The 72089-nt window shown below is 41.0% G+C and overlaps 2 protein-coding genes across 2 annotated transcripts; both read right to left on the minus strand.

Annotated features, from left to right (window-relative positions):
• Nucleotides 1-13184: 13184 nt before the first annotated feature.
• On the minus strand, nt 13185-16013 carry LOC138885274 (uncharacterized). Its single transcript, XM_070166207.1, has 3 exons — nt 15852-16013; nt 14571-15095; nt 13185-13721 (listed from the first exon to the last, which is right to left on the minus strand). The coding sequence occupies exons 1-3, from the start codon at nt 16011-16013 to the stop codon at nt 13185-13187; spliced, it is 1224 nt and encodes a 407-aa protein (XP_070022308.1).
• Nucleotides 16014-41127: 25114 nt separating this feature from the next.
• LOC138885275 (uncharacterized) lies at nt 41128-43082 on the minus strand. The gene is made up of 3 exons (XM_070166208.1): nt 42573-43082; nt 41609-42052; nt 41128-41379 (listed from the first exon to the last, which is right to left on the minus strand). The coding sequence occupies exons 1-3, from the start codon at nt 43080-43082 to the stop codon at nt 41128-41130; spliced, it is 1206 nt and encodes a 401-aa protein (XP_070022309.1).
• Nucleotides 43083-72089: the final 29007 nt, after the last annotated feature.

The following is a 72089-nucleotide window of genomic DNA, read 5'->3' on the forward strand; positions in this document are numbered from 1 at the left end:
CACACATTCAAAATCCTCGCAAACGCACTAGAGTATGCAAGAACACAAACAAAAATCAAAAGCAGAAGTAAAGAAGATATCTTCACATTTCATAAATATTGGCTTACAACGGCCCTAGAGGGGTCCTCACATATGATTACAAAAGCCCGCAAGGGGATCTTTACACAAAAACAAAGAAGCAGAAAGGTGTGCATGCAACAAAGTCTAAAAATCTACCCTATTCCCAAAGGTGCGTCCTCAACAACGGCATTTTCCACATAATCTTCTCAGGCTCGCGACCTCAAAGACAATATCTTCCAAGCCCAATCCCCTCAAAAATCTCATCTCGACCCTCCCGGAATGGCATCTTCAAAGGGAAGGACATAAAAGAGGAAAGCGATGGAGAAGAGCAAAGTGATGAAGGAGAAGCCGAAAGGAGACAAGAAGTGGCTGGGTGAAAAATCTGGCTAGTATGAACTCCGCCTGTACTACTATTATAAATCCACTTCTTGAGACGTTGCCCCGACCTGGGAGGCGACAGCCAGAAGAAAGTACCGCTATACCCCAAGGAATCCAAAAGGGGTGTAACACGCCAAGCCGAGGGAGGAGGGTGAGCAGCGGTGTATAATCTGAGCCCCCTCTTGAGCAGCGGCGTATAATCCAAATACTTCCTTAGGTCAAAGGAAATCGGTCCCTTACTTCATCGCCCCGAGCTAACGGAGACAATAACAACAGCAATAACAACAACAATAACATCGAGACAGCACAGCTTCGCCCAACCAGAGAAGGTCCGGGAGACAGGCCGTAGCACGTATGATGTCGACATAAAATCTTGAGTCCATGGGCCTCAAACATGGCAAAACAGCAAAGAATAAAGATAGCAAGAAAGGAGGAAAGGATAGATATCGGAGGAAGCTTGGATGAAAAACTGATCACAAGGTGCCCCATTTATAGAGAAGAAGGGAAAGGTAACCAACGGTGCCATTATCGCCCTCAAAAAATGTAACAACAGACGCATTCAATGTGTTCGTGGGAGTTGAATCAACGGCAACATCATGGCCCCGAAGAACGAGGAATCACGACACGTCGAACGGCCCTGAAAAGGCAAAACGGTGAAATGTTTCAACACTCATAAGGGGTCGCATCATCAGCACAACGTCATTCTAGGAGCCCATAGAGGGGGTGTCAAAATCATTTCTCATTGCTTCTCTCTAAGAAATGCGGAGACTATCTGTGTACGGTGAAATTGGGGGGACCAATTTCTCATTGTCAAAGTGCTTCAGGAGATTGCCTCAGAGACTCGAGACCCAGAGTTGAATACTTCCCTCAAGATCTGTCGGTGCCCGGCCTGGGAATAATGTTGGCCGAGACCCCGACGAGCATGGGAGGCTTCCAAAGAATGCATCTGAAGCCGATTAAGTCTACTTGGGCAGTCTAATTTTGGTCTACGTATACGTCATGAAGCTAGTTAGCTGTCCCATTCTACTTCCTTTATCACTCAACGTATCTTGTACTAAGTTTGGATTCCCCCCTCTTATAAAAAGGGAATCATTAACACTCTGTAAGGGCATCTCGACTATTCTTCAGAAGATTAATAAACAATTCTCTCTCTTTTTTCTCTCTAACTTACTGGCTCAAGGCTACTCTTTCCATTTATTGCTTATATACGTGTTCTTCATTTATTGCCTGATATTGGTCATAAAGAGCCTTCTTTGATTACATCTTAACTGTTATCCTCTTCCCGGTTACCCCGATAGCTCGAGCCCAAGCCGAATATCGACTTCGAGGCTTTTCATAGACCAAGTCCGAAGCCCGGGTAGAACCCCCTCGATTTGATTACTGCCCCATTTTAACTTGTATTTCATCATTAAACTTCATACACCTAGCATCAACTGCTCTAACAAACTAGCATAAAAATAGATCACGTATTTTAAAATCCCATTTACAAATTTAATTGTTATTACCATTTTCACGGTAAACACCTGCTTCTACCTACTTGGAAAAATAGTCAGTTAAAACTAAAAGAAATCGTACATTACCTCGTCCCGCTGGGAGGGGTCCAACGATGTCCATTCCCCATTTGATGAAAGGCCAGGGCAAGGTGACTGAGTGGAGGTGCTCGCCCACTTGGTGAATCATGGGGGCATATTTTTAGAATTGCGCGCATTTTCTTACGAAGTCGGCGGCCTCCTTTTTCATCGTGGGCCAATAGTAGCCCACTCGTATGAGGCATCTGACGAGAGCTCGATTGCCGGTATGAGCTCCGCAAAGACCTTTGTGTACTTCTTCGAGGATGCGCCGCGTTTGATTTGGTCCTAAGCACTTTGCTAGGGGGACGCCAAACGTTCTTTTTTACAAGTCATTATTGATGACGTTGTACTTGGACACCTGCATTCAAAGCTTATTGGCTTCTTTTTTATCAGGTGGGAGTACCCCGTCCTACAAATATGAGGTAATACGATTGCGCCAGTCCCAAGTCAAGTTTATAGTTCGTACCTCTATTTATTCGATCGGTGAATGGAGGAGGGTGACCACATTCCCTTCTCTGATTATGCTTTTGGTGTCCGATACTAGTTTGGCGAGGCCGTCTGCTTCGATGTTCTATGCTCGAGGTATTTGATCAAGCTGGCACTCGTCGAACTCGGGTAATAGTTTGCAAATTTTGGTTTGGTATTTCTATAGTCATTGCTCCTTGATTTAGAAAGTGTCTGTGACTTGGTTGACGACGAGTTGTGAGTCGCATCATAGGATTACTCGCCGTGCTCTGTACTTGAGTGCCAATTTCAACCCTGCAATCATGGCCTCATACTGATCCTCATTGTTAGTCATATTAGGGAACTGTATGGACTGGTGAACTATTTCACCTGTTGGGACCTTGAGCATGAGTCCCAGTCTAAATCCTGATGCGTTAGAAGCGCCATCGGTGTACAGAACCCATTGGTCGGGCATTTTAGTGAAAGTACTGGCAGTTTCCCTTTTGACTTCGAGCATTATCTTCGCACTAAAGTCGGCGATGAAGTCGGCAAGTACTTGCGACTTTATCGTCGTTCACGGCTAACAAGTTATATCGTGCTCGCTCAGCTCTATGGCCCACTTGGCCAATCTGCCCGACAGTTCGGGTTTGTTCAGGATACTCCTTAGAGGAAAAGTTGTGACCACCGAGATGGGGTGGAACTAGAAATAAGGTCTAAGCTTTCGTGAAGCTACGACCAAGGCCAGAGCCAGCTTCTCGAGGTGGGGGTACCTCATTTTAGCGTCGACCAGAGTTTTGCTAATGTAGTAGATTGGAAACTGCGTATCTTTATTTTCTTGTACCAGGACTGCACTTATTGCGATATCGGACACGAACAGATAGATAAGGAGACGCTTTTTGGGTTCTGCCTTAGCGAGCAACGAGGGCAAAGATAGGTAGGCCTTTAGTTCTTTTAAGACGTCGACGCACTCAGAATTCCATTGGAGTCCGTTATCCTTTCTAAGTACGCCAAAAAATTTGTGGTACCTATCGGAGGAGATGAATCTCAATAGTGAGATGAATCTTCTTTGGCCATTTCACTTTTAAGCCAAGCTTCTCCAGTGCGTAGACTATTTCTGAGGGGGAAACACAAAAATTGTGAGCAGATAATAAAGGGGGCATACCTCTCTCATTTCGGTGGATTCCCATTCAGAGCCTGGATGGACCTTCATCATGGCATGGAGGTGGCATAACGGTGCCTCTAATGTAAGGCTGACTTAATTAGGTCAGGATCCTGCTAGATCTCTCCTGTTGTTGTTTCTCCGGTCTTTCCTATACTCCATTTGGACCGAGGTGAAATGTTGGGTAGGTCCGCTGAGATCGTCCCTGTCGGCTCTTACCTTGGTACAGTAGGCGTTGTGTATCTCATCCTAAGTGGTTAGAGGGTATTTCATGAGTCGTCTTAGCAACTTTTTGGTCGCCCTCGACCCACTTCTACTTAGCCCATTTTGGAAAGTGGCTACCGCCATCCCCTCAGATATATTTGGAAGGGTCATTCTTAAACGGTTGAACCGGGCAAGGAAGTCCCTGATTCCTTCGCTAGGCGATTGCTTAATGGCGAATATGTCGTTCACCCTCGCCTCTGCTTTCTTGGCCCCGGCATGGGCACTGACGAACTTGTCTTCCATTTCCTCGAACGTTTCAATGGAATGCACAAGTAACTGTGAGTACCAAGTCGGTGCTCTCCCGGTTAGGGTCTCTCCAAACTTCTTCAGTAATATGGATGATACTTGTTCTTTGGTGAGGTTATTGTCTTTTACTGCAGTGACATAGTGGGTCACATGATCCTCCAGGTCCGTCGTGGCATCGTATATTTTTAAGTACGGCGGCATTTTGAAGGTCTCTGGTATGGCGTGCAGTGCAGCCTCGTCGCTATATGGTTGCTCAACAAACCAACCGACGTCTCTTTTTGGTAGAAGTTTTGGGGCACCCGGTATTTTGTCTACCCTCTCTTGGTGCTCTTTCATTTGGCTACGGAGCATTTTATTCTCGTTTTCCATCTCCTCCATTTTTCTCAAAATGGTTGTGAGGGTGTCATTACCTGTATCACTAACATTGTGAGTAATACATATTGCGGGGGGGGGGGGGGGGGGGGTGAGGGGGTGCTCGTCAGCTGCTGATGCAATACTGACCCTCGTCTCTTCTCTACTCGACCTCCGAGCGGGCTTGTCAAGGAAGCCGGTTAGTGTGTTTGTCAACCATGCCTCAAGTAGCTTTTTTTACTGCAGGTGCTGCCTTTTCTGTCGTGGATATAGAGGCACCCTTACCTTTGGGGCGCTACCGAGAGTAGGAGGCGAGTTGTTTCGCTTGGGAGAGGTGTTTGGTGTTATGTCTTCACCCTCCGTTTCGTCCACTTCATTAATGGTGTGGAGAAGGTTAGTGGTGAGGTCGGCTATCGCCTTCCTCTTTTCATCTTTGTTTCCTCCTACCATGTCAGATTTGTGCAAATAAGAAACTACGGGATTTTGCAAAGTTTTGTGTGTGTTTTTTAGATCTAGAAGAAACTAAAATTTTAAATAGAAAGTCCTCACAGACGGCGCCAAATTGTTTGACTAAAAAGTATTAAGCCTTTTTGTTAAACTAATTAAATAAGATGATAATGGGTAAGTCCTAGTTAAACATAATAAATCCTAGATCTGAAATCGGTTGATATGAGTAACGTATAATTGTATTTAAACCAATTTAATACAAATAGGTGTTTTAATGATACTGCTATGAATGTGTGGGGGAGTAATGACAAGCAATAAATATATTAAATGGCAATAAATTTAAATAAAGAGAATGATTCACCCAAATATTCAATGAGGTGGATGATTCTCCCTCTGACAATGATGTAAGACAAAAAAACGTGGGAATATAGAAAGTTTTCTCGGATCTGATGCGAGAAAGTGTAAGATCAACAATAAATCGAATTTTTTTGTAAAGACAATGTTCGTAATTTTCTGAGAGTCAACTTTTCATAAGATAACTTATTATATAGAATATTACATACATTTTTCTCTCTCTATATTCCCACTTATATGGGATATATCTCTTAACTAACTGAAAGTACAAGTGGAGAGAATATTCTGTAGAATATTCCTCTAAAATATCTTATTACTAAACTAGCCATTTGGGTTGATCTGAGTACTCGACCTCGACCCTAGATACTCAGCTCGCCAATAGGTTCCTTCTTGAGCACGGCCTCGACCTAATCGGCTCTTAGTTATCCTCTCTTAGGCAGGATTCCCTTGGTCAAATTTTGACTCACACACTATATACTATTATCAAGATGGTAGTTAAAGAATGAATTAACAATAAAAGTAAGATGAATGTATGATATAAAAATATAGGTTATGAATGTATTATTAGAAGTAGACGAATACAAGCGCTAATGTAAAACCGTGAATGGGTCAAATTGTTAGAAAAGACTACTCGCATCATTGTTTGCAGTTGAAGAAATTTTTATTTAAACAAGAACTACTTATAGGATAATTTTCCATATTTCATTAGGTACAAAAAAAAAGCCTACGAACAATACCGGGAACATATATAATATCGTCCCGACGGTCCCGTTGGGTTTGGAGGGTGTTGTCCACACGGGCAACGCAGGTCCGATCCCTCCTCAATGCCCTCTAGGTCTGAGCATGTCGCACGGGGCTTGCCTAATGCGGTTTACATCCCCTTTGTAGTTTGCAGACTATTACACAGTGGGGAGTTTACCCAGTACATACAATCGAGGCTGTAGCAACTGCGGGTTTTCCTGGGATTCCAAAAAAGAAAAAACATATATAATATCAACTGTTTGTCTTGTCTCATAAAAGTGTGATTCCAAATTTAAAGTGCGTTCAGATGGCACTTCTGGTGGCTGTGTTGTGGACTCATAGCAACTTTTGCTGACTAAAATTATTTTGTTAATTTATTGAGTGATCAAACATTATATCTATACTATATTAAAAGCACGATTGTCCTTAGCGAAATATCGTTTGCCTTTTTTATCATTCCAAAACATATTTTCTACTGGATAAAATTATAATTTAAGCAACGTTCCCAAATTTTAGGACTTTAAAATCAACTAAAATTTTGCATATTAAATTGTTTCTTAATTGATCTAGGGAAAATTTTCACATAAGAACAACTGGGCTCCCTACTTTTCAATTTTATAGCCATATTTTAATTTACAACCAACTAGCCCAATGTAATAGGCTAAGATTCAACATCCAACTTCAATATATTCTCGAAATTATTATTTAATTTTTAAAAAAGATTGCTCAAGCTTTTAAGTTAATTTTCGAATCAGTAACTGTGACTCAAATATTAGTTCAACAAACCAAATCCATGTGGGTGGTGAAAATTTAATTTTTAACAAGCTTAAATATGTGGGTTTAAATTTTGAATTTGATTTTGTGAGAAATTTAGAGTGGGTGTTATTTAGATTTGTTAGAAATAGTATAAGGAGGTTGTATATAAAATTTGAAGCCATTTAATGGAGATTTGGACTGGTTTTGAACAAGAATTGCAACTGAAAATCGTGGAAGTTTGTCTACAGACGCTTGTATAAAGGTGTATAAAAGGATATAATAGTGTATAAGATGTGTTTATACACTCATACACTATTATACAAGATTATACATAATTGTATAAAAAACTGACTTTGTCTTCTTACTTGCGTCTTTTCTGAAAATTAACTCAAATCTTGTTCAAATCTATTCCAACTCACTTCAATTTAAATTTTGAATTCCTTTTGATATTTTCAATCAATTGGAACAACACCCAATCCAAACAATTAACAAACTAAAAAAATTCTATTTTTGAAAGCAAAGCTTTGAATGGCCTTCAATGGTGGACTTCTACTCTTCAATCTTCTTACAATGCAACCAGGTGACACAAGGGGGAAGCAGAAAATACACCGTTCCTTGAAGCATATGTAGAAGATGTGAGAAGAAGAAAGAGTGAAAGAAATGGTTGTGAGAACACAAATTTAACTCCATAGCTTTTAGAAGCAATGGTTGTAAGAATACATATTTTGAATTAGCTAGTGCTTGCAAAATATGTACAATATGGGTTAGGTCGGGTAAAACTTAAAAATATGGGCCATTTTTTGTTATGGTGTGAAGTCACGCGTATTTTCTTGTAATTCTTTCTTGATCGAGATACGGAGTCCTAGACTTGTGTGGGTGATTGGTGTGGAGCCCCGAGGGCTCGAGTGAGTTTCGGATGTTCGAAAGGGGTGAAAAACACGCCAGATTTCTGGTGTTTCTTGACATCAGTTGCAGAACCTCGCAAATGTGAACCTCGCATTTGCTAGAAGAGCTTCGCAAACTGGGGCATTGTTCGCATTTGCGACGCCTGAGCCGCAATTGCGACCTCAGCAGTGATCGCATTTTGCGACCCATGCGTCGCATTTGCAACCTGAGCAGCTGAAGCCAAGCTTCGCATTTGCGACCTTCGCAGTTGCGAACCTGGTGTCGCAAATGCGACATCAGAGGCATGTGTCCAACTCTTTTAATACGGGACTTAGGCTATTTATTTCATTTCACTTCATCTCTTGGGCAATTTTTGGAGCTTTGGAAGAGATTTTTCACCTAGCACTTTGAGGTAAGTAATTTCTACACAACATGAGTTAAATACATAGATTTTGGGTGGATTAACATGTAAGAATTAGTGAAAATCAAGAGTTTAGATGAAAACCTAGGTTTTTGATAAAAAATGTGACCACGAAATTGGTTATGGAACTTAGTAAAAATTATATATTTATGTTCCTAAGGTTATGGGTAACAACTTTCTTCAAAGATTTCTGCGATCGGGCATGTGGGCCCGGGAGTGAATTTTATAAATCTTGCGATTTAGGCTGAGTAATCACTTTAATAGTGGGAATATGAACTTTTGAACATATATTGATTAGTTTTCACAATATTTGAATAGTTTTGGATTGATTCGGCTCCGATTTGAGGGTTTGAGGCATTCTTGAATTTAGAAGTAGGTTTTGAGACGAGGTAAGTCTCTTTTCTAACCTTGTAAGAGGAAATTTTTCCATAGGTGAATTTAATTAATATGTGATTATTTGTGGGGGCTATGTACGCACGAAGTGACGAGAGTCCGTACGTAGCTACTATTCCTGTTATGTCCAGGTAGTTTTAGGCTTACACCATGTGTTGTGGACACCATTATCTGATCATATTTATTGATTTGTATTGAACGGATCTAAGTTGAGGATTTTAAGATTTAAAAGGTTTCAAGTAAATTCTTATTTTGAAAAGAATTGAGAAACGTTACGTTATATTTATATTTAACCACGTAGCAAGTATATTCTGCGAGCTGGGTGATTATTTCCACTACTCTCATGGGAGCGGGTTGTTCGCCTCGGCAAGTTAATAGATGCATCTATGGTTCGCGCCTTTCGGCCCTCGGCAGTGCACCATTTACATTTTATGTTGGATCGGGCAGAACGTCCTCGGTGAAATTTGTGTGCGATAATAGAACTGGAAGCCCCTTTTTATAATTGGTATAAATTTACTGTTTTAGAGATCATTTGCTTTAAATGAAGGAAGTGTTTTGGGTTCATAATTATGATGGAAGAATTGTTCAATTATTTCTTGTTCTGAGTTATTGTTAGCTCTATATATCATGCTTAATTAAAATCACATATCATTATATTGTTGGCCCTAGTAAGTGTCGAAGTCGACCCCCCGTCACTACTTCTTCAAGGTTAGACTAGATACTTACTGGGTACATATTTTTATATACTCACACTACACTTCTGTACTTGATTGTACAGGATTTGAGGTGGGTGCATCTGGCCACCAGTCCGGCGCGTAGATTTGATTCCCTAGCTCGAGACTTCCTGGTGAGCTGCCCCTTTTGAGCCGTTCTGCAGCAGTTGAAGTCTCTCTTATGCTTTATTTTCTGTCTATTTCTTTTTAGACAGTAGGCTAGCATTCTTTTGTATATTCTACTATATTGCTCACATACTTGTGACACCAGGTCTTGGCATACACACTAGTATACTCATGATTTTGGTTTGCTTACAAAATTTCAATTTGTACTCATTGCTCCCATTTATTTATGTTGCACTTGCAAATTTGAAATCTTTTAACAAATAAGGAAAAGTTACCCCTTACTAATTTATTTAAACGGAAAATCTCTAGTTTGATCAGTGTTAGCTCGCCTAACAATGATGTTGGGCGTCATCGCGTCCTATCATAGAATTGGGTCGTGACACATAGACTTTCGATGCATGAGCAATATATTTAAGGATTGATGAGAAAATAAATTTCAAGACACACAACTACAAAATCTCCAAAGAGAAAAGACTACTCTGAGTTAATATATATTATAGCATATGATCTAGGTTAAGATAATTAACTGCTCAGAACCAACATGCAAATTAAACTAAGTTAATATGTCCATAGTTTTTCTTTTTTAAGAATTAATTTTACAATATAAAAAATTATTTTTATCCTATATATTTAAGATTTTTAATATTCATTTATCAAGGTACACGTGTAACGCGCGTAGCCAAAAACTTGTTAGTATAATTGTCTAAGTACTCCTATTAATGAGACATGTCCCGTTATGGTTTAAACCTTAGAAGCCAGCTTACAGTTAATTATTTAGGAAACTGTAGTAATTTTTCTTGTCTTGGACCTCCTTATAAAGAAATTAAAATTGATAAACACATCACAAGTAATAAAAGGTTAAAACTTATTCTTGTAATGTAACATTCAGGTATCGCCACTTGGATCTTAGAACTGAGATTACAGATATTACAATGGCCAAAATAAAAATATAAGGGAATTATATTTTAACAATTGGTTCACTACTCAAACTCTAATTTGATAATTAAAGATTTAAAGTTGGTAGAATAAATAATAATCACTTTGCCTTTCAAAATGCTTCGGAAGAATAAACTCTGAGATGATTGTCAACTACTGCTAATTCGTATATTCCGTCTTGTATCACGATCCGGATTTTTCACCCTCGAGAACTATGACGGTGCCTACTTATGAAAGCTAGGCAAGCCGACTATTAAGGTTCAACACATTAACATTCAACCCAAATAGTTATGAATAGTAAATATAGCTAAACAAATGAAAAGTGCGGAAGAGTAAAAATAAATACAAATACTTCATCACATGTCTACCCACCAATCTGGTATCACAAATTCACGAGCGACTAAGATTTTTACTACAAATACAAGTCTGGAAAGAAAAGTACAGTTGTTCTCGGAATGAAAAAGACAGTAGAAAAGCTAAACATGGAAGGGGGACTTTAGGCTCTGCGGATGCCAGCAGATCTACCTTGGTCTCCCTGGAGTGAAGGCAGTTACCTCAGCTACTCACCGGGTCCGGTACCGAAATCGAAAGAGTGCAGAGTATAGTATCAGTACAACCGGCCCATGTACTGAGTAAGTATAGAGCCTAACCTCGGTGAAGTAGTGACGAGGCTAGGACACGACAATCACATATACCTGTGCAGATAAACTATATACAGACAAAAACATAATAACAGAAATCAATCAGAATAAGGTGGGAAGGGGACATACTGTGGGGAATATCAGAGTCTAACAATAAGCCAAAAAAGAAGCATCAATAAAGGAGCATAATGAACATCATATCTAAATCAACAAAATAATGAAACGGTAACAGGTGCACGGCATCACCTTTCGTGCTTTTACTCTCGTCCTCACCATATGAAACAACATAAACGGCACGGCATTACCCTTCGTGCATTATTCCTGACAATATCGGTACGGCATCACCCTTTGTGCATTAACTCTCAAATCATGGCACGGCATCAACCTTCGTGCATTATCACTCATAATATCGGCACGGCATCACCCTTCGTGCATTACACTCACTCACAATATCATGCACGGCATCACTCTTCGTGCTTTATACTCTTCCTCACCCAAACAACAGAAATAATACGTCCCAGAAAAGGAATCAGCAATATCAACAATAACATCCCGGCAAGGGAATCAACAATTACTTTACAAAAATGAAACTCAACTTGTGCCAATTCTCAACAATAATCAATTATCAAGAAACTTTCATAAGCTTTGTTCAACATTAATAATCATTAAATTAAGCATGATCGATACATAATAGAGTCACAAAATCATGATATAAGATTCACGGTCATGCTTGACACCAATGTATAGATACTCGTCACCACACCTATACGTCGTACTCGATACTAACACATAGTAAATAGACCACAACTCCTATTCTCTCAAGTTAAGGTTAGGCCAAACACTTACCTTGATTACACGGACAAGATTAAGCCTCAACTACCACTTTACCTCTCGGTTCCACTTCCAATTCGCTTGTATCTATCCACAATTTGCTTAATAACATTAATAAATGCTAAATAAACCAATTATAATGCATGAAAATAGATTTCCCATTGTTTTCCCCAAAAATAAAAAAATTGACCCCGACCCGCTTGATCAAAACCCGAAGTTCGAACCAAAACCCGATCAACCATTCACTCACGAACTCAAATATGTAATTAGTTTTGAAATCGGACCTCAAATCGAGGTCCAAATCCCCAAAATTTGGAAATCCTAACTTCTACCCAAAAACACCCAATTTCCCATTAAAAAAAACCCTAGATTTTGAAGTGAAATCATGTGAAAAAATGTTATAGGTTGAAGAAAAAAAGTTAGAAATCGTTTTCTTATGATTTGGGGAAGAACTCTCTTCAAGAAAATTTCCTATGGGAGTTTAGGGTTTGAAAAGTTGTAAAAATGAAGAAGAATATCGTCAAAAATCCCACTTATCAGGTGCAGATGTCGCAATTGCGAACCCTTTAGAATCCTGATACCTTCGCATTTGTGAAGGACATGCCGCATTTGCGACAAAGGGCCATCGCAATTCTCAGTCCAGACTTCGCATTTGCGACGAGGGTCTGCCCATGCTGGGTTTGCAATTGTGACACATGGGTCGCATTTCCCAAACCTGACCACTTCGCAATTGCAAGATCAGAGGCCTGTTACACAGCTGCAACATACCAGCAATCTCTCTAAGTCCAAATTCACTCTGTGGCCTATCCAAAACTCACCTGAGCCCTCGGGGCTCCAAACCAATCATGCACGCAAGTCTAAAAATATCATATGGACTTGCTCGTGCGATCAAATCATCAAAATAACATCAACAACTACGAATTAAACCTCAAATTCATGAAATTACTCAAGAACTTTGAAATTTCCATTTTCTCAACTAAAGGTCCGATTTATACCAAATGAACTCCGATCCTTACCAAATTTCACAGATTTGACATAATTATTATTTTAAACATGTACCGAGCTTCGGAACTAAAATACGGGCCCAATACTATCAAGAACACGCATTATCTCATTTCAAAAAGCCTTTATATTTTTCAGCAAATAATTTTCTTTAAAAATTCTTTTCTCGGGCTTGGTACCTCGGAATTCGATTCCGGAAATACGCCTAAGTCCCATATTTTACTACGGGACCGTCAAATCATGAGTCCGGATCCGTTTTCCAAGAATGTTGAACAAAGTCAACTTTAACCAATTTTAAAAGCCAATTTCATTATTTTTCTAAAATTTTACAGAAAGCTTTCCGAAAATGCGCCCGGACTGCGCACGCAAATCGATGTGAGACAAAAAGAGGTTTTCAAGGCCTTGAAACACAGTTTTGACTTCTAAAACAAGAGATGACCTTTAGGGTCATCACATTCTCTACCTCTAAAACAACCGTTCGTACTCGGACAGACATAGAAAAGTGCCTGAGTCGGTGAAAAGATAAGGATAACGGCTCTGCATATGGGACTCGAACTCCCAGGTCGCTGCCTCAACAGGCTGACCTCTCCACGGCATACGAACTGAAGGGAAATTCTTCGATCTCAACTGACGAACCTGCCGATCTTGAATAGCTACCGTCTCCTCCTCATAGGTCAAATCCTTGTCCAACTGGACACTGCTGAAGTCTAACACGTGGGATGGATTGTCGTGATACTTCCGAAGAAAAGACACATGAAACACAGGGTGCACAACTGATAAACTCGGCGACAACCCAAGTCTGTAAACCACCTCTCCCACTCGATCAAGAATCTCAAAAAGACCAATGAAACTAGGGCTTAGCTTGCCTTTCTTCCCAAATCTCATCACGCCCTTCATGGGCGACACCCGAAGCAACACTTGCTCTCCGGCCATGAATGCCACATCATGAACCTTGCGGTCGGCATAACTCTTTTGCCTGGACTGAGTTGTAGGAAGCCTATCCTGAATGATCTTAACCTTGTCCAAGGCATCCTGAACTAAATCTGTACCCAACAACCGAGCCTCTCCCAGATCAAACCATCCAACCGGCGACCGACACCGCCTACCATATAATGCCTTATAGGGAGCTATCTGGATGCTCGACTGGCAACTGTTGTTGTAGGCAAACTTTGCTAATGGCAAGAACTAATCTCACGAACCTCCAAAGTCAATAACACATGCTCGGAGCATATCCTCCAAAATCTGAATAGTACGCTCGGACTGTCTGTCTGTCTAAGGATGAAATGTTATGCTCAACTTGACCCGAGTACCCAACTCACGCTAAATTGCCCTCCAAAAATACGAGGTAAACTACGTACCTCGGTCAGAAATAATGGACATGGGCACACCATGAAGACGAACAATCTCATGTATATATATCTCTGTCAGCCGCTCCGAATAATAGGAAACTGCCACAGGAATGAAATGTGCTAACTTAGTTAGCCTATCAACAATAACCCATACCGCATCGAGCTTCCTTTGAGTCCGTGGGAGTCCAACAATGGAGTCCATAGTGATACGCTACCACTTTCACTCAGGAATCTCAATCTTCTGAAATGAACCACCATGTCTATGATGCTCGTACTTTACCTGCTGACAATTCAAACACCGAGCTACATAAGCAACAACATCCCTCTTCATCCTCCTCCACCAATAATGCTGGCGCATATCCTGATACATCTTAGCGGCGCCCGGATGAATAGAATACCGGGAACTATGGGCCTCCTCTAGAATCAACTCACGAAGTCCATCCACATTAGGCACACAAATACGACCCTGCATCCTCAAAACTCCATCATCTCTAACTGTAACCTGATTGGCACCCCTGTGTCGCACCGTGTCTCTAAGGACAAGCAAATGAGCATCATCATACTGCCGATCTCGGATACGCTCAAATAATGAAGAACAAGCGTTTGTGCAAGCTAGCACACGGCTGGGCTTCGAAACATCCAACCTCATGAACTGATTAGCTAAATCCTGAACATCCAAAGCAAGCGGTCTCTCACCGACCGGAATATACGCAAGGCTGCCCCTACTAGCCAACTTCCTACTCAAAGCATCGGCCACTACATTGGCCTTCCCCGAATGGTACAAGATGGTAATATCATAGTCTTTCAATAGCTCCAACCACCTCCTCTGCCTCACATTTAGCTTCTTCTGCTTGAACAAGTATTGCAAATTCTTGTGATCCGTGAACACCTCACATGACACGCCATATAAATAATGCCTCCATATCTTCAGTGCATGAACAATGGCTGCTAGCTCTAAATCATGAATTGGATAATTCTTCTTGTGGATCTTCAATTGTCGCGAAGCATATGCAATAACCTTGCCATTCTACATAAACCCCGCACTAAGTCCAATACGAGATGCATCGCAATACACTGTATATGGCCCTGAACCTGTAGGCAACACCAACACTGGTGCCGTAGTCAAAGCTGTCTTGAGCTTCTGAAAGCTCGCCTCATACTCGTCCGACCACCTGAACTGGGCACCCTTCTAGGTCAGTCTGGTCATCGGGGCTGCAATAGATGAAAACCACTCCACAAACCGGCGGTAATAGCCCACCAAACCCAAGAAACTCTGGATCTCTGTAGCTGATGTGGATATAGGCAAGTCCTTGACTGCCACAATCTTCTTAGGATCCACCTGAATACCCTCTACTGATACAACATGACCCAAGAATGCAACTGAACTCAACCAAAACTCGCATTTCGAAAACTTAGCATATGACTAACTATCCCTCAAAGTCTGGAAAACGACCCGAATATGCTACTCATCATCCTCCCAGCTGCGGTAATAGATCAAAATATCATCAATGAAAACAATCACAAAGGAATCCAAATAAGGCTTGAACACTCGGTTCATCAAATCCATAAAAGTTGTTGGGGCATTTGTCAACCCAAATGACATCACTAAGAACTCATAATGCCCATACCAAGTGCGAAAAGCTGTCTTAGGGACATCAGATTCCCTAATCCTCAACTGATGGTAGCTAGATCTCAAATCAATCTTTGAAAACACTTTGGCACCCTGAAGCTGATCAAACAAATCATCAATCCTCGGCAGCATATACTTATTCTTGATTATGACCTTGTTCAACTGTCGATAATCTATATACATCCTCATCGATCCATCCTTCTTCTTAACAAACAACACTGGCGCAACCAAAGGCGAGATATTAGGTCTAATAAAGCCTTTATCAAGCAGGTCCTGCAACTGTTCTTTCAATTCTTTCAACTCTAGCAGGGCCATACGATACGGTGGAATAGAAATGGGCTGAGTGCCCGGAGCCAAATCAATGCAAAAGTCAATATCCCTGTTGGGTGGTATCCCCGGCGGGTCTGAAGGAAATACCTCTGGAAAGTCACGAACAACGGGCCCAGAATCCATAGAACGAACCTCAGCACTAGAATTACGAACATACGCAAAATAAGCCAAGCACTCTTTTTCAGCCATACGCCGAGCCTTTATATAAGAAACAACCCTACTGACAGAATAACTGGGAGTCCCTCTCCACTCTAATCAAGGAAAATTCAGCAAGGCTAAGGTCACAGTCTTGGCATGATAGTCCAATACATCATGATAAGGGGATAACCAGTCCATCCCTAAAATGACATCGAAGTCTACCATATCAAGAAGTAGGAGATTTACACGGGTCTCAAGACCCCCAATAATAACCACACACGAGCGATAGACTCGATCTACAATAATAGAATCACCCACCATTGTAGACACATATACAGGTGCACTCAAAGAATCACGAGGCATAACCAGATAAAGGGAAAAATAAGATGACACATAGGAATATAGACCCCGGATCAAATAGAACTGAGGCATCTCTACTGCAAACTGAAACCGTACCTATGATAACTACATTGGAGGCCTCGGCCTCAGGTTTGGTTGGGATAGCATAACATCGAGGTTGGGCCCTACCACTCTGAACTACATCCCGAGGACGGCCTCCTGTTGGCTGGCCTATACCTCTACCTGCATGACCTCTACCTCTAACGGCCTGACCTCTACCTCTAATACCTCGACCCCTACCTCTAGCTAGCTAAACGGGCGGTGGAACACTCGGTGCCTGAACCATGGCAGGGGAACCCTGATGCTAAGAACTGCTCGGTGCTCAAGGGAAAATTTAGCAATATGCCTCGTATCGCCACAAGTATAACAATCCCCCGGCTACTGGGACTGCTGACCCTGACGGACTGAGTAACCACCCGGAAAACTCTAGAGCGACGGTGCACTGATACGAGCTGGTGGTGCTCTGTAGGGCAATTGATCACAATACTATATATGAGAACCACGGCTACCTGGAGCACCGTGAGAAGCCTGAAGTGCTGAATGAAACAGTCTGGGAGAATGGCCCCTACCAAATGAATCCCTGCCTCTAGATGAGGCACCACTGAACCTTCCCGAATGACGAGGCCTCTTGTCAAACCCTTGACCACTCCCCTGTGATAGAACCATCTCAACTCCTTGGCCACATTGGCCGCATCCTGAAAAGAAATCTTGCTCCCTGTCTCCTTAGCCATCTACAATCGAATCGGATGAGCGAGTCCCTCAATGAACCTCCTCACCCTCTCTCTCTCAGTGGGAAGTATGATAAGAGCATGACAGGACAAGGAAATGAATCTGGTCTCGTACTGAGTGACAGTCATAGAACCCTGCTGGAGGCGCTCAAACTGCCTCCGATAGTCTTCCCTCTGAGTGATCGGTAGAAACTTCTCCAGAAATAGCTAAGAGAATTGATCCCAAGTCAAAGCCGGTGACCCAGCTGGTCTAGCCAAGCAAAAATCTCTCCACCAAGTCTTGGCGGAACCTGACAGACGAAAAGCAACGAAGTCGACCCCATTGGTCTTCAGTATCCCCACATTCCGAAGAACCTCGTGACAGCTGTCCAAATAGTCTTGGGGGTCCTCTAAAGATGTACCACGATAAGTAGTAGTGAAGAGCTTGGTGAACCTGTCCAATCTCCACAATGCATCAACAGACATAACTGCTCTATCACCGATTTGAGCCACAACACCTGGCTGAACTACCCCAACTGGCTGAGCTACTGGAGTCTGAAACTGGGGAGCCATCTGCTCCGGAGTGCGAGTAGCGAGAGTCTGTGCTCCTCCCCAAGCCTGAGAGACGGCTGGTTCTACGGGAAGTAAGCTTGCCTGGGCGACACTCTCCATAAGGCCCACTAGACGGACCAGAGCATACTGGAGTACCGGGGTAGCGATGAACCCCTCTGGAACCTGAGCTGGCCCTGCTGGAACGGTCTAGGCTGGAGCCTCCTCCTCAAACTCTACTTGAGGCTCCGCCGCTGGTGCTGTTGCTCTGGGCTGAGCCTTGCCCCTACCTCGGCCTCTAGCATGACCTCGTCCTCTGCCCCTCGTAAGAGCTGCCATTGGGGGCTCGGGCTGCTGATCAGCGGATAAAGAAGCACTTCTCGCTATCTGCGAAAGAACAGAATAGAAGTTCAATTAGCATTGAGAAGTCAAATCGCACGACAGAAAAGAATAGATGTGAAATTTTCCTAAACTCTGTAGTCTCTGGGATAAGCACAAACGTCTCTGTACCGATCCCTCAGACTCTACCTAGCTTGTTTGTGAATTGTGAGACCTAAGCAACCTAGAGCTCTGATACCAACTTGTCACGATCCGGATTTCCTACCCTCGCGAGTCGTGATGGCACCTACTCGTGAAAACTAAGCAAGCCGACTATTAAGGTTCTATACATTAACATTCAACCCAAATAGTTATGAATAGTAAATATAGCTAAACAAATGAAAAGTATGGAAGAGTTAAAATAAATCCAAATACTTCATCACATGTCTACCCACGAATCTGGTGTCATAAATTCACGAACGACTAAGATCTTTACTACAAATACAAGTCTTGAAAGAAAAGTACAATTGTTCTCGGAATGAAAGAGACGGTAGAAAAGCTAAACTGGGAAGGGAGACTTTAGGCTCTGCGGACGCCAGTAGATCTACCTTGGTCTCCCTGGACTGAAGGCAGCTACCTCAGCTACTCATCGGATTCGATACCAAAATCTGCACAAAAGAGTGCAGAGTGTAGTATCAGTACAACTGACCCCATGTACTGAATAAGTATCGAGCCTAACCTCGGCGAAGTAGTGATGAGGCTAGGACACGACAATCACATATACCTATGCAGATAAACCATATATAGACAGAAACATAATAACAGAAATCAACAGAATAAGGTGGGAAGGGGACATGCTGCGGGGAATATCAGAGTCTAACAATAAGCCAATAAAGAAGCATCAATAAAGGAATATAATGAACATCATATCTAAATCAACAAAATAATGAAACGGTAACAGGTGCACGGCATCACCCTTCGTGTTTTTACTCTTGTCCTCACCATATGAAACAACATAAACGGTACGACATTACCCTTCGTGCATTACCTCATATAATCATGGCACGACATCACTCTTCATGCATTATTCCTCACAATATCGGCACGGCATCACCCTTCGTGCATTAACTCTCAAATCATGGCACGGCATCACCCTTCGTGCATTATCACTCATAATATCGGCATGGCATCACCCTTTGTGCATTACACTTACTCACAATATCATGCACGGCATCACCCTTCGTGCTTTACACTATTCCTCAGCCAAACAATAGAAACAATACGTCCCGGCAAGGGAATCAACAATATCAACAATAACATCCCGGCAAGGGAATCAACAATAATATTCCGGCAAGGGATTCAGCTATAACCAATCTTGTTTTCAACAATTACTTTACTAAAATGAAACTCAACTTGTGCCAATTCTCAACAATAATCAATTACCAAGAAACTTTCATAAGCTTTGTTCAACATTAATAATCATCAAATTGAGCATGATCGATACATAATAGAGTCACAAAATAATGATATAAGACTCACGGTCATGCTTGACACCAACGTATAGATACTCGTCACCACACCTATACGTCGCACTCGATACTAACACATAGCAAATAGACCACAACTCCTATTCCCTCAAGCTAAGGTTACGTCAAACACTTACGTCGATTCCACGGACAAGATTAAGCCTCAACTACTGCTTTACCTCTCGGTTCCACTTCCAGTTCACTTGTATCTAGCCACAATTTACTTAATAACATTAATAAATGCTAAATAAACGAATTCTAATGCAAGAAAATAGATTTCTCATTTTTTTTCCCAAAGTAAAAAATCGACCTCGGCCCACTTGGTCAAAACCCGAAGTTCGAACCAAAACCCGATCACCCGTTCACTCACGAACTCAAATATATAATTAGTTTTGAAATCAGACATCAAATCGAGGTCCAAATCCCCAAAATTTGAAAATTCTAACTTCTACCCAAAAACACCCAATTTTCCATGAAAAATCCTAGATTTTGAAGTAAAATCATGTAAAAGATGTTATAGGTTGAAGAAAATAAGTTAGAAATCGTTTACCTATGATTTGAGGAAGAACTCTCTTCAAGAAAATCGCCTATGGGAGTTTAGGGTTTGAAAAGTTGTAAAAATGAAGAAGAATCCCATCAAAAATCCCACTTATCAGGTACAGATGTCGCAATTGCGACCAGAGGTTCGCAATTGCGAGCCCTTTAGAATCATGCTACCTTCGCATTTGCGAATGATATGTCGCATTTACGAATGATATGTCGCATTTGCGACAGAGGGCCATCGCAATTCTCAGCCAGGCTTCGCATTTGCGATGAGGGCCTGCCGAGGCTGGGTTCGCAATTGCGACACATGGGTCGCATTTCCCAAACCTGACCACTTCGCATTTGCGAAGCCTAATCTCGCAATTGCGAGATTAGAAGCCTGTTACACAGCTGCAACATACCAACAATCTCTCTAAGTCCAAATTCACTCCATGGCCTATCCAAAACTCACTCGAGCCCTCGGGGCTCCAAACCAATCATGCATGCAAGTCTAAAAACATCATACAGACTTGTACGTGCGATCAAATCATCAAAATAACATCAACAACTACGAATTAAACCTCAAATTCATGAAATTACTCAAGAACTTTGAAATTTCCATTTTCTCAACTAAAGGTCCGATTTATACCAAATGAACTCGATCCTTACCAAATTTCACAGATTCGACTTAATTATTATTTTAAACCAATACCGGGCTCCGAAACCAAAATACGGGCCCGATACCATCAAGAGCACGCATCATTTCATTTTAAAAAGCCTTTATATTTTCATGAAAATAATTTCTTTTAAAAATCTTTTCTCGGGCTTGGGACCTCGAAATTTGATTATGGGCATACGCCCAAGTCCCATATTTTACTACGAACCCTATGGGACCGTCAAATCACGGGCGTTTTCCAAGAATGTTGACTAAAGTCAACTTTAACCTATTTTAAAGGCCAATTTTATTATTTTTCTAAAATTTCACATAAAAGCTTTCCGGAAATGTGCCCGGACTGCGCACGCAAATCGAGGTGAGACAAAAAGAGGTTTTCAAGGTCTCGGAATACAGTTTTGACTTCTAAAACAAGAGATGACCTTTAGGGTCATCACATCTTGTATCTTTTCTTCCCTAAGATGAATTATTTCCGGTTGTGGTCCTACAACTAAATGCAAGCAGTTCTAGAGACAGAAATGTATATTTTTAGTTGTTTCAAAAAAAAAAAATAGTTGACACACACTACATATATATATATATATATATATATATATATATATATATATATATATATATTTCGACTAAAGAATATGCTTCTTCCATTCCAGTTTATGTGAACTTATTTCTTGTTCAAAAAGAATGACCCTTTCTAAATATGGAAACAATTTAGCTTAAACTTTTAATTCTACATTTAATGAGAAACTTTTATAACCACACAAATACTCTGGACCCCTTTTTGACTTGTTTAGAACCACAAATTTCAAAAATCTTATTTTTTTAAAAATTTATGCCCAGTCAAATAGGTTTACAAATTGGAATGGAGGGAGTAATTAATTTGAGCCGATCGGCCAGTTTTATATTTTGCCAAACTAGTCAAAACTAGAGTGGTCTTGGACGCGTAGTGAGTTAATCTGTTTGTTGGTTTCATTTACGAATGATGGTGTTTTAAGTCATAAATTAACGATAACTTATTAAATTGAAAACAAAATTTCTATACGAATCTGAAACAAAATTCAAGTTAAGATGTTAATATGAAAGTGTATTTCAAGAAATATTTTACAAACTAGTGAATTTCTTCGCGCTTTCGCAATCATAAGAGACCCAAATAACTTTTTTGATATCCGAATTTTAGAAATGTACATTAATCATCAAATCTAAGTATATTGGACTTGAACTTTTTAATCTATTTTCACCATATAAAGTTATATTTTCTCTAATTTTATATTACTGGGGTTCATTGTCTTTCGAAGATAGTTAATATTTTTTTTAATAACATTTATAAGTGAAATTCACCCTTTCCTTGTCTTACCTTTTCTTCCTTATTTCTTTTAACTCCAGGATTTGCAGAAGCCATAAACAACAGAATCAATTAGGCATGTTCCATTTCATTTCTTACCTTTTTTTTTTTTTTGTTAAAAGGGGATATTTATATAACTACTAATCTAGAAAGTACATTACAAAGTAGTGCCAGTGTCGGGTACTGTAATTCCCCCATTAGAGCGATGTTTTGAGATACAATATCAATATTACATGCTAAAAAATTCCTAACAACTTCAGTGCCTAGGATATCTTTCCAAAATATATTATTTATAAAATCGGAGGAACTGCTCGTAAGCTGGATCTTCCCAAAAAACTTGGCTTTGCTACCTCTTTTGCTATAGCGTCTGCCACCTTATTACTCTTCTTCTTTCGTTATTTTTCGTTTCTTTCATTAATTTTTCTTTTCCTTCCTTTTTCCTCCTTATTTTCTTTTCCTTTCTTTCCTTCCTCTTTCTTTGTGCAAAATGGCAATATTTTTCGGCTCTTTCATGGTATAGTGTAGTTATTTTCTATTATTTCTTCTCCTTTTCTATTTTTTCTGTGCACCGCAAATTTTGAGTTTATAAACTCTAAATTCTAAAAAATATAGCTTGTTGGGTTCTGCATAAATTATTTCTATATATTAAATAATTTTTTAACACAAATAAAGTTTTGAGACAAAACTATTGGATTCTGCCAGAACCTTTAGACCGAAGGCTAACTCCGCCGCCGTATGTTCCCCTCCTATCAGTACTATTTAATCAACCAGACAAACCCAAATAGGTTGCAGTATTAGAAAATCATCTCTTTTTTCTGTTATATAAATTTTCCTGCCAATTGTAATTTCGGCATCTTTTTTCTATAAATTCGATTAAGAGATTGTAGTACTTTATGATTTTTTTCTCTATTTAGTTTCCTCAACTTCTAGTAAAAAATAGGGTAAAATTTTCCTTGTACATATTTGTATCTGCTCGGTGACATCTCTAAAATAAAATTACCCTTACCCAAGTATTCCATCGTTTAAAAGAAAATATACAAAAAAAAAAAAAAATCAAAAGACAACTATCTTAATCAAGAAAGAACCTTCTCTATCTTGCACTAATAACCCCACATTCTCGTCGTGAATATTAAATTGATGGACTCCATATTCTCGTGAATGAAAGATCAATCTGCTCCTCATTTCTTCTTTAAAATAAAATTTATCCTTCTATCCTGTACAAATATCCCATGACACAAAAGAAGGATGATAAAAATGATCTCTATACTTCTTAACCTTCGTTGGTTAACTGTAATACCTTAAAAGTGAATATTAATATTTTTTTCGTAGTACGAAAAAACGTTCAAAGAATATGGTTCATCCTCAAAAATGGTAAGTTGTCCTCTCTGTTGAGGAGAAGCAGTTAATAACGCTCATTTTCTAGGGAAAAAAGTGGAAGCAAATAATTATGCTATTAATAACGTAATATCTTGTTGAATTAAAATTTTAAGAAGGTTTTTTTGAAATTGCAAACCATATTGATACATAGTCAACTCACCCTACGGATTTTCCTAATATTTTGAAATAATAACTTTAGCTCACAAAGTAATTACATTGACTCATGTTAAGTGAAATATGTTTTTGAAAAATATACGACATATAAAGAAGACTCATATGGCAAAAATATAAAGATATTATTAGAAGAAAATAGGTGTAAGTATTAATCGTAACCAATGAATAGGTGTAAGTTTGTTTGTTAGAAATGTATTTAATACAACTTTAGTTTGTTATGCGTTCCCAAACAATTATTCTAGAGGGAAAAGGTATCACAACACTCCAAAAATAACACCAGAAAAGAACTTGATAGGTTCATAATTCATTTTAAACAAAGTACCAAGCGATATAGGTTAGTACCACCCTCATTACCATCACTACCTGAGTTTTCGCAACACCACCATAACCATATCTGTAAATTTATTAGTATAAGAACCAAACCGTCCATATTGACATATCAGAAAGACAACACGAAAAAGAAGAAGAATAGCAACATAAATCGACTTGTATGAAATGGGTTTCTTTTAATTTTTGTTTTCATCTGGAATGTGAGCAAAACACGTGAAGCATACAAAGTGATGAGAGTGAGAGAGATTAGCAAGAAAAAGTGTGATGGTTGGTGATTCGGAAGATTGTAATATATTAGGACGGCGGAATAAGAAGAGTTGCGCATTACCTTCCCATTGATTAGGCAGAACCGTTTTTATATTAAACATTGATTAGGCAGGACCGTTTTTATATTAAATGTTGCAACGGTTCCAGAATTTTTTGGAACAACATGACCTTTGACCTTTGAGAACAAATTGTAATTAGAAAACATAAATAAGAAACAATGGGAAAAAGTTCAAAAAAAACCAGGAAAAAAATAAATATGAAAGCTCGCTATACAGGTATGCCACATCATATATATATATTCCTCTCACAAATTTTAACTCTTATAAATTTCTTTTTTTTTCCTTTCAAAAATTACATTTATCCAAATACAAGTGAACTTGCAAAAAATCACCCCCCCCCCCCCCAAACCCAACAACTTTAACTTATACTTGTTTAACGGGCAGGGTTGACCCGTTTCCGAACCGGTCCAGACCGGTTGTAACTCGGACCGGCACGGACCGGTAGTTAGGGTGGGAGGGATTAGGGGGGTTGGTCCGTTTAAAAAAAAATCGGTTAACCAAACCGGTCAAAGCCGGTCAACAAAAACTACTTTTGACCGGGTAACCGGCGCAGCCCGGACTGGTTCAACAACTATAAATCTGAATTTTTATTTTTTTAAAGTGATATAACGGTTGGCAATGGTCAACTTCAATTTGGCCGTTGCCAAACGGGTTGATTGCAAAAATAGCTCTTTTTGGGCATTTTTTTAAAAATAATACTTTTAGTACTTACTAATTTAGCCCTTTGAAAAACTATTAATACATCTCCCCCTCCCCCTCTTCTTCATTTCTTCACTCATCTCTTATTTCTCAAACTTACATTCTCAATTATCATTCTCTCATTCTTCACCTAAATTGCAATCAACTATTTGGCTCTCATTTTTTTATTTGGAATTTAATTTATTGTATTATTTATTATTTGATGTTTGAATAATTGAACTTCAAACTTTGAATAATTGATATTTCTCATGGTAACACTGGAGGTGCGAAATCATCAAGTGTTCAATTTATTGCCGAATTCGGTGCACTCCCTCCAACTCTTTCTCTTATTTACTATATTATTTACATATTTAATTTTTCCTAGTAGTTAAATTTCACAATATGCTTAATGCTGCAAAAAGAGTTTGTAATAAGGTTGTTAATCGGGGTAATGGGAGAAATAGAAAAAGAGGTACTACTTCAACATCTGGTAGTAATTTAAATGACTCTACACATGTTTCTGAAACATCAACTGATAATAATATAGATTATGAACAAATACAGTAAGATTTCGGTATAGAAGATAATGAGTTAAAAGTTGAAGATGAGACACCACTTACACCTAGTAGTGTTTGGTGGTCGTGCTGGTATTAGTAGACCACTTGTGCCCCGACTACTAATCGGAGAAAAAGAAGTAAGGTTTGAATTTTTTTGACGAAATAGAGAATATTGATAGAGTTAGATGAAAACTTTATAAAAATAATTTTAAACATAAGACTGGAGAACAATTAGGGGGGACTGGGACACTTAGTAGACATATGGGAATTACTCATCGTATAGAATGGGGCTCTGATTTAGATGAAAATCAAGGAACTCTAAACCCTAGTACCGGAGGGCTTATGAAATATAATAAAATAAAGGATCGTGAGGAGTTAGCAAAAATAATTGATCGTGAGGAGTTAGCAAAAATATAGTCTAACCTTTTTCTTTTGCTTCTTCATCATATCTTATTATGTATATTCAAAGGATTTATAATCTTTTATTTAAAGGTATCTCTAGAAGTAGTTATAGATCTGATATCGTTAGACTTCATGGACAATATCAAACACACATACGTTATTTGTTAGACCACATTCCTTGTAGAATTTCTCTAACTTCTGATATTGGTCATGCTGTTAATGAAAATAATTATTTGACAATTACATGTCACTGGATAGATAATAATTATTGTATGCAAAAACGTATTATCGCTTTTAAATATTATGAAGATTAAAGTCATACTGCTATATTTACAAGTACTACTCTTTGCGAAGTTGTTGAATTTTTTATAATCTTAAGAAAAAAGTATTGTGTATGTCATTTGATAATGCTTCTAACAATAATGACGTAATTTTAATATTAAGACTACATTTGCAACCACCACTTGACGATATTTTTCATGTTAGGTGTGCATGTCGTGTTTATAATTTAATTATTAAAAGTGGTCTTGATTTATTTTCAACTGAGATTACTCATGTTAGAAGAGCAGTTGATGTTATTCAAGGAAATAATAGACAATTTAGAATTAGGGAATTTAGGAATAAGTGTACCAAGCATAACCTTAACCCCAGATTCATGCCAAACGAAATTATTACCAGATGGAATTATACATACTTATTTTTAAAATGTTGATACAGATATATATTGCCAATAACTGAAGTTGCCAATGCGCATTGCACTGATCCAAACCGTATGTTAACAACTACTACTTGGGAGGCCATTAGTAATGTTGTTAAATTTTTGCATAAATTTTATACGGTTACTGTTGAGTTTTCTGGAGCATATTACCCTACTTTTACGATGACATTAATACATATACCTGAAATTTCTTTTCTACTCTCTGAATTTAAGAAGAAAGAAAAATATAAGGATGCTGTTGAAAAAATGCAAGCAAAATTCAAAAAATATTTCTTTCCAATTCCTTCAATTTATTTAATTGGTGTTGTTTTAAATCCTTCTATTAAAATGTCTGATTGTCCCCAATTAATCAATGCTTTATATACTTATATGGAGATTAGACCAACTGAAACCCCAAATATATATTGTTGTATGAACAAGCTAAATGATTATTTACAACAATTATATAATTATTATGCAAATATAGTTGATGATGCTGCTCTTAATGTAGAAAATGTTAATCCATCTAAGTATTGTACCACTTCTACTGCATCTACTACTATGGATGATGATGAAGGCCTTGATGGTTTTAATATTTGGTCAACATTTCCTACCACTCAAACCAGTAGCAGGAACATTGATGAACTTCAATTCTACTTGCAAAAGCAAAAAAGCCTCCCACAAAGAAATTTTCATCATTGGGATGGTGGCATGAGAATGAAAAGTAATTTTCTGTTCTTTCCACTATGGCTTGGGACGTGCTGAATGTGCCAATTATAATTGTTGCATCAAAGAGTGCATTTAGTCAAGTAAGATAACAACTAGTAGACACCTGTCACTCATTGGGAAGCAATGCTTTGGAAGTTTTAGTATGTTTCAGAGATTGGATTAGATCGGAACGAAGAAATCAGGGACATGAAGATGTTGATAGACCAGAAGACGAGGATCTTGGAGATATATTAACACATGGTAACCCATGTGAATTTAACACTCCAGAAGATGGCCAAGAAGTTCATATTGATTATGAAGAACTTACTAAGGCAATGCAAAACCTTTTGTGACGACCCGGACAGTCGTCTCATGAGTTACCGCTCTTTTACCTATTTATGCTTCGTTATGCTTTGTTTATCCGTGTTATGTGGTATCAGGTTGGTCGGATCGAGTTCGAAAGGGATTTGGTAAGGTTTGAGACACTTAGTTTTTTTAGAGTGAGTTTAAGTTGGAAAGTCAATTGGATGTTGACTTATGTGTTAGAGGGCTCGGATGTGAGTTCCGATAGTTCGGTTAGCTTCGGGAGGTGATTTATGACTTAGGAGCATGATCGGAATGAATTTTGGAGGTTCGTAGTAGATTTAGGCTTGAATTGACAAAGTTGATTTTTTTGACGATTTCCGGTTGGTAGGCGAGATTTTGATATAGGGGTCCGAATGGAATTCCTAGAGTTGCAGTAGTTCCATTGAGTCATTTGGGATGTGCGTACAAAATTCAGGTCATTCGGACGTGGTTTGGTTGGGTTTTTGATCAAAAACGGTATATAGAAGTTTTTGGAAAATTAGGCTTGAATCCGATGTGTTTTGGTCGATTTGATATTGTTTGAGGTGTTTTGAAGATTGGTACAAGTTTGAATAGGGTTTTGGGATATGTTGGTGCCTTTAGTTGAGGTCCCAGGGGCCTCGGGGTGATTTCGGATAGTTGACAGGGAGTTGAGATGTTGTTGAAGCTGAAGAAATTTTCTACTTCTGGTATTTCTGCACCTGCGGATTGGGGACCGCAGGTGCGATCTCGAAGATGCGGGGAAAGAAACCGTAGAAGCGGAATTTAGCTAGGGAATTAGGATACCGCAGAAGCGGTTAATGGACCGCACCTGCGATGACGCATGTGCGACTGATGCATCGTAGATGCGGATTGGGGCCGAGTTAATCAAAAACCACAGAAGCGGTTGGATGACCGCAAATGCAGTACCGCAGAAGTGGTGGACTGGTCGCAAATGTGAAAATCCCTAGACCAGAGGGTATATATTGTCTTCTTCGCGAAATTTTGCTAAGTTTATCATTTTTGAAGATGGGAAAAAGGCTAAGAAATAGGATTTTGAGAGGAATCAAAGGATATCAGTTGGATTCGACGCGAGTCGAGGACGATTCGAGAGGCAAAGGCATCGCGGAGTAGTATTTTCACTGGTTTGAGGTAAGTATCCATTGTAAATTTGGAACTGAGGGTACAAACCCCGGTATTTGACTTGTTTTGATAAATGCGGTGACGCACATGCTAGGTGACGAGCGTGTGGGCGTGCACCGGTAGGGATTGTGACTTGGTCTGTCCCGTAGTGACTATTAAGCTGCGTATTTGATTTGGAAATATTATATTATTCCGTATTTTGGATATTTATACTGTATTATGGGTTGTATGCCATGTGTGGAGCCTTGTGTCGACCTGTAGAAACCCTTAGGGGCATTTTGACTATTTTTCCTCACTTTACTTGCTAAAAACATATCCTTAGTCATGTTTTACTTGTTTAAATGTTTAAAACTGGTTTTATCTTTTCACTTCTAATTGTGAGGACTGTTTGGGCTAAGTTCTTTAATTTCTATTATTGTGCCCGAGAGGGTGTGAGGTTAATGACTGAGAGAGGTTGAGAACCTAATAGTGAGGATATTATATGTATATATTATGGATCGGGATGCATGCCGTAGTGATACTTATATGGATCGGGTTGCACGCCGCAGCGATATATATACTGAATCAGGTTGCACGTTGCAGCTATATGTATATTGGATTGGGCTGCGCGCTGCAGCGATATGACGCTTGGGCTGTAGGAGCCCCTCCGGAGTTTGTACACCCCCAGTGAGCGTAGTCGACTATAAATTACGGATCGGGCTGCACGCCGCAGCGGTTACTATGATTTCTATTACTATGAGATATTAATGAGCCTGAGTGATGAGAGTGGGTGTTGAGTGATGAGAGTTGAGTCACGAGTGACTGAGCGGCTGCCCGAGAGGCCACATTCTGAGTGATACCTTGCCCGAGGGGCCCAGTTATGATATTTTCACTGATTTCACTCTTCTTTTAAACATAGCCTCCGTTGGAAAAATTGCTAAGTATATGAATTCAAGTTTTTAAACTGAAGTTGATAAATTTACGATGAAACTGGTTTTAAACTATGAATTGGATTTGTTATTCTGTTGTTTATTTAGTTATATGATTTTTAACTACTCGTCACTGCTTTCAGACCTTATTTACTTTAGTTACTTATTGAGTTGGCGTACTCACGTTACTCCCTACACCTTGTGTGCAGATCTAGATGCCCGAGTGGCAGAGTGAGGGTCCTCAGCTAATTTAGAGGTTGCCGGAGATTTTGAGGTAGCTGCATGGCATCCGCAACTCTGTTATCTCCTTCTTATCTTGTTCTTTTTCCGCATTTTGCTAGATTTTTGTTGTATCAGACAGTCAATTATGTAGTAGAGGCTCTAAACTTGTGACATCAGATATTTGGGGTTGTGTTGTCTTATGTTTTTATTAGATTCCACATTATTTTAGCTGTTTTAACAGTTCTTATGAAAACTGGTATTTAATCCTATGTTGGAAAATGGTTTTATAAAAGAAATTCGATGTGATTGATGGTTTGGGTTAGCTTGCCTAGTAGTGTGATAGGCGCCATCACGACCGGGTATTTGGGGTCATGACAAGTTGGTGTCAGAGCCTAGGTTGCATAGGTCTCGCGAGTCATGAGCCAGTTTAGTAGAGTCTCGCGGATCGGTATGGAGACGTCTGTATTTATCCTCGAGAAGCTGCAGAACCTTTACGAAAATCTTCAAATTCTTGAAATTCTTGTCGTGCGAACTTGTTGATCCGAATACTAAACTTCTATTATTCCATTCTCTCACAAATGGGGCCACCAAAGGCCGAGGATGCGGTCGAGGCCGTGGTAGGGGCAGAGCAGCTAGGGTAGCACCTGCAGATCCACTAGTTGCCTCAGTTCAGGATCAGGTCCTAGTTGTGGACACTACAGCAGCACCAGTTCAGGCACCAGCTGTGCATATTGTGATTCCAGGCCTTCAGGAGGCTTTAGCTCAGATCTTATCAGTGTGTACCGGTTTGTCTCAGGCGGTTTTAGTTACTACGGTCGCAGCTACTTCTCAGGCCGGGGGAGGCACCCAAACTCCCGTTGCTCGCACACCTGAGCAGGTTGTTCAAGGACTCCAGACACCGGGGGCACCTCTAGCCCAGCCGGTTGTACTAGCTCAGGAGTTTGTGGTACCAATTATGCCGGACGACGAGCAGCATCGACTTGAGAGGTTTGGTATACTCCAGCCTCCAGCCTTCAGCAGCGTAGAGGGCGAGGATGCCCAGGGTTTCTTAGATAAGTGTTAGAGGATGCTTTGTACAGCGGGGATCCTAGAGACCAGTGGTATAACTTTTACTACCTTTCAGTTTTCCGGGGCTGCCTTCACTTGGTGGGAGGTGTATGAGAGGCGTAGGCCTGTTGGTGCAACTCCCCTTACCTGACAGTAGTCCTCTGTTCTCTTTTTGGAGAAGTATGTGCCACAGTCTCGCCGAGAGGAGCTGCGCAGGCAGTTTGAGCAGTTGCATCAGGGGGAGATGACTGTGACGTAGTATGAAATGCGTTTCTCCGAGTTAGACCATCATGTGGTTTGGTTGGTTCCCATAGATCGAGAGAGGATTATGAGGTTTGTTGATGGTCTCACATATCAGCTTCAGATTCTCATGACTAGGGAGAGGGTGACAAGTGATACTTTCGAGGAGGTTGTTGACATTGCTCGTGAGATTGAGACGGTTCGTCGCCAGGAGCGAGAGGAGAGAGAGGCCTCGAGGATCTGGTAGTTACAGTGGTACTCCGTCGAGGGGTCAGTTCTAGTAGGGCAGAGGCCGTCCCTTCAAACAGGCTCATTCAGCTCGCCCAAGGTATCGTAGGGCATCATCGGGTCATGGTTCTCACAGTTCTCATCAAGGCCACTCATCACTCAGTGCCCTCCTAGCCCAGAGTTCGTCCCGTGCTCCATCAGTGCAGGGTTCTTCCATGCCAGGTCCTTCTACTGGTCACTCCGATGTTAGGGGCTCCCTTCAGTCCCCATCTCTAGCACCGGGGAGTTGTTATGAGTGTGAAGAGTTCAGGCATATGAGGAGGCAGTGTCCTTGACTTCATGATGGTCAGTCTCAGCAGAGGGTTCAGCCCCCGACTTCTGCTGCAGTTACTTCACCACCCGCCCAGCCAGCTAGGGGTGGAGGTCAGTCAGCCAAGGGCCGCCCTAGAGGGGGAGGTCGATCAGGTGGTGGTCAAGCTCGTTTCTATGCTCTTCCAGGTAGATCAGATGTTGCTGCTTCAGATGCCGTGATTTCAGGTATTGTTTTAGTCTACCACAGAGATGCCACTGTATTATTTGATCGCGGTTCCACCTTTTCTTTTGTATCATCATACTTTGCCTATTATCTAGATACGCCCTGTGAGTATCTTGTTTCACCTGTTCATGTATCTACTCCATGGGCGATACTATTGTCGTAGACCGTGTGTACCGGTCGTGTGTGGTGACTATTGGGGGTCTGGAGACCAGTATGGACCTTTTATTATTGTGTATGGTGGATTTCGATGTCATTTTGGGCATGGACTGGTTATCTCCGTGTCGTGCTATTCTAGACTGTCATGCCAAGATAGTCACATTGGCTATACTGGGTGTGCCCCAGATTGAGTGGCGACGTTTGACTGATTATGTACCCAGTAGAGTGATCTCATTCTTGAAAGCCCAGCGTATGGTTGGGAAGGGATGTCTTTCGTATCTAGCCTTCGTAAGGGGTGTCAGAGCTGAGGCTCCTAGTATTGATTCTATCCCAGTGGTGAGGGATTTTCCCGATATGTTTCCTGCAGACCTACCGGGCATGCTACCGGATAGGGACATTGATTTTGGTATTGACCTGGTGCCGGGCACTCAGCCCATTTCTATTCCGCCGTATCGTATGTCACTAGCGGAGGGGTTCATTCGGCCTAGTGTATCACTTTGGGGTGCACCGGTTCTATTTGTGAAGAAGAAGGATGGCACTATGACAATGTGCATTGATTATATGAAATTGAACAAAGTAACAATTAAGAACAAGTATCATTTGCCGCACATCGATGATTTATTCGACCAGCTTCAGGGAGCGAGAGTGTTCTCCAAGATTGATCTCCGTTCAGGTTATCACCAGTTGAAGATCAGGGACTCAGATATTCTTAAGACAGCCTTCAGGACCTGATATGGTCATTATGAGTTCTTGGTGATGTCTTTTGGGCCGACCAATGCCCCATCAGCATTCATGTATTTGATGAACAATGTGTTCCGGCCTTATCTTGACTCATTTGTCATAGTCTTCATTGATGATATTCTGGTATATTCGCGTAGTCAGGAGGAGCACGCTGAGCATTTGAGAGTTGTGTTGTAGAGATTGAGGGAGGAGAAGCTTTATGCAAAATTCTCCAAGTAGTTTTGGCTCAGTTCAGTGGCTTTCTTGGGGCACGTGGTGTCCAGCGAGGGTATTCAGGTTGATCCGAAGTAAATAGAGGCGGTTCAGAGTTGGCCCAGACCGTCCTCAGCCACAGAGATTTGTAGTTTTCTTGGTTTGGCAGGCTATTATCGCCGGTTTGTTCAGGGATTCTCATCTATCGCATTGACCTTGACCAAGTAGATTCAGAAGGGTGCTTCATTTGTATGTCGGACGAGTGTGAGGAGAGCTTTCAAAAGCTCAAGACAGCTTTGACCACAGCTCCAGTGTTGGTTTTGCCATCAGCTTCAGGTTCGTATACCATGTATTGTGATGCTTCGAGAGTTGGGATTGGTTGTGTGTTGATGCAGAAGGGTAGAGTTATTGCCTATGCTTCTCGTCAGTTGAAGCCCCATAAGAAAAACTACCCCGTTCATGATTTGGAGTTGGCTGCCATAGTGCATGCGCTGAAAATTTGGAGGCATTACTTGTATGGTGTGTCCTGTGAGGTGTTTATTGATCATCGTAGCCTCCAGCACATGTTTAAGCAGAAGGATCTTAACTTGAGGCAGCGTAGATGGTTAGAGTTGCTAAAGGATTATTATATCACTATATTGTACCATCCGGGAAAGGCCAATGTGGTGGCCGATGCTTTGAGCCGAAAGGTAGTGAGTATGGGGAGTCTGGCATATATTCCAGTTGGGGAGAGACCTCTTGCAGTTGATGTTCAGGCCTTGGCCAATCGGTTTGTGAGATTAGATGTTTCGGAGCCCAGCCGGGTATTGGCTTGTATGGTTTCTCGGTCTTCCTTATATGATCGTATCAGAGAGCGCTAGTATGATGATCCGCATTTGCTTGTCCTGAAGGATAGGGTTCAGCATGATGATGCCAAAGATGTGACCATTGGTGATGATGAGGTATTGAGGATGCAGAGCCGGATATGTGTGCCCAATGTGGATGGGCTTCGGGAGTTAATTCTGGAGGAGGCCAATAGCTCGTGGTATTCCATTCATCCGGGTGCCACGAAGATGTATTAGGATCTAAGACAACATTATTGATGGAGAAGAATGAAGAAAGATATTGTGGGATTTGTAGCTCGGTGTCTCAATTGTCAGCAGGTGAAATATGAGCATCAGAGACCGGGTAGCTCTTCAGCAGATGGATATTCCCGAGTGGAAGTGGGAGAGATGGACTTTGTAGTTGGACTTCCACGGACTTTGAAGAAGTTCGATGTTATTTGGGTGATTGTGGATCGGTTGAGCGAGTCCGGGCACTTCATTCCTATGTGTACTACTTATTCTTCAGAGCGGTTGGAAGAGATCTATATCTGGGAGATTGTTCGGTTGCATGGTGTCCCAATTTCCATCATTTTAGATAGGGGCACTCAGTTTACATCGCAGTTTTGGAGGTCTGTGTAGCGAGAGTTGGGTACTCAGGTTGAGTTGAGCACAGCTTTACACCCTCAGACGGACGGGCAGTCCGAGCGCACTATTCAGATATTGGAGGACATGTTGCGTGCTTGTGTCATTGATTTCGGAGGGTCATGGGATCTGTTTCTACCGCTTACAGAGTTTGCTTATAGCAACAGCTATCAATCGAGTATTCAGATGGCTCTATATAAGGCTTTGTATAGGAGGTGATGTAGATCTATAGTTGGTTGGTTCGAGCCCGGTAAGGCTAGGCTATTAGGTACAGACTTGGTGCAGGATGCCTTAGAAAAGGTGAAGCTGATTCAGGAGAGGCTTCGTACAGTGCAGTCGAGACAAAAGAGCTATGCTGATAGAAAGGTTCAGGATGTGTCCTACATGGTTGGTGAGAAGGTTTTGTTGAAGGTTTCGCCCATGAAGGGTGTTATGAGATTTGGAAAGAAAGGGAAATTGAGTCCTCGGTTCATTGGACATTTTGAGGTGCTTCGGATGATTGAGGAGGTGGCTTATGAGCTTGCTTTGCTGCCTAGTTTGTCGAGTGTGCATCTGGTATTTCATGTTTCAATGCTCCGGAAGTATATTGGAGATCCGTCTCATGTTTTAGATTTCAGCACGATTCAGTTGGATGATGATTTGACTTATGATGTGGAGCTAGTAGCTAGTTTGGATCGTCAGGTTCGAAAGTTGAGGTCAAAGGATATAGCTTCGGTAAAAGTGCAGTGGAGAGTCGGTCCATGGAGAAGGCTACTTGGGAGACCGAGTGGGAGATGCAGAGCAGATATCCTTACTTGTTTGAGGCCTCAGGTATGTTTCTTGACTCGTTCGAGGATGAACATTTGTTTAAGTTGGGGAGGATGTGACGACCCGGACAGTCGTCTCATGAGTTACCGCTCTATTTTCCCTATTTCTACTTTGTTATGCTTTGTTTATCCGTGTTATGTGGTATCGGGTTGGTCGGATCGATTTCGGAAAGGATTTGGTAACGTTTGAGACACTTAGTCTTTTTAGAGTGAGTTTAAGTTGGAAAAGTCAATCGGATGTTGACTTATGTGTTAGAGGGCTCAGATGTGAGTTCCGATAGTTTAGTTAGCTTCGGGAGGTGATTTGTGACTTAGGAGCATGATCAGAATGAATTTTGAAGGTTCGTAGTAGATTTAGGCTTGAATTGACGAAGTTGATATTTTGACGATTTCCGGTTGGCAGGCGAGATTTTGATATAGGGGTCGGAATGGAATTCCGAGAGTTGCAATAGTTCCGTTGAGTCATTTGGGATGTGAGTGAAAAATTTTAAGTCATTCGGACATGGTTTGGTTGGTTTTTTTTATCAAAAGCAGAATATAGAAGTTTTTGAAAAATTAGGCTTGAATCCGATGTGTTTTGGTCGATTTGATGTTGTTTGAGGTGTTTTGAAGATTGGTACAAGTTTGAATAGGGTTTTGGGATATGTTGGTGCCTTTGGTTGAGGTCCCGGGGGCCTCGGGTGATTTCGGATGGGTGACGGGGAGTTGAGATGTTGTTGAAGCTGCTGAAATTTTCTACTTCTGGTATTTCTGCACATGCGGATTGGGGATCGTAGGTGCGATCTCGCAGATGCGGGGAAAGAAACCACAGAAGCGGAATTTAGCTGGGGAGTCAGGAAATCGCAGAAGCAGTTAATGGACCGCACCTGCAATGGCGCAGGTACGGCTGATGCATCGCAGATGCGGATTGGGGCCGAGTTAATAAAAAACCGCAGAAGCGGTTAGATGTCTACAAATGCGTACCGCAGAAGCGGTGGACTGGTCGCAGATACAAAAATCCCCGGACCAGAGGGTATATATTGTCTTCTTCGCAAAATTTTGCTAAGTTTATCATTTTTGTAGATGGGAAAGAGGCTAAGGCATAGGATTTCGAGAGGAATCAAAGGATATCAGTTGGATTCGACGCGAGTGGAGGCCGATTAGAGGGGAAAAGGTGTCGCGGAGTAGTATTTTCAACGGTTTGAGGTAAGTAACCATTGTAAATCTGGAACTGAGGGTACAAACCCCGGTATTTGACTTGTTTTGATAAATGTGGTGACACACATGCTGGGTGACGAGCTTGTGGACATGCACCGGTAGGGATTGTGACTTGGTCCGTCCCGTAGCGATTATTAAGCCGCGTATTTGATTTTGAAATATTATATTATTCCGTATTTTGGATATTTATACTGTATTATGGGTTGTATGCCATGTGTGGGGCCTTGTGCCGACCTGTAGAAACCCTTAGGGGCATTTTGACTGTTTTTCCTCACTTTACTTGCTAAAAACATATCCTCAGTCATGTTTTACCTGTTTAAATATTTAAAACTGGTTTTATATTTCCACTTCTAATTGTGAGGACTGTTTGGGCTGAGTTCCCTAATTTCTATTGTTGTGCCCGAGAGGTTGTGAGGCTTGCTGTTATTTCTATCGTTGTCATGCTCACCACCTCTGATTTCCCCTCCATCACCGCCTTCTGCTACCTTGTAGCTACTGTTGGATTACAGATCATATGGATCTTCACTCTTGCTATTGCCGATGTATATGCAATTTTGAACTTTTGGTCTCTGGCTTCTTGATAGCTGGTTGCAGTGCTCCCCTTTTGCAGTCAGGCCACCTTAACTTCTCTTATATGTAAATCAGTACATTTCAGTTTGGTCACATTTTCGTGAGGAATAACCTCTTTGTTGACAAAGTTAATGTAGAAGAACTATGTCAAAATTTAGGCCCAACATCGATTTTCAAGAGTTAAATAGATCTTCAAGCTTGGGTGACTATATCTAGAAGTTGTGTTGAGTTATGTGCCAAAAAAAATCCCTAACCCTATTATTTCCTCTACCACATTTAAGGAATGATCATATTTAAAGCTCAAGAGAAGAAAATTCAAATTAATGAAAAACAGAATTAGCCGTGGTGATATATTTTGTTTTTTTATACCGTTGGAGTGTTGGTGGCATATATTTGATCCCTTACTTTAGTTTTGTTGCATGGGCTTGTTGACACAATTTTTATATTATAAACGGTGTTTGCCGTATTTTAGCTTCTTTTTGTCCATATTGGTTAGGCGTATTTATAGCGATATACTTTCCGTGGAATCCCGTAAATTTTCTTATTGGTGTAATCGATAACCGAATCGATAAGCCCCAAAAATCAATAAATCGAAATCGAAAAAATTGAAACCTTATTGAAACAATAACGATAAGCATATGTATAAATCGATAATCGATAAGTAATTATCGATAAGGGTCAAAATCGAATCGATAAATCAAATGCACACCCCTACCTGTGCCTGCACTGGGACTTGAGGCTGCTCTAAGACCTGAGGCTGGCTAGAGGAACCTCCCTGCGGGTCCTCCAACTCAATCACTGCATCATCCATCTATGGGATCACCCTCCTCCTCTTTGGTGCCCTCTGCATCTCTTGCTCCTTCTCCGGCTCAGTCTGAGCTGCTGGAGGCTGCTCATGCACCAATGGCCCAATGGTAGATGATCAACAGCCTTAATCTTCTCCACTTCTACCCTCAACTCCTTTGATGCTCGAGTCTTTCTCAGTTTCTTTGTCTCCTTTGCCAGCTTATTCAATGCCTTCCCATGAGTACCTACAGCCTCCAATATCAACTGCTGGTTCTCCAGGAGCTTCTTCTGGTTGTTCAGAAGCTCTTTGAGAGTCTCCTCCACTGAAGCTAGAACCTGTGGCTGTAGGGGTACGGACTGGGCTGCCACCGAGCTAGGAAACACAGATAGCTTAGAAGTAGCTGGCTGCATCCAGTTGTTGATACTGGCAAGTGTTTGGCTCAAACAATGGGCAGTCAATAGGTAAGTTGAGGATGAGGGGATATCTAGAGCAGTGACAGTAGAGGGTCCTGAGGCAATATCTGGTGTGGCTGAGGGAGGTTGAGAAAAAGTGACTACTACTATTACTGGCTCTTCAGACTGGCCAGTAGAAGTAGTGGCTTTACCTTTAGGATCTTTGGCTTTGGGGTTGTCATCAGCCTTGAGGTTGTACCATGAAAAGGGCATCTTTGGTTTCACCTTCACATCAAACATCCTTTTCTCCACATCCTAGTCCTCGAAGTACATTGTCAGGAAATTTGGGAAGGGGTATGATTTATCACCTTCATTGACCACCCTTGTGATCACCCTAGACATAACATTCCCGATGTTCATAGGGTACCCCGCCATAATAGAAGCCACCAATATCGGCCGGGAGACAGGTAGAGAGTTCTCATAGGTAGTGGGGTCCAGCCTGCTGCATACAAAAGTCTCCCACCCCTTTGCCTCAGTTTTTCTCATAATTTGAACCCCTGATGTCAACCAAGCTAGGGTGGTGCCCGGGAGTGCCAGGTATTCTGCTAACCACGGACGGGCTGCCTCATCCAATGCTACCTTTTCTATGTATAATGATTCATCTTCCTCCGGAAAGCCCAGGTAGTCATTAATTGTCTTCCCATCAAACTTCACAGTCAAATTCCGCACCTTAGTCACTTTAGTGCCCTTTTTGATGTGGGTAGCATTAGCGTAGAACTCCTTGACTAAGTGCTCATTTGCATCCCAAACTTTGCTTATAAACTATTTCCAGCTCAGTCTCTCTCTGAATTGCCTCTTCACATTAGGGTTGTGAGGCAGAAGGTCCCTCTCAATGAAATTTCGCTCAAGAATCAATTTCCTCTGGGGTCACCACTCTCGAAACTTGTGGTATGCAATCTCACTAACAAATCTCCTTTGCCATGCCTTCGGGTTTCTAGTTCTTTCCACCCCCTTGTTTGGGGTTCTCCCCCTTCTTCTTCTTCATCAATGACCGGTGTTGAAGCTGTGGGTGATGTAGATGTTGCACTATCACTGCTCTCTGCTGAGCCCTCAGACGACTTAGAAGAAACTTGAACTAAAGTTTGAGCAGTAGGAGAGGCCGGAGGTGTAGGCATATATCTCAATCTAAACCTCCCCCGGAAGTCAGGTACATACTCCAGCACTTAATCAGACTCAGATGCCTCCTGGGAGGGCACATACTAACTTCCCTCTGAATGGGAAGCAGCTCTATCTGCAGCCTTTATTTGTTTCCTGGTTTCCCCAATTGCTTTTCGGACTTGGGGGGTCAATTTGATCATTTCTCGTTCCCTACCCCGAGAGGACTCTCCTTTTCCTTTCTGTTTTCACCACCTCCTCTTGATTTAACCATTGTTTGCAAGTGGAATTCAATTAAAGTTTGTTAGTATCACAGTACCAGAAGAAACAATGAAGAGTATGACTGAAAACAGCTGACCGCGGACCGCATAAAAAGCATTGCGGCCATAAAGGCACCACTGTAATCGCATAAAATAGCACCGCGGACCTCAGTGGGGTAGGACTCAGACTACCCACTCTCTGAATAAGGTCACCACGAACCGCGAAAAATTGCATCGCGGCAGCAGTGAAGCACCACGGACTGCGAATAATCAACCGCGACCGCGGTCCTTAAAATTGGCCTCTCTGAAGTTTACCACCGCAGACCGCGGAAAAACACATCGCGGTCGTGAAGAGGCACCGCGGACCGTGAAAAATCAACCGTGGTCGAGGTAAGCATTACGCAGCAACACAAACCTACGGTTTCAAATTTTTGCACATTTTAGCCTTAATCCACATATTATTAACCCACTAGGTAGTTAATCACCATGTTCGACTAATTAACCCTAATCTAAACAACATTATGTAACCCTCAGTAAAAAAATTGAAAGAGAAAGGGAAGAAGAAGAAGTATGAACTAACAAAGTAAAAGAGAATAAAACAAAATTAAAGACTAGGGAAAGATTTGAAGTACCAGAGATGAGATGCAATACATATGACTGAGAATCAGTGTTTGAATTTGTGCACTTAGGGTAGTGATGAACAGTACTTTATCTTTTTAGAGAGCAAATGAGCGAAAAGTTTAAAAGGAGGCCTGAGGTCCTATTTATAAAAAAAGGACCTGGGACCCACGCTACTTACCACCGCGGAATGCATATAATGCACCGTGGTTTGCGGTAATTAAACCCAAGAGGCACTGGCAAGGACTGCACCGCAAACCGTAGAAAATGCTCCGCGGCCGCGGTAGGGCACCGCGGACCGCGAAAAATGCATTGCAGCCGCGGTGAAAACTTTAGAGAACCTCCACTTTTGGCCATTTAGCACTGTGGACTGCAATGAAATTTTGCCCCCGTGATAAGGCCATTGCGGCCGCAAAAAATGCAATGCGTCAGTAGTCCAAATTTTAGAGAGTGCAACATTTTTTCTAATTTTGTCCTGCACTGCATCAAAACAACCCTACACACATCTCACAACCAGTTAGTCCAAAAGTAAATCCTACACTAAAAAGAAAATCAAAGAAAAACGGAAAGAAAGACACATGGGTTGCCTCCTAAGAAGCGCCTGATTTAATGTCGCGGCACGACGCAGGTTACAATCAAATCACTTTAGATGGATCAGTGCCACCACGTGGCTGTCATCAATCTTGCCAAGAAAGTGCTTGACTCTGTGCCCATTAACTCTGAAGATCTCTCCATTTTTGTTCAAGTGCACCAAATGGAATCACAAGCACCACTTCAAAAGGTCCACTCCATTTCGACTTAAGCTTTCCCGGAAACAGACGTAACCAAGAATTGAACAAGAGAACAAAATCACCCATTTTGAACTCCTTTCCAGGAGCATACTTGTCATGAAGGTACTTCATCTTGTCCTTGTACAAGGACGAACTGGAGTAGGCATGAAATAGGAATTCATCAACTTCATGAAGCTACTCCATACAAAGATTTGCTGCCATATCCCATTCAAGATTTAGCTTCCTCAAAGCCCACATGGCCTTGTGCTCTAACTCAACCGGTAGATGGCAAGCTTTCCCAAATACCAACCGGTACGGAGACATACCATCAGAGTCTTGTAAGCAGTCCTATAAGCCCATAGAGCATCATCCAATTTCTTTGACCAATCGGTCCTATTTGCATTGACCGTCTTTGATAATATACTCTTGATTTCCCTGTTTGAGACTTTAACTTGGCCACTCTCTTGAGGATGATAAGGAGTAGAAACTTTGTGATTGACACCATACTTTGCAAGCAAAGTGTCAAAAGCTCTATTGCAAAAATGAAACCCCCATCACTTTTGATTGCTCGAGGAGTGCCAAACCTAGTAAAAATACTCTTATTGAGAAACGCAACAACACTCCGGGCCTCATTATTGGGTAAAGCCACGACCTCAACCCACTTTGAAACATAGTCAACTGCCACTAGAATGTATGTGTTGCCACATGAACTAACAAACAGGCCCATGAAATAAGTTCCCCACACATCAAAAAGATCAACTTCGAGAATAGTATTGAGAGGCATCTCATCCTTCTTCGAAATTCCACCCGCTCTTTGACATTTGCCGCCTCTCTTTACAAGTTCACTTGCATCCTTGTACAAAGTTGGCTAGTAAAACACACAACTAAGAACCTTTGAAGATGTCCTCGCCCCACCATGATGACCACCATAGGGGGAGGAATGACAAGCCTCTAAGATACTCAATTGCTCCTCTTCCGGGACACACCTCCAGATCACGCCGTCAGTGCAGATCTTGAACAAGTACGGCTCATCCCAATAGTAGTCCACTATCCCGTTTAAGCTTCTTCCTTTGGTTAGAAGAGAGCTCATACGAGACAATACCGGTCACAAGGAAATTAGCAACGTCCGCAAACCATGGCATACCATTCACCGACACAGAAAGGAGTTGCTCATCGGGAAATGAATCATTGATCTCTAGGACATCACAAGGCCTCCCCTCCTCCTCCAAGAGGGACAAGTGGTCCGCCACTTGGTTTTCACACCCTTTCCGGTCCACAATCTCCAAATCAAACTCTTGAAGTAACAAGACGCATCGCATCAGCCTAGCTTTGGAATCTTTCTTCATCATCAAGTATCGAAGTGTGGCATGATCGGTATGAACTATGACCTTGGCTCCCATGAGATACGGCCTAAATTTCTCCATTGTGAACACAATAGCCAACAACTCTTTTTCAGTCACCGTGTAATTCATTTGAGCATCATTCATTATCTTGCTCGCATAATACACCGAATTAAACATTTTATTCACTCTTTGACCCAAGACTTCCCCAACTGAAACATCACTCGCGTCACACATGAGCTCAAAAGGAAAGCTCCAATTGGATGCGGTAATAGTAGAAGTGGTGGTCAACTTGTACTTGAGGAGTTCAAAAGCTATCATGCATTCCTCATTGAACACGAACTTGGCATCTTTTTCCAATAACTTACACAAGGGATTCACCACGTTCGAAAAGTCCTTGATAAATCTCCTGTAGAACCACGCATGCCCAAGAAAACTTCTAACCCCCTTGACTGAGGTAGGAGGAAGAAGCTTTGAGATTACTTCAAATTTGGCTTTTTCTACCTCTATGCCGTGCTTTGAGATCTTATGGCCGAGGACAATGCCCTCCTCGACCATAAAGTGGCATTTCTCCTAATTAAGCGCAAGATTGGTTTCTTCACAACGGGCCAACACCCTATCAAGATTTTTCAAACATTTATCAAACGAGTTACCCACAACACTGAAGTCATCCATGAACACATCCAAAATGTCCTCCACTATGTCAATAAATATGACCATCATACACCACTGGAATGATGTTGATGCATTACACAACCCAAATGGTATCCTAGAAAAAGCAAAGGTACCATACGGACAAGTGAAGGTGGTTTTCTCTTAATCTTCTGGAGCAATCAAAATTTGGTTGTACCCAGAATACCCATGCAAGAAACAGTAGAAGGAACGCCCAGCAAGTCTATCTAGCATCTGATCAAGAAAAGGCAATGGAAAGTGATCCTTGCGGGTCACTTTATTCAACTTGCGATAATCCATGCACACCCTCCATCCGGTGACAGTCCTTGTAGGAATCAAGTCATTTTGCGCATTGGTAACCACGGTCAAACCACCCTTCTTTAGCACACATTGCACCGATGAAGTCCAAGAGCTATTAGAGATGGGGTACACAACTCCGGCATCCAACCACTTGATCACCTCCTTTTTCACAACTTTTTGCATTGCCTCATTCAACCTCCTTTGATGTTCCACAGAGGGCTTTACATCATCTTCAAGATTAATCTTGTGCATACAAAAGGTGGGGCTTATCCTCCGAATATCAGCTAAAGTCCATCCAATTCTTCCGTTTTTGGAGCACCGTCAATGTGGCATCTACCTGCATGTTAGTAAGACAAGAGGAAAGAATAACTGGCAAAGTTGAACTAGGGCCTAAGAATTCATACCTGAGATGTGGAGGCAACGTCTTCAACTCCAACACGGGAGGTTCCTCGATTGAGGGCTTTGTTGGTGGAGTCTTCCTATTCTCAAGATCCAAATAGTTTTCGAGGCTCATAAGAGTAAGAGCCCATTCCATGTAATTGACACACTCCACCCGGCTTTCATCCTCATTTACATCAAGATTCAACAATACTGCCTCTAGAGGGTCCTCTACATTGATCATTGCACTAGTATTATCAACTATGACTGCCGTGACAAGATCCACAAAAGAGCACACTTCAGAACTGTTGGGATGTTTCATTGACTTGCACACATGAAAGACCACTTTCTCATCACCCACCCGGAAGGTGAGTTCCCCTGCTTCCACATCAACTAAAGCCTTCTCAGTTGCAAGGAAAGGTCTTCCTAATATGATCGAAACCTCATAATCTACCTCACAATCCAAGATCACAAAATCAGTGGGCAAAATGAACTTGTCCACCCGAACAAGAACATCATCTACAATACCAAGCGGCCTCTTCATAGTTCTATCCGCCATTTGCAACCTCATTGAAGTAGTCCTAGGTTTCCCAATACCCAAAGTCTTGAAAATGGAGTAAGGCATTAAGTTGATACTTGCCCCCCATCACATAGAGCTTTTGCAAAGTTTGCACTCCCAATGGTGCAAGGAATGGTGAAAGCACCAGGATCTTCTAGCTTCGAAGCCATTGAGTGCACTATTACACTAACTTGGTGGGTCATATTGATGGTCTCATAATCCATGGATCTTTTCTTTGTTAATAAGTCTTTCATGAACTTGGTGTACCACGACATTTGTTCTAGAGCCTCCACTAAAGGCACATTAATTGATAAGCTCTTCATCATGTCAATAAACTTCTTAAACTAGTTCTCATTTTTCTACTTCGCAAGCATTTGAGGATAAGGTGGAGGTATCCTTGGCAAAGGAGCCTTGGCTTTAGGCAAAACTATTTCTGGCATGTCTATTACTTATTACCTAGACAGGTTCACGTCATTCCGAGTTTCCACCTCGGTATCTTGGATATCAATCTTCACTTCCTCATTTATGTTCTTGTCAGTCACATTCACCACCACCAAAGGAATCTCATCCTCTTTCAACTCAACTTCATCACTCAAAATTTCTTTTTGTTTGGAGGCATTCACATCACCGCCTTGTCCACTTCTTGTAGTTACTGCCATTACACGCCCGAAATTGTTCGCACCCTTCGCGTTGACTACCGTATCACTAGGTAGAGCCCCCTTAGGGTGAGTATTCAAGGATTGTGATATTGGGCCTAATTGAACCTCCAAGTTTCTGATTGAAGTATTGTGGGATGCCAACTGGGCATCAGAGTCAGCATTCTTTTTCATCATCTGTTCAAACATCATTTTGATTCTACCCATTTCATTATTGGAAGAACTAGGACCTTGGGATGGAACTGGGGGTGGATTGTTCTGTTGTTGATACATCGGGGGCCTTTGAAAGCCTTGCCCCCGATTTCCTTGATTACCATTGTTCCAACCATCCTAATTGTTATTTCCACCCTAGTTGTTGTTGTTGCCACTCCAATTACCTTGATTGTTCTGATTATTGCTCTGGTTGGCCCAATTTGAATTTTGGTCGTTGTTCCCCCAATTACTATTCCCTTGTTGTTGTTGTTTTCCCCAATTGCCTTGGGGTCTCCATTGTTGTTGGTTAGAAAATTGCCCCTTTAGTCCTAATAGTTGTTCACGTATTGCACTTCTTCATTCTGCTCATCATACCCATCATTTTGGAACCTACCACTATCTTGGTCATATTGATCCGAACTCCCTTGGTTCTATTGACCTCTTTTTTTTCTTTTGTTCACTAACATGTTGACACCCTCCATAGCATTTACTTGTCGTGGAGATTGAACCTGCTGTAATTGTGCCTTTGCTAGCTGGTTCATTGTTGTTGTCAGTTCTGCTATTGCTTGCCCATGATCATGGATCTATTTGTGCAAATGAATGACCGTGGGGTCACCCTGTGGCGCATTGGCTCTACTTTTCCAAGTGGAGGACGTGTCAGCCATCTCATCCAATATTGCATTAGCCTCATCATACGGTATATTTATGAAATTTCCCCCGATGAGTTGGTTCACTATGCATTGATTTGTTGTGTTAATGCCTCAGTAGAATGTCTGTTGTATCATTACCTCAGTCATATCAGTATTTGGACATTCCTTTACCATGATCCAGTATCTCTCCCATATCTCATGTAGTGGTTCGTTGGACTCCTATTTGAAAGCTAAGATTTCATCCCTCAAGGTCTCCATGTGGCCCAGCGAGAAGAACTTTGCAATGAATTTATCTGCCAACTCATCCCAAGTAGTGATGGAATGGTTGGGAAGCCTTTTAAGCTAGTCCAAAGCCTTCCCTCTAAGTGAAAAAGGGAATAATCTCAACCGAAGTGCATCCTCTGACACATTTGTTTTTGTGATCCCCCAACAGGTATCCACGAAGCCCTTAAGATGTTTTTAAACATTCTTATGGGGAGAACCTGTGAAATACCCTCGTTGCTCCAACAAAGTCAGCATCACATTTATAATTTGGAGATTACCCGCCGGATCCGGGGTGGGACAACTGCACTAGCATATCCTTGGTTTGGAAGCACCCGAGGAGCCGCTCTTGAAGGTGGCGGGGGGGGGGGTCTGGAACATTATCATTGGCATGGCGGCCTCTCTTTTGAGCTTGAGGCACTATAGGTACCTCATCATCAATATTTTCATCTACCTTCTCCCCTGGTGGAAGATCTCCAAGAGGCGCGTTATTTTCCGCCATTTTGTACCTGAGTTAGCAACACGTACAAATTAGTAACACGGAAGGAAAGAAAAACAACACACAAAACTATTTAGATAGATAGCCAAAACCGTTAGCTCCCCGGCAACGGTGCCAAAAAGTGATCAGGTCCAACCCTACACCACTATAGAGTGGCGAGAGCGGTCGATGAAGCTTTTACCCGAGAAGGTCGGGATCGAATCCACAAGGAGCTACAACAATGTTTGAAGTTGGATTTCTATCTAATCTAGCAGTGTGTAGTGCTCTTAATTACACTTCCAATCATATTTGTTTTTTTGTTACTTCTAATTTTATGCTAATGATATGCGAAATTAAGGTTTTCTAAATGGTTAAAGAGGCACTAGGGAAGTGACTTTCCCCTAGGTGAATACTTGACAGGGTCTAAAGCCTAAGGCAAAGTTCTTATGTTTAGGATCGCGATATAGCCAATGCACGACACTACTCACTCTATACCTCTCGTTAGCTTGAGTGACTTTGCCCTAATTGACTTTCTCAAGACCAATTGAGTGTCAAAATTGTGCAAGTAATATAGGCTCAAGTTGGGTATTACTATCTCTAGGTTTAACCCTTTAATTGGGGCTATCAATCTCTTAAATTCGCCCCAATTCCTTATTGACCTGATTTTCCTAGACTCAAACTCTCTTTCTCAAGAAGAACCCAAGTCAAAAAGGCACAAATTAGTGTTTGTAACCACTAATTCAACATAGAAAACATAAATCAGGCCAAATATCAACCAACCATAAACATTTAAGCCTTAAAACAAGAGACTCATCAAATACCTACACTAGGTTTGAGCCACAACCCTAGCTAATGGGTCTAGCTACTCATAATAATGGAAGAAATCAGATATTTAGATGAAGAATAACCCATAAAATATAATTACAAGCTAAGCGTCTAAGATTCAATGTTAAACTAGCTACAAATTACTCAAAATAGACTAAAACTGCCGTTCACGTGCTCTTCTAAGATAAAAATACCCTAAAAATCTGAAAAAGAAGTATTTATACAAGGCCGAATTTTCTGGACAAAAATACCCCTAACAGAGGTAGGCTTTTTGGCTTCACTTCTATGTCTCTGAATCTGGCCACCGCGGATCGCATAAAATGCACCGCAGTCGTGGTGGCTTCACCGCGGACCGCAACAGATGGACCGCGGTGTCTTGAAACTTCCAAAATCCTATCTCTCTGAATCCCCTCTCCGCGGACCACAACAAATGGACTGCGTCCACGAAGAGGCTACCGTGGCTGCGAATAATCTACCATAGACCACACTGCTTAGACCCCCAGGATTGCATCTCTCTGAACTTATCCACTGCAGACCGCACTAAATGGACCGCGGCTGCGGTGGGTCTTTTGCAGCCGCAATGGATTTTACGTTGCAGTGGTGCTTTGACTTGTTCTTGGCACTTGTGCAGGTTTCACTCCTTTTTGAGCTTGTTTTGACTTCTTGTCACTTTTTTGACCAAACACTACAAGCAAGCACAACATGTAAGCTTTCGGGATTACTTGTATACATTTTTAATCCAAAACTCAAGCAAAAGGAGTATAAAATAAACTAGAATCCCTAGTTATCATTTCACCATGCAGAATTTCGGATCCAGTACGATCCCTATCATATCTAGGTGGGTCCAAGAAAAACAATCTGTGTTATTTAAAAGAAATGGAATGAGTTTTTCCTTGAGATTGGGAGTCAACCCCGTGCCCGAGTATACCTTTCGATCGGGCAGATTCTCGATCAGCACGATTTGTTCCAGCTCTTCGACTGTTGACTTCGTTACATCAGAGTCATCGAGGATTATGAAGGTTCGAGGTATCATATAATCATCATCCTTAAAAGATTCCTGCTCCTCTGACCGGGCAGAGGCCGACGACTGTGGTTGCTATTTGACCTCTTACTTTCCCTTCGATTCCGATTCCTTTGTTGATGAAAGTATCGATACTGGTACTACGTCATTGATTGCGAACATTTCTTTGGTGGCGGGTTGTTCACCGTACACCGTTTTGATTCCTTCCGATGTTGGGAACTTCAGGACTTGATGAAGCGTCAGGGGTACTTCCCTCATGTTACGGATCCAAAGCCTCCCGAGCAACGCGTTGTACCTCATGTCGCCTTCGATCATATGGAACTTTGTTTCCTGGATGGTACTGACCACATTTACTGGCAAAATGATTTCCCCTTTGATGGTTTCACTTGCCATGTTGAAGCCATTAAGTATATGAGTTGCGTGCAAGATTTGATCTTGGAGGCCGAGTTGCCTACGACCCATGATCGAATAATATTTGCCGAGCTTCCTGGATCAATTAACACACATTTAACTTGAATTTTATTCATAAGGATAGCTATTACCAATACATCGTTGTGGGGTTGTTTGATCCCTTTTGCATCCTCGTTATTGAAAGACAAGGTTTCTTCTAGTAAATAGTCCTGAGTTCGCTTCTCCCTCGTGATTATCACTTTGGTGCGTTTAAATACTGGTCCTTGAGGAATATCGACCCACCCAACGATCATATGAATTACATGCTAGGTTCTTTCTGCTCATTCTGTCTATTTGAGTCTCTGCTTTTGAAGTAGTTCTTGGCTCAATAACTTAAGAATTCTTGACCCTCGTAAAATAAAAGAGATACCTCCTCCCTCAGTTGTCTGCAATCTTCGGTTTTGTGACCATGGGTACCATGGTATTTGCATATTTGGTTAGGGTTCCTTTGAGCTGGATCGGTCTGTAAGGGACTGGACCATCTACTATCCTTGATTCGTCCAATGGCTGACACAATACCCAATGCATCGATGCTGAAGTTGTATTCTGATAGTCGTGGTGCTTTCGTGGGCTCGACATGTTTATCGAAACCAGTTTTACTTATGAGCCCTCAGGAGCTCTATCCTCGATCAATCCTTCGATTATTTCGAACGAGATTCCATCCCGAGCCGCCATTTTTACGATCTGCACTGTATGGTTGGTACCGATCTTTATTCGATCGGGGTTATCTGTTGATGTCCCTTTGAATTCTGTCGAAGGGCCTGTTTAAATAAACGGAACCGAACGAGGTTCCCAATTGATCATCCTCAACCCTGATCTTTGATCGGTATCGATTATGTACATCGGCCCAGGTCACAGCTAGATATTCAATCAAATTTTGCTTTATTGTCATGATGCTATCGAACGTCGCTCGTTCAAACCTTGAGTGAAAGCTTGAACAACCCAATCATCTGTGACCGAGGGTAGGCCCATGCATTCCATCTAAAACCGAGACACAAATTCCCTTAACATTTCATTGTCATTTTGTCTTACTTTGAAGAGGTCTGACTTCCTATTCGCAACCCTTATTGCTCTGACGTGTGCTTTTACAAACAAATCTGCAAGCATGGCGAAGGAATCGATGGAATTGGGCGGCAAATTGTGGTACCATATCATCGCTTCTTTTGATAAAGTCTCTCCAAACTTTTTCACTAGAACGATTTCAATCTCATTGTCTTCTAAGTCATTCCCCTTTATTGTGCATGTATAAGAAGTAACACGCTCATTAGGATCGGTGGTCCCTATGTAGTTGGGAATTCTAGCATACGAAATTGCTTCAGGATGGGCTTCGGAGCTGCACTTGCAGGGAAATGCTTTTGCACAAACTTCTTCGAATCTAAACCCTTTAGAATTAGGGGTGCCCCGGTATTTTCTTAACACGTGAGTTGTATGTTTCTACCTTTTTATTATTGGCCTCGATTTTCTTTTCACCTGATTCGATCCGTTTAGTGAGCTCCTCGAACATCTTCATAATGGCAGGGTCAGTCCCCGACTCATTGGCATTCGGTTTCTCCGGTACAGGCTCGACTCTGTAAATAACTTCTTGTAATGTTTCGAGCTCAATTCTACTTGGTGCTCGATTCTGATTTTGGAGTTGTGCTATCGTACCTTGTTGAGTCTGCAATATCTCGAATATCATTCGAAGGCTAATTCCACCTTCTTCACCGCTCTGTGCATTTTGATCATCTGCTTGAGCATCCCTATGGACACTATTCTCTAGGTCGACGCCTAAATTCCCATTGATGGCAATACATGAGCTGACATCGACTGGATCTACGGCTGGCGGTCCATCAGGGTTGACTGGAGGTACTCCATTTCTCAGGGTGACTATGTTTTCGTTCTCGCCAAGAAGACCAAGGCCGTTGTCTGTGTGAGTGGGTGCTACTTGAGAGTTTGACATATTGATTCCTGAAATCAAAGACACTTACGAGAACAAACATAAAGCAGTGTGTATTGTAAATGCCTAATTTTGCACTTTCGTTTTATTTGTTTCTTATGTATGTAGGCATTAGAGTTATATTATTTATTGAGGGGATTAAGGGGATTGATCTTGTCATTTTAAGGCCAAAATTGGCCCAAATATGGACCAAAACCAGCGGCCCAAAGCTCCAGACCCGCCCAGTTTTCAGGCCCTAACTGGACACATCAAAACGACGTTGCTTTGGTTAAGTGGCTGAGATTCAATCTCAACCACTCATCTTGGATTGATCCAGCGGTCACCATTTAATCTCCATTTTTGGTATTTAAACCTTAAAATGGCCGAATTTTGCCCTCATTTTTTCCCTATTTTCTTTCATCTTCCTCTCTCTTCTCATTCTCTCATCTCTTTTTTGAGACCGCCCCTAAACCCTTGCGCCGCCGACCGAAAATTGCCTCACGGTGGTGGCGCACCTCTATTCCTCACCAAAATCTCACCATCTCCTCCTCTCACTCCCCTCATTACAAATCCATGAACCAAATCCTCCAAATCTCCACCAATCTCCAAAAATCTACTAAAATCCAAAAAAAACCTAGCCTATTTTGTCCCCATATTGATGAGTTCCACGCCCCATTTTCACATAAAACTTGCATATACGTGTATTTCTTGCTTGGTTCTATCTCTTTGTGTTAGTTTCAAGTCCAAACTCCGGCGACCGGAAGTCCAGCGTCCACCACTGCCTGCCACCTCTGCCACCACCACGGCTTCTCCGTCTTTGTTTTTTCCGACCTAAAGGCACTTGTTTCTTTTTGGCAAGATGCTGAAATCTATTGGTTTAGCGTCTTCCAAAAAAAACATGCGCCTCAGGGGCGGACAGCCACCACTTAACATCTTCGGCATCATCTCGTTACTCGATTCGACGTCGAGTGTCTCAAAATTTGGTATAAACTCAAACTCGAAACCTTTCTTCCATGTTTCTAATTTTTGTTTCACCACTGTTCTATCGTAGTTCTTTGTAGTGTATATTTTTCTAGCAATCCTTTGATTCTCGTCTTTGTTGGTTAATTAGTTTGTCTCGCTAGTAATATGTTTGTGTTTTACTTTAAGTCGTTAAGTTTGAATTATGTTTTCTGATTTTGCTTTAGTTTAAACTACTAAGTTCTATTAAGCCTTCACTAGTCAATACTTGTATTTGCTTAATCCCTAAGTTCTGGTTCTGTTTGATTGATTCATAGTTCAATATTAAGGTTTAGTTACATGTTTGTGGTGTTTTAACTAAGTTCTAATTATATATTTTGGTTTGAGGCAAACTAAGTTTGGTATTAATTGTTTTAAAGGTGATGTTAGCTAAGTTGATCATGATTTAGGGTATGAAGTAGCTTACTTTTTAGCATTAGAGCGGCTGAAAGTACATTTTCCTCCATGTTCTTGTCACTTTAGTTGGTTTGGACTGTCTTTTTTCCTTTTTGGACAGTCCTTGAACCGACTTTTAACACACAAAAGTGAGTCTTTTGAGCAGTTTTTGATGAACAAAAGTCAGTCCTTTTGGACAGACTTTTGGTGAACAAAAAGCTGTCCAAAAATGACTTTCTTTGCTTACTTAACGACTTCTTCTTTCATATTTTAAGGGGACACTGAGAAAAAATATCTTTTACTCTGCATGAACACACAAAAACTTGAGAATAAAAAATAGCATTTGAACACTTAATAGTAAGCTGAAAGTGGTGAGCTTTTGTGAGCGAATTCTCTGAAGCAAGATTTGTTGGGTTTAAGGGTCTTTCTGGGTTGTTTCTCGGGTCAAATGTTGCCGATTTGCTGCTGGTTGTTGCTGTTTTTTGGTTGTCATTTTTGCTGGAATGTCATTCATTTTGCTGTATTTTGGCGTTCCTCTATTTTAGGTAACTCCCTCAATTGATGTAGTAATTCTCGATCCAATGATGAATGAGAATTAGAATCAAATGATTCGAGCTTTTATATTATGTTTCATGCCATGAATATGTTGTGCTCCTTTTGACTATTTGATACATGTATTGGATATATGTGATGTAATAGTTCTAGTTTCATTATTTCCTTGTCAAATTATTAGATCTATAAGTTGTGTTAGGTATTAACGATGTATGTACCGGAAACTAGCATTTTGATTTTCATTGTATCATTGTAGAATTTGCATAAAGTCATTAACTTAGAAGAACAAGCCACATGCCTAATTATCCCTAGTAGGATCGTTTTGTTTCATCATGTGTATTTGACTTAGCGAAGCTCGGCACAGGAACTGGGTCTGTATAAGATGTATCCTTTTTGAGACCATCATGTTCACTTATGTGCTACTTGCTGCATCATTTGGAAGGCTTGCTTACATTTGTTGACCAGCTTTAGAAAATTAGTTGAGCGAAAAGGAAAATCATTCCACTAGTTTTGTACAAATAATTTATTTTTACTAAATAAAAATGGTCTAGTCTTGATTCGAACTACGCGGGTTTGATTCTCACCGGATGTGAGATACGTAGGTAACCTTTATCGGGTCCAGCCCCCAATTTCAAAAATCAAAAAATATTTTCCTTTAATCTTTGATATATCAAATCGAGAAATTTTAAAAAAAAAACAAAAAAAAGAATTTGAATTACAAAATATTTTTGTTTTTCTTTCGGAAATTAACAAGAAAACTCATAATCCAAAAATATTTTCGGAAATTCAAAAGAAAAAATTAAAAATCTAAAAAAAATTCTTTCTTTTTAGAAGTCCTTCTTTCGAAGTATCCAAAAAAACAAAAAAAAATCGAAATGCAAAAAAACAAAATTCTTTCTTCTTTTGAAGTCTTTCTTTCAACAATTCCCACAAAAAAAAATCCTTGTTGGGAGCTTTCGTTATCTATTTGCATATGAGTAAAAAAGAGAAAAAAAAGAGTTAGTTGATTTATTTATTCCTGATTTCCCTGAACTACGTAATGATCTGATTCATTCGGCGACATGATACGTAGGAAACCCCCAAAAGGTTCGATCAAATATTTTTCAATGACTCTAAGTGAGGGATCAAAATAAGGCGAGTGAAAGGAAAAACGAAAAAACCTGATAAGCTGGAATGAAACATGAAGCCTTCCAAAAGCATGGTAGAGATGGTGATAATTTTAGGAGTATAGCATATTTACGTGTGATTTCTATCTGTAAAATGCTTAACCCTTACATGTTTGTTGCCTTTTACCCAGTAAGCTTAAGGTGGTTGGTTTGTGGTGAAACTAGCAACACATCATTATTTCACAAGATCTAAGGGAATGGTGGTAATGGATAACAGTGATGAAATCGAGTTGGTCAGTGACAATCCTCAAGGTCAGTCAGTTGAGAAAGAGTCGGAGGAAATAAGAAAAATATACGCAATAACTGCTAGATGTATATCAAGCTTAGGTTTCCGGTCAACCTCCACCCCAGGGTCCCTCAAAGGTAACTTCCACTGTACCACAAGCTACCCAACCATCGCTCCATGCAGCGAGCGATCGCATTCTACCACCAGGGTATGTGCCAAACTACAGATTCCATGCTGCCCCTGGCACCTCTAATATACGACCTCTAATCGCACCGGTCAGGAACACCCCTCTCGTCGTGTCTGGCGCTCCGGTATATACAATCCCACCACCACTTCATGTGACGAGGCCGAGCAATGAGTCACCATCTCATGTTTATGATGGCCAATACTATTCTCCAAATATGGTTTTCAGGGTCTCGGCTCCATACAATCAGACTTCTCAGTATGAGTCACCAATGGAAAATGAAAAGCCTGCCAAGATGGTTAAGCCAGATGAGATGGCCAGGAAAATGAAAAGTCTTGAACAGAACATAAAGAACATACATGGACTAGGTGGTCACAAAAGTGTTTCATTCAGTGATCTATGCATGTTCGCTCACATCCATTTGCCACCACGGTTCAAGACCCCAAAATTTGAGAAACATGATGGACACGGTGACCCTATTGCCCACTTGAAAAGGTGTTGCAACCAGCTGAGGGGTGCAGGAGGAAAAGAAGAGTTGTTGATGGGTTATTTTGGGGAAAGTCTTGTGGGGTAGCCTTTGAATGGTTCATTGACCAAGATATCTCTCATTGGCATGTCTAGGATGACATGGCCCAAGCCTTTGTCAAACAAGTCCAGTACAACATTGATATTGCATCAGATCTCAATTCCCTGTCCAATATGAAGAAAAAGCTGACTGAAAGCTTTAGGGAGTATGCCATTAAATAGAGGAGCAAGCGGCTAGAGTTAAGCCACCCATGGATAATCACGAGTTGATCAATGTTTTTCTGGAGGCTCAAGAGCCTGATTACTTTTAGAACATGATGTCCGCGATGGGTAGTACTTTTGCAAAAGCAATCAAAATAGGGAAGATGGTCGAAAATGGCCTCAAGACTGGAAGAATTGTAAGTCAAGCTGCTCTAAAAGCCACCACCCAAGCAATCCAAAGTGGGTCGGGAAGTTTGGAAAATAGAAAGAAGAGAGATGAAGGGTCCATGGTGACCTCGGGATCCAGGAAAGTTCAAAGAGGGGAATCACACCCTTATGTGCAAGTTCAGTAGGGGCAATCCAGCTACCTTCAACATTATGATCCACTGCCAATTCCTCAATACTCTATGGGCCCACCACAGTATACAGTATTCCATGCTCAATCCTATGTTCGGCCTCCCAATCAGCAGGTACGGGCACCAGCTCTAAGGATCCTCCGACTTCAGCAGCAAAATTTTTGGCCCCCTACAATGCTCGTCCCAGGCAGGATTATGGTCGAGAGCAGAGGCTGGCAGAAAAATTCTCTCCATTGGCTGAATCATACTCTAGTCTATTCCAGAAGCTGAAGCAAATGGGTGTGATTGGATCCATCGCTCCCCGCCATATGCATCCCGATTCACATGGATTTCAAGCAAATTCTAGATGTGAATATCATTCAGGTGCCCAGGGGAATAGTACTAATAACTGTTGGACTCTGAAAGAGCCATAGAAAGACTCATTTTTGAAAAATTGAGTGTAGTGACGAATGGCGAGGACCCTCTTAATTTGACAAACAACCCGTTTCCATCACACAATGATGTTTATTTTGTGGGAATGATTGGCTGAGATCAAGAATACAAGCCAAACGGTCAAGCAGAAATGACAGTAGGAGCTATTTAAGAAGGAACAGGTCTGGAAGTAAGTCCAAGCCAAGATGTGCCGTTGATTTTGAAAGGCGCCCCCATCTCAAAAAGGTAATTTTATTTGTTCCCAAGGTCTCGAGGTTGGAAGTTTGCTCCAATGATCCAAGCCCAAGGTTTTATGTACTGGAGGCCACCTCATCACAAGGCAGAATCAGGGAGGTACGAAGGCTATAATAGAGCCGAGTCGTCATAATCAAACCTGTCGTGCAACCCCATGTGACAAACACAAAAACCATTTTGTGGAACTACAACAAAACTATGATGACCTACAAAGGTAAGAGGAAGGGGGGAACTGAAGGTTTGACTCGATCGAGTAGGTCTTACTCTCCAGAAGAGTTGAGGAAGGCCAAGCAAATCATAGAAGGCCAAGTGCCAATAAAGAAACCAGTCACCGAAGCAGAGGCGGAAGAGTTTCTAAAAAATATGAAAGCTCAGGAATGCTCAATCATTGACCGGCTGAGAAAGACTCTTGCCCAAATCTTTCTACTATCTCTGCTCATACATTCCAAAGAGCATGCCCGTGTACTAATCAAGCTCCTAAACGAGGCACATGTCTCAGAGGAGACCACAGTGAATTAGTTAGAGAAGATGGCCAACAGAATTTTTGAGGTGAACAAAATCTCCTTTACTGATGATGAACTTCCCGAGGAGGGAGCCGGGCACAATAGGGCTTTGCACTTGATGGTCAAATATGAGGGGCATTATGTAAAGCGAGTCATGGTTGATGAAGGTTCGAGTGTAGATGTATGCCCTTTCTCTACCTTGCAAAACATGAAGATCAATACAGATAGAATCCGACCTAGCAATGTTCGTATACGTGCTTTTGATGGCTCAACGAGAGATACCATTGGGGAGATCAACCTCACCATGACGATTGGGCCGGTTGACTTTGAGATTGTCTTCCAAGTAGTGGATATGGGCACTTCTTATAACTTTCTTCTTGGAAGGCCATGGATCCATACGTCCCGAGCTGTGCCATCCATCTTACATCAGATGCTCAAATTCGAACATGATAGGCAAGAAATTATTGTTCACGGGGAAGATGAGTCGTCCAGTTATAAAGACATGTTAATCCCATGTATTGAGGCCAAGGAAGGGTGTGAGTCTATTGTCTATCAGGATTTTGAAGTGGTTGTTGTGGACCATGTTGAGGAGGGAAAGCCGATTCTGCATCCTCGTCTTTCCTCCACATCTTTAATGGTGGCTGAACTTATGCTGAGACAAGGTTATAAGCCAGGAAAAGGCTTGGGGCATCATTGCAAGGAACTTCGGAGCCCATTTCTCCGTTCAGTGACCAGGGTACTTTTGGTTTAGGCTTCAAGCCAACACAAGCATATGAAGACAAATCCAAGCACCGCAAAAAGTATGGATGGGTCTTGCAACAGCTTATCCCTCACATTTTCTACACTTTTGTCAAGACACGACTCCAAGAGGGTCAAAATTCCTCGGTACAGGAAAATATTGATGAAATTTTCCATGGAATCATCTAGATATTTTCTTAAGTGAATATGATCCAGGCTGGTGAAGACGCTAGTCGTGCCGATATACAACTAATTGGCCCAGACACCATGCTCAACAACTGGGAAGCAACTCCTCTCCCCACGAGGAAGGAGTCTTGGTAATTTTCTTTTGTAGCTTCTTTTTTGTATTTTGGGTTACTTTTAGGGTTGTAATCCAAACATCTTAGTATGATTGTTTTGTATATTACTTTTGATGTTAACCCTTCTATCCTTTCAAATTCAATGAAATGCAGTTCAAATTCGTATTAAGTTTTGTAACTTTTCCTTTTCCTAATTCTTGTCATTTTTTTCCATTTCAGTTTTGTTAATGTCGGCTTTAATAACATGACATGCATACAGAATTCATGCCCAAATCTTAAAAAGCTGTCAAATTTCGAAATATTGCATCAAGAGGTTGAATATGATGAAGATGAGGCTGTTGAGGAAATAAAAAGAGAGGTGGAACAATTTGAAAACAAGCCTAAGCCCAACCTCAATGAAACCGAGCCCCATTAATATGGGATGTCAGGAAGAATTTAGAGAAACAGAGATAAGCATTCACACTGAAAAGAATCCAGAGATGCCTTGATGCAACTTTTATTTGAATACCGAGTTGTGTTTGCTTGGTCTTATGATGATATGCTGGGTTTAAGTGCTGATCTAGTGGTTCATAAACTTCCCACGTATCCTGATTTTCCACCAATCCAACAAAAGCAATGAAAATTTAAAACAGACATGAGTGATAAAATCAAAGAGAAAATAATGAAGCAACTGAGCGCCAATGTAGTTAGAGCTGTCCGATACACTACCTGCTTGGGTGGCAAATGTTGTGTCTGTGCCAAATAAAAATGGAAAAACCAGAGTCTGTGTTGACTACAGGGACCTTAACAAAGCAAGTCCAAAGAATAATTTTCCTATATCCACATTCTTGTAGATAATTGCGCAAAGCATGAGATACAATCGTTCATGGATGCTCTGCTGGATACCACAAAATTCTAATGGATGAGGATGATGCAGAAAAGACCACTTTTACCGCTCCATGGGGTACTTATTATTACAGGTTCATGCCATTCAGTTTAAAGAGTGTAGGGGCAACTTACATGAGGTCCATGACCATCATTTTTCACGACATGATGCACAAAGAGATTGAAGTAAATGTCAAGTATGTCATCATAAAATCAAAGACAACGGCTGATCACGTGCGTGATTTGAAAACGTTCTTCAAATGGCTTCGAAGGTATGACCTTAAGCTTAATCCAGCCAAGTGTGCATTTGGTGTTTCATCTAGGAAACTCCTCAGTTTTATAGTCAGCCGGAGAGACATCATATTGGATCCATCTAAGATAAAGCCCATTCAAGATCTGCCACCCCCGAAGAACAAAAGGGAAGTCATGAGTTTGCTCGGGAGGTTGGACTAAATCAGTAGGTTCATTTTTCAGCTAACAAGCACATGCGAGCCCATCTTTAAGTTGCTGAAAAAGGATGCTGCTATTAAGTGGACGGATGATTGCCAAAAAGCTTTTGACAGGATCAAAGATTATATATTAAAACCCCTTGTACTGGTCCCACCTGAACCTGGTAGGCCTTTGTTTTTATACCTATTGGTGATGGATAATTCCTTTGGATGCATTCTGGGACAACATGATGCAACAGGCAAAAAGGAACATGCAATATATTATTTGAGCAAGAAGTTCACCAATTATGAGGTTAAGTACACCCTTTTAGAAAGGACATGTTGTGCCTTGGCTTGGGTCGCTCTGAATCTGAGACATTATCTTTTGCCCTCCACTACTTACCTCATATCCAGAATGGATCCTTTGAAGTACATCTTCCAAAAGTTAATTCCCACTGGCAGGCTCATAAAATGGCAAATTGTGCTCATAGAGTTTGACATTGTCTATGTCACTCACACCGCGATAAAAGCACAGGCTTTGGTAGATCATTTGGTAGAGAATCTAGTTGATGATGAGTACAAGCCACTTAGCACATACTTCCCAGATGAAGAGGTCAACTCAATAGAGGAAGTAGTTTCGGACGACAACCATGTATGGAAAATGTATTTTGATGGGGCTGTCAATATCAAAGTAGTTGGGATCGGGGCAATCCTTATCTCACCTATCAAACAACATTAACTTGCAATGGCCTGACTTCGGTTCTTTTGTACCAATAATACGGCAGAATACAAAGCTTACATCATGGATCTGAAAATGGCCCTCGATCTGGATGTGCATGAACTATTGGTTATGGGAGATTCCGACTTGCTTATCTGGCAAGCCCATGGAGAATGGGAGACTCGAGACATCAAGCTTATTCCGTATAGACAATGTGTGCAAGACTTGAACAAAAGATTCAAATCCATCGAGTTTAGGTATATTCCTAGGTTTTACAATGAGCTAGTCGATGCCTTGGCAACTTTAGCCTCAATTCTCCCTTATCCAGGCAACACTCATATTGATCCACTAGAAATCCAAGTTCGGAATCAACACGGTTACTACAATACAATTGAGATAGAACCAGATGGTGAACATAGTATCATGACATAAAACAATTCATGAAAACAAGAGAATACCCAAATCATGCCAAATGAGATAAAAATGAAATATAAGGTGGCTCGCCGGTGGTGTCTTCCTGAATATGGAAATTTTGTACAAAAGGACCCCAGATTTAAACTTGTTGAGATACATAGATGCCACAGAAGCTGAGCAGATCATAAGTGATGTGCATTCGGGGGTATGAAGACCTCACATGAGTAGATGTGTTTTGGCGAAGAAGATTCTGCGGGTAGGGTATTATTGGCTTACTATGGAGCAAGATTGCTTCAGTTTTGTTCGCAAGAGTCACCAATGCTAGATTCATGGTGATATGATTCACTCGCCTCCTTCGAAGTTGCATCTCATGTCCTCTCCTTGGCCTTTAGTTGCTTGGGGAATGGATGTTATTGGGCCAATCGAGCCAAAGGCATCAAATGGGCATAGATTCATTTTGGTTGCAATTAATTACTTCACTAAGTGGGTGGAGGTCACTTTCAAATCGGTCATCAAGAAAGCAGTGGTAGACTTTGTTCATTCCAACATCATCTGTCGCTTTGGTATCTGGAATACCATTATCACTAATAATTCAACCAATCTAAATAATCATTTGATGAAGGAGGTATGGGAGCAATTTAAAATTATGCATCGCCATTCTAGCCCTTACCGGCCAAAAGACAATGGAGCCGTTGAAGCGACAAACAAGAACATCAAGAAGATTCTCAGGAAAATGATCCAAGGGTCCAAGCAATGGCATAAATAGTTGCCTTTTGCTCTTTTGGGATACCGCACGAATACTCGCACATTTGTTGGTGCAACCTTATCTGCTTGTATATAGAACTGAACCTGTAATACCAGCAGAAGTCGAAATTCGCTCTCTCAGAATCATTGTGGAATCGGAGATTGAAGACACCGAGTGGGTCAAGATCGGATTAGAATAGCTAATGTTGATTGATGAAAAATGGCTAGCAACAATGTCTTTTGGCCAATTGTACCAGCAAAGAATAGCACGTGCTTACAACAAGAAAGTGCGTCCAAGTCACTTCGAGGTAGGCCAACTTGTTCTGAAATGCATTCTTCCACACCAAGTAGAAGCTAAAGCAAAGTTTTCCCCAAACTAGCAAGGCCCCTACATCATCAAGAAGGTATTACCAAAAGGAGCCTTGCACTTGGTAGATAAAGAAGGACGGGTACCAGACATAACTATTAGACGCAGATGCAGTCAAAAGATATTATGTCTGATGTATACCTATTGTGGAACTTTCACGGATGATTTTCTCAGATCGAGATAACAAAGGCTATCATTACTCGCTATTCCAAATAGGTGTCACCCTTTTGTTAACCCTTTCGAGCCGTATTTGTCTTCTTTGTTTTCCACTTTTTGGAACCTGTGTACGAATCTTCTAAGTCATTGAACTACGTCCGGCCTGATTCTGAAAGGATACGTAGGCAGCCTTACCCTGGGTTCGGTACCATCACAACAAAAATCCATATTTCTAATACTCCAAAACCGGGGGAGAAGTTTGTTTTATTTTACGGTTTTCCCCATAAAAATTATTACAAAAGTTGTAATTCAATTCAAGGTTCTTTTTGCCTTTTCCCTATTAGGAACTTCTGATCGATCTTTGAGAATGTTTGAATTCCCCATGCCAAGGGAATTGGGAAAACTTCCGCATACAGTATCTTAGTCAAAAAAAGAAAAGAAATGAGAGAGTCTTATCGGTGAAAACCCATATGGGCACTGTAAGGCGACGGTGAGAAAAGTATGAGAGAGTCTTATTGGTAAAAACCTAGATGGGCATCATAAGGCGAAAGTGAGTAGAAAAATAGAGAGGTTAGTTAGCAAAAACCCACAAAAGCGCTCTACTAGCCGAATAAGGGTCTTCGATACTCCGACATGAGCACAACCAAGACCATTTCAAGATGAACATTAGCGATGTATTTTGAGAATTAGACAGATCAGACGGATCAGGCGTCCAGTCCAAAATGCATGTCATGATTCATTGAATTTGGCACATACCTCCAAATACGTCTCCCTATTCCTTTCCCCGAAAGGGACACCTTTTGTTTAAGCAGTTCTTTTTCACTTTCAATTATTATTCTGTGTTTACCCATAATGTTTCTTTGAGACCCTTTCTGCTACGCCCTGCAATATTACGATGATATTACGCTTAGCAGTATTATATTACGATGATATTATGCCTTGCAGTATTACATGACGATAATGTTACGCTTTGCAGTATTAAATTACGACGATGTTGCACCCTATAGTATTGTACGTTGAATTTATCGTAAGGTAATTGACATCAGTCCAAGGGAAAGATTATTTGGATATTATAAGGATTATGCTATTTCAAACAAGTGATGAGTAAATTCGTGAAGGTGAGAGGGTAAGCAAATAAAAGGAAATGAATTCCGTTGAAATTTGGCATTTTGGGATAAAATACGGCTCGAGCTAAAATATTCGATATTTATGGACTAGTACCATACAAGGTACCACATGTCCATGATAGTAAGGTGTATAAGGTATGTAAAAAGTGAGTAATATTTTAAGTAAATGGAGATAATTTTTAATTATATGGATAATTGGGTAATTATGGATTTTTAAGTGGAAAATTAACTTAAATTTGTGGACAATTATCTAAGAATGATTTGGATAAATAATAGGGGGGACAAACATATACGTGGGATATCACAAAACTGGCAGCAAATTGCCATTTCATTAAGTTAGTAAGGAGGTGGTGGCAAGAAAATGTAAAACATAGCACCTTATCTCTCATTCTTGTCTATTGAAAGACTCTCTTAATAAAGGATTCTGTTGAAAAGATTCTTGAGTTCACAAAAGAATGAAGCCACTTCATTTTTCAAAGTCACGGCTTAAGCTAGAAAGGCTACATAATATTATGATCAAACTTACAAGAGTGGAGACGTTTTTTTCATCTACCAAGCAACGGATTTTTCCCTACTCTGATATTGTCGTCACGTGTTTTGTCGTAATTAATGTGTGTTAGAGGGATTGTCAATAGAATCAACTCAGGTATGTTAAGGCTATCATTTCTTTCCTTTTGGCATGATCCATACGATGCAAATGAAACGAGCAAATGCACAAATTCCATAAATGACTCTATTTATAGAAGTATTAGAGAAGTTTATCTTCTTGATTCCCTATGTATTATATTATTCTATCATCTGTTCATGGGTCTCAAAAATACGTAAGTTGGTAAAGTTTATTTCATGATATTAATTAGAAGCATAATGGTCTTATGACGTATCAAGAGATTTTATTAACGTATTTCATATGCATTTCATGCATTTATACATGCACATTGACCCATGAACAGACGGCGTTATATACGCGTATATATATGTATATGGGATATGGGAAAGGTTATGGCGTTATATACACGCCACCACCTAATCAGCTGGTATACGTTGATGATTTGCCTACAATGGCCGAGATGATATGATGGGATGCCCTCAGAGGCTTGATGATGTTATGAACACATGTACCTATGCACGACATGACATTCATACGTATATGCATAAAACTATAAGTATTTCATGATTTATAGATTTATCAAGACTTACATGTTGAATTATTTACTCTATACTTCTTTCATGTCAGTTATGTACTTATTTATGTGCCTTACATACTCGGTATATTATTCATAGACGTCCCTTTTTGCTTGGAGATGCTGCGTTTCATGCCCGCAGGTCCCGATAGACAGGTCGAGAGCCCTCTAAGTAGGCTATCAGCCCAGCAGAAGGTGTTGGTGCGCTCCCTTTACTTCAGAGTTGCTTGTTTGTTTGGTATGATTTAGACGTGTATTGTTCTTTATAAAAATTATGTATTCTTAGAGACTTGTAGACAGATGTCATGTACGTAAAAGATTGTATGGCCTTGTCGGCCTATGTTCAGTATACGAGTGGTTATTTTGATCTTATAGACCGTATGTCTTATGAATAAGTTAGTATCACATGTTGTATTTTACTTATCTCATGGCTGCCTTCCGACTCAGTTATCTATGATAGTATGACATGAAAATATACGTTATGTTGGTGCTCGGTTGAGTAAGGTACCAAGTCCCCATCTCGGCCCATAGGTTTGGATCGTGACAAAAGTGGTATTAGAGCAGTTCTGTCCTAGGGAGTCTACAAGCCGTGTCTAGTAAAGTCTTGTTTATGGGTGTGTCGTGCACCATACTTATAAGCAGGAGGCTAAATGGCATTTATGATTGTCACTCTTTCTTCTTACTCTAGATCGTGTGGTAGAGCTCAGTCGTAGAAATTCAAATTCCTAAATTCTATTCGTAATAAGATGATACCTACATCTAGAAAGACAGTTGGTAAGAGATTGCATGTGGATGTGGAAGAGTTGATCAGAGGAACTTGATTTTTCATAATACTTATAATGAGTAAATGTAAGTGTCACACCTCCTTTTTCCGCGCCCGGGGGGCGCAGGGGAGTTTTTTCCAATTAAAGGACAATCAAAACGGGATTTGTTTATTTATTTCAGAGTCGCCACTTGGGAGGTTTAGGGTGTCCCAAGTCACCAATTTTAATCCCAAATCGAGGAAAATAATGACTCTATATTACAGTCTGCGTACCAGAAATCCGGATAAGGAATTCTGTTAACCCGGGAGAAGGTGTTAGGCATTCCCGAGTTCCGTGGTTCTAGCACGGTCGCTCAACTGTTATATTCGGCTTATTTATCTGATTTTTAATACAATTATGAACCATGTGCAAATTTTATCTTTTAACCGCTTTATTAATTATTATTATTAAGAAATGTGAACATCGCTTAAAACATATCTTTGGACTGTGTCACATGAAATGCACCCACAATCCGAAACATATTTTATTTGATGTTTTAGAATTTGGATTTGGGTCGCATGAAATGCGCACCCGAGTTTAAGAAAATTAAATTATTAAAGGCGCGCCTAAAGCAACTAGCGCATTATTATTTTTGGGGAGGGCCGTGAAATTTGCTAAACGACCCGTCCCGGAATTTAAGTATTTAATATATATACTTGGAGGGCCCCGCAATTTGTCCCTTTTATTTGGCGAGGCTCGTCTCATTTTACTTATTATTTTTTATTATTATTATTTATTATTTTTTTTTATATATTTTTAAAGGGATGCCATTTTATGTCTTTAACAATACTAAACCTTATAGCCTATTTACAACTGAAATCTCATAACTCGTTACAATTTTAATAAAAGGAATCTAGCAAAATGAGTGTTTTGGAAGTAATAACAACAAGTAATACTAGTTTTGTCCGAATGAACTAAGCAAGGGAGAAGACGAACAAATTGACGTTAAACTGTGTCGTGGAATAACTAACCCTACTTAATTGAAGGATATCAAATAAACAAAAATACATAACACCAAAAAATGAACAAAACGCATATGGTGAAAACATAAGCAGAAAATTATCATATCAATTTATATATTGCATCTTCGAACATTTAACGCAACATTTCCTTATCTAATACTTGAGGTTTACTAACCTTTGAACCTCGGCAAACTCAGGACGACAAACACGACCCCGACGGAGTTCAAGCCGGACTTCACTGAACGAGGAACAACAACGAAACCTCGGACAAACACCTCGACGAACCAAAGACGACCTCGACGGAGAGCTTGGACCCCACAACTGTCGACGAGCAGGTGGGTTGGTTGAAGGTTTTGGGCGTGAGGGGCCGGCGTTAATGGAGGTGGGCGTTTGCTGGTTGTTTGGTCGTCGGGCAGTGGTCGACGGAGGGGAGTGCGACGAAGCTGGTAGGTTGTTTGGACGTAGGGAGTAGAAGCGGCAGCAATGGAGGAGACGGGCTCGTCTGGTGCTTGGTAGTGCACGCCGGTGGTCGACGAGGGCTTTTCTAGTAGTTTTTTTTTGTTTTTTTTTTTAAAAAAAAGATGGAGGAACAGTGGTTTGTTGATGATGTTCGGTCGACGGTGATGGGGGAGCTGGTCGGGACGGAGTGGTCGTTTGGTGGTGTCGTTTGGTCGACGCAGGCGAGGCGGAGATGTAGCTGGAGCTCGCGGGCTGGGGGAAGGTGACGGGGTGGTGTTCGGACAGTGGAGGTGACGACGCTGCTGCTACTCGTCGGACTGGGTAGTGACGATGGTGGAGCTGGGAGGAGGAGGGTCCGTGTGGTGGTGGTGTTTGGAGCGTTTGGACGTGGGGAAGGTGAAGGGGGGGGTCCGGTAGGGTTTTCTCTTCTTCTTCTTTGTGAAGAAGAAGATGAACAGTGCAAAAGAATTTTTCCGTTTTTTTTTCTTTTTCTGACCAAAATCCAAAAAGTTCCCTCTTTCAAAGTTTTGTCCGTGTATTTGTATAGTCTCTGCCCAGAAAAATGAGCCCCACGCGTGGTGGGGTTCGAGGCATATGTCCCCCACGCGTGGTGGGGTTCCCCACGTGTCCTGGACACGGTTTATTATGGGCTAGGTCCGAAAATTAGGCCTAAAACCGGGTAGTTTAAACCCGAATATTATTCTTTTGCCAGGACCCGAGAAATAGGAACACGTTGCTTAACTAGTCCTATGTAAGCAAAATAACTACCAAAAATAAGACTAGTATTTAAACAAAACTATATCTTTTTAAATATTTTTCAAGGTTTAAAATAGCTACAAAATATTAATAAAACTATTTGTAATTTTCGTTTTTAAGATAAAATATGAAGTAATTTTTTTGTATTTTTCAAAGTTAAAATGACTATAGAATATTAATAAAACTTATATTTTTTGTAATTTTCGTCCTTTAATAAAGACAAAAATATGAAGTAATATTTTTTGTATTTTTCAAAATTATAATGACTGCAAACATTAATAGAACTATATTTTTTGTAATTTTCGAATTTATATAAAGTACCAAAATAAAGTACAATTTTTTTTTGTATTTTTCAAGTTTATGAGAAATACATAAACTAAAATTATATATATATTTTTTGTGATTTTTCTTTTGAGCAACGAAATAAAGTAAAATAGTTAAAATGACTATATTGGACCCAATTTCACATATTCACGCTAAAAATGTGAAAATTCTCGGGGAGGGTCAAAAATCACGTGCTTACAGCTGCCCCTCTTTGACTGGAAACACGAAGAGTTTTCCGACAAAGAACGACTAGACGTGTTTTTGACCCGACCATTACTTGGACGGACTACACTTAAGGAAAGGGAGGGAATGTGACCGAGCCCTGGTATCTGAGCTGCCTACATATCCTTGGTTATACAGGAATCAGGCCACGTGTAGTTCGGGATGAGAGAGATAGTGAAGTGTACCGAGGTGAAGAGCCGATCGAGGTGCCGTTCCGTTGAGGTTCCGGTCCGCGGTCCTGTCGTTACAACAAAAATGAAAACTGAAAAAGACTAACTAAGCCTATCAGCTACTAGTTACAAGGATTCCTATCTCTTAAGTCTTCTGAAACTTGGTCTTGAGTCTTGAATGGTGCTTCATACAGACTTTTGGACTTGAACCTTGATACTTGCTAGTTGTAGGCGCTAGTTCTTGAGCAGATCACATCTGTTATCCACATCCGTGCTTCGGATTCATTCATTTTTCTCTTTTTTTCTTTTTCTTCTTTTTTTCTTTTTTTTTTTTGACTAGCTTTTGTTGACCCTCTCAGACTGTTGACTCGCATTCTTGGGGCGAGATTCTTGTTGCTTCTATCTTGGATTGAGTGCTGGGGATTTTTGTTGTAATCCTTCTGTTCTCCAGTGGGTCACTGCTTGATTTTGAAAAATGTTTTCTCCGTTCTACAGGCGGGTCCCTGACAATCAAAACAAACAAAACAAACAAAATTTCCTAACCCAGTTTGTACTGGGAAGGTTTGTGAGTCGTTAGCAAAATTGTAACTCACTTACACTACTGATGCAATGATGAGAGTAAACTAAAGACTAGGCTAGGATGTGCATCTCCTAGGAGTAAAACCAAAACTCTTGCTAGCAAATGTGTCTGCTAAAATAAAAACCTCAATGACTCAAACTAGAAAGTGTGTCTTCTATGGTTGAATCGGACTGAGCTAAACTAGGAAGTGCGTCTCCTAAGGGTGAAAACTTCAGTGATTAGAACTAGGAAGTGCGTCTCCTATGAATAAAATCTCGATTAGGAAGTGTGTCTCCTACGGGTAAACTTCAAAAACTGGACTAGGAATTGTGTCTCCTATGGTCGAACTTAAAATGAATCAAATTAGGAAGTGCGTCTCCTACTGGTGAAACTTGCTCAGGAAGTGCGTCTCCTATTGGTGAAATAAACTTAGGAAGTGCGTCTCCTATCGGTGAAATTAACTTAGGAAGTGCGTCTCCTATTGGTGAAACTTGCTTAGGAAGTGCGTCTCCTATTGGTGAAACTTGCTTAGGAAGTGCGTCTCCTATTGGTGAAACTGAAACTTAGGAAGTGCGTCTCCTATTGGTGAAACTGAAACTAGGAAGTGCGTCTCCTATTGGTGAAATAAACTTAGGAAGTGCGTCTCCTATTGGTGAAACTGAAACTTAGGAAGTGCGTCTCCTATTGGTGAAACTGAAACTTAGGAAGTGCGTCTCCTATTGGTGAAATAAACTTAGGAAGTGCGTCTCCTATTGGTGAAACTTGCTTAGGAAGTGCGTCTCCTATTGGTGAAACTGAAACTAGGAAGTGCGTCTCCTATTGGTGAAATAAACTTAGGAAGTGCGTCTCCTATTGTGAAACTGAACTTTAGGAAGTGCGTCTCCTATGGTGAAACTGAACTTTAGGAAGTGCGTCTCCTATGGTGAAACTGACTTAGGAAGTGCGTCTCCTATGGTGAAACTGACTTAGGAAGTGCGTCTCCTATTGGTGAAACTGAAACTTAGGAAGTGCGTCTCCTATGGTGAAACTGATCTTAGGAAGTGCGTCTCCTACTGGTGAAACTTATCTTAGGAAGTGCGTCTCCTACTGATAAAACTTGCTTAGGAAGTGCGTCTCCTATTGGTGAAACTTGCTTAGGAAGTGCGTCTCCTACTGGTGGAATATTTTTAGGAAGTGCGTCTCCTATTGGTGAAACTGAACTTAGGAAGTGCGTCTCCTACTGGTGAATGGATTTAGGAAGTGCGTCTCCTATTGGTAGAACTGAATTTAGGAAGTGCGTCTCCTATGGTAAAACTGAACTTAGGAGGAAATGCATCTCCTATGGGTAAAACTAAAACTTAGGAGGAAATGCATCTCCTATGGGTAAAGACGTGGAATGTATGCCTCTGTTATCTGGGCGGGCTCCCAATTTCAATACTTAAAAGTAAAGACTGAATGTATTCCTCTGTTATTATGGGCGGGCTCCCAACTTCAACACTTAAAAGTAAAAAAACTGAATGTATGCCTCTGTTATCTGGGCGGGCTCCCAATTTCAACACTTGAAAGTAAAGACTGAATGTATGCCTCTATTATCTGGGCGGGCTCCCAATTTCAACACTTGAAAAGTAAAGACTGAATTTATGCCTCTGTTATCTGGGCGGGCTCCCAATTTCAACACTTGAAAAGTAAAGACTGAATTTATGCCTCTCATTATACAGGTGGGCGCCTGGCTTCAACACTTAAAAGTAAAGACTGAATGTATTCCTCTCATTATACAGGTGGGCGCCTGGCTTCAACACTTAAAAGTAAAGACTGAATGTATTCCTCTCGTTATACAGGTGGGCGCCTGGTTTTAAAACTTGAAATAAAAAGACTGAAACCAACATATCCTATTTGAGGGCGGATGAACCCAACAGATCCTATTTGAGGGCGGATGAACCCAACAGATCCTATTTGAGGGCGGATGAACCCGACAGATCCTATTTGAGGGCGGATTAACCCAACAGATCCTATTTGAGGGCGGATGAACCCAACATATCCTATTTGAGGGCGGATGAACCCGACAGATCCTATTTGAGGGCGGATTAACCCAACATATCCTATTTGAGGGCGGATGAACCCGACATATCCTATTTGAGGGCGGATGAACCCGACAGATCCTATTTGAGGGCGGATTAACCCAACAGATCCTATTTGAGGGCGGATTAACCCGACAGATCCTATTTGAGGGCGGATTAACCCGACAGATCCTATTTGAGGGCGGATTAACCCAACATATCCTATTTGAGGGCGGATGAACCCAACATATCCTATTTGAGGGCGGATGAACCCGACAGATCCTATTCGAGGGCGGATTAACCCAACATATCCTATTTGAGGGCGGATGAACCCAACAGATCCTATTTGAGGGCGGATTAACCCAACATATCCTATTTGAGGGCGGATGAACCCGACAGATCCTATTTGAGGGCGGATTAACCCAACAGATCCTATTTGAGGGCGGATTAACCCGACAGATCCTATTTGAGGGCGGATTAACCCAACATATCCTTAAGACTTGAAAATGTCTTACCTGGAAAACTTGCTGGGGATTGGGATGAATTTTCATTTTCTACCTTCCCCATTTTTTATTATTATTCTCTTTTTTTTTTTTATTTATTTATTTATTTTTTTTCTTTTTTTTTTGTTTTTACATAGCTTCTTCCTTCGAAGACTACCTCCCTTGATTTACTTACCTGTTGGGGGTAAAATGTTATCAGCTGAGGGTACCTGACTTCCAAAAAATTTTCTGAATGAAAGGAAAATTTTCTGCCCCAGTTTGATAATATCCCTTGTGGCATGCGTTTCTGCATCAATGCCATTTCCTTAACCTGTTTCAAATCAAACAAAATTTGTTAGTTTAAAACATGGTGGTTGGTTGTGATACTCCCAACGGGATGAATTTTCCTTTTCCCTTCCTTGCTTTGCGTTGCACAACTTGTTGGGGGATGATATTATGTGCTGGGGATAATCCCTTTCTCCTGGGGGATATCCCTCTTCTTTTGTGGCATAGCTTGGAAACTGGCATTTCCCCGACCTCTTAGTCTAGTATGGATTTTGCCAAATCGTGCTCACTGCTCTCCTTGCTCTGTTCATGGGCCTTTTGCTGGGGATATATATTTTGACACTGGCCTCGCGCTTGTTCCTCGCTGACCATACCACTTGGATGTACTAGTCAGATCTCATTTTGGAAAGCTGATGGCCTATTCGAAGTCATTTCATCCTTGTTCTGACCAGACAGACTCTATTGGGGATTTTTCCATGAAAGGAAAAAGATAAAAAGGGAACAGGATAAAAAGACAAAGGAAAAAACATGACTCTTTAACAAAAGAAACTATAAATAAAAACCCTATCAAATGCAGATGCCGACTCTAATGGCCATGACATGCATACGGGGCCTATCCTTTACCGTCAATCCTCTTTCAAGATCTTCAATTGGCGATTCCCCATCTGATTCTCACTTTTATTCGACTTGTAGTGCCCGAAGGGTTTTCACTATCAAGCCTCTCTCATTTTGGTTTTCTCTCAGCTTTTATCGCCTTATGGTTTCTGTGAAGGTTTTCACCAATAAGACTCTCTCATTTGTATCACTTTCCAGCTGGAAATTTGGAGTGTTGCCGGCATGACTCTTTTTGTTGGAGATTAGAGTCCTTTCTGTTGTGGAAACAGAATGTTATGTTCGCCGGTAAGAATCTTATTCGTCTGACTTGGCAGCTTTTGAAGACTGATCGGAAGGTCTTTCTTTGGACCGTAATGTGGGTTTTGGATAGGGTTAGAAAGAAAGGGTATTAAAGGCTCAAAAAAAATGCATTAATTTTGGGTTATTAATTACAACCTTCGGAATTAGATTTATTTACATCAAACGCAACTTTTGCCCCAGTTTCTTGCTTGGGGATATTTTAATTGATTTTTTCATTTTTCAAAACTATGACCGAGCCGTGAAGCGCCTACGTATCCTCTTTGAGGAATCAGGTCAAACGTAGTTCCCAATTCCTCTTTTCATTTGATTTTTTTTTCTCTTTGTTATCAATTTTCTTTTCTTTTCTTTTTTCTCTTTTCGTTTTGTTGTTTTCTTTCCTCCTCTCTTTTTTCTTTTTCTTCGTTGCTACTGATTCCGAACGAGGG

This window comes from Nicotiana sylvestris, chromosome 2 (genome assembly GCF_000393655.2).
Source record: "Nicotiana sylvestris chromosome 2, ASM39365v2, whole genome shotgun sequence".
NCBI classification, from domain to species: Eukaryota; Viridiplantae; Streptophyta; class Magnoliopsida; order Solanales; family Solanaceae; genus Nicotiana; species Nicotiana sylvestris.

Bases quoted from the DNA above. Each gene is read 5' to 3' on its own strand.
- LOC138885274 (XM_070166207.1), bottom strand. From the start codon at position 16,013: ATGGCCCTGCTAGAGTTGAAAGAATTGAAAGAACAGTTGCAGGACCTG. The intron at 15,096-15,851 runs GTCATAATCAAG...GGGTTTATGTAG, and splicing joins ATTATCGACAGTTGAACAAG to AATGGCAAGGTTATTGCATA. The intron at 13,722-14,570 runs GTTACAGTTAGA...AAGATCATTCAG, and splicing joins GACACAGGGGTGCCAATCAG to GATAGGCTTCCTACAACTCA.
- LOC138885275 (XM_070166208.1), bottom strand. From the start codon at position 43,082: ATGGTCGAGGAGGGCATTGTCCTCGGCCATAAGATCTCAAAGCACGGC. The intron at 42,053-42,572 runs GTCATAGTTCAT...GTGTTTTACTAG, and splicing joins CGTATCTCATGGGAGCCAAG to CCAACTTTGTACAAGGATGC. The intron at 41,380-41,608 runs GTATATTATCAA...TGTATGGAGTAG, and splicing joins CTCAAACAGGGAAATCAAGA to CTTCATGAAGTTGATGAATT.